The 56,844-nt window shown below is 41.4% G+C and overlaps 2 protein-coding genes across 6 annotated transcripts; one reads left to right on the top strand and one right to left on the bottom strand.

Annotated features, from left to right (window-relative positions):
• Nucleotides 1–205: 205 nt before the first annotated feature.
• Nucleotides 206–24,339, top strand: PEX6 (peroxisomal biogenesis factor 6). 5 transcript variants are annotated; one of them, XM_089529085.1, is made up of 17 exons: nt 215–1,157; nt 3,575–3,738; nt 4,637–4,720; nt 5,117–5,219; nt 6,278–6,414; nt 6,656–6,767; nt 7,221–7,429; nt 9,049–9,241; nt 10,966–11,042; nt 12,622–12,754; nt 14,496–14,701; nt 14,779–14,840; nt 16,957–17,065; nt 18,231–18,347; nt 19,939–20,016; nt 20,954–21,093; nt 22,585–24,339. In XM_089529085.1, the coding sequence occupies exons 1-17, from the start codon at nt 240–242 to the stop codon at nt 22,716–22,718; spliced, it is 2,976 nt and encodes a 991-aa protein (XP_089385211.1). In that variant the 5' UTR covers nt 215–239; the 3' UTR covers nt 22,719–24,339. The 5 variants fall into 5 exon arrangements, 4 of the variants coding, with proteins under 4 accessions (XP_089385211.1, XP_089385210.1, XP_089385212.1 ...); XM_089529084.1 differs by having other exon boundaries at nt 216–1,157; nt 9,046–9,241; XM_089529087.1 differs by lacking the exon at nt 215–1,157 and adding an exon at nt 1,329–1,563 and having other exon boundaries at nt 9,046–9,241.
• Nucleotides 24,340–24,421: 82 nt separating this feature from the next.
• GNMT (glycine N-methyltransferase) lies at nt 24,422–39,028 on the bottom strand. The gene is made up of 6 exons (XM_089529088.1): nt 38,740–39,028; nt 35,494–35,621; nt 28,144–28,257; nt 26,970–27,112; nt 25,486–25,607; nt 24,422–24,982 (listed from the first exon to the last, which is right to left on the bottom strand). The coding sequence occupies exons 1-6, from the start codon at nt 38,943–38,945 to the stop codon at nt 24,811–24,813; spliced, it is 885 nt and encodes a 294-aa protein (XP_089385214.1). The 5' UTR covers nt 38,946–39,028; the 3' UTR covers nt 24,422–24,810.
• Nucleotides 39,029–56,844: the final 17,816 nt, after the last annotated feature.

Below are 56,844 nucleotides of genomic sequence, written 5' to 3'. Positions count from 1 at the left end.
TTTCATGTCTCTAGCACTGTCCCGTTGCATTGTGGGTCTTGTAGTCCAGCGAGGCCTATCCCTCTCTGTCTCAGGATTCCCAAACGCCTCTCCCTGAACCGCAAACCCCAGCATGCAACGGGGGCAGCTAGAGCCATTAAAGTATAAGAGGTGCGCTATAACTAAGAGCTTAGTGAGGCGGTGTCTACTGTCTTTAAGGGCCGAAGGGGCCTCCATTTTGCCTCAGGCAGGCTTCCTTAATGGCGGCGGCGGCGGTGGCGGTGCTGCGTTGCCTGGGCGAGCCAGGCCCCCCTCGTGAGGAGGCGGCGGCGGCGCTGCTCCCTCCGTCGGCGGGGCTGCTGGTGGCTCCCTCGGGCGGAGAGTGGGCCTCCTCCTCCTCCTCTCCGGGGGGCGGCCTGGTCCTGGCGATCCGGGCGCCGCTTCCGGAGGCCCAGCCGGTGCTGCTGTGCGCGGCGGTGCTGGAGGACGAGTCCGCCTGGGGCCTGGAGCTGTGGCTGGGGCGGCCCTTCCTGAGGCACCTGGGCCTGGCTCCGGGGGAGGCCGTGAGGGTGTGGCCCGTGCGGAGGCCTCCGCTGCTGGGCTGGGTCTTGTTAGGGGGCGCCGCCGCCGCCAGGCCTCCGAGGCTCCTCCCGCCGGGGCCAGGCGTCTTGGTCCGGCGGGGAGAGGCCCTTCCGAGCTCGGGGCTGCGAGTGCTGGAAGCCAGGCCTACTCTGCAGGGCCTCCTGGGCGCCGGGACCCGCGTGGCCCTAACGGAGCTGAGAGGCTGGGAGGCGCCAAGCAGGCCTCCGCCTCCTCCGCCGCCGCCGTTGGTCTGCAGCTGGGTCCCTCGCGGGGAGAGGCTCCTGGTCGGGAAGCGGGGCCGCCCTCCTCCGCCTTCCTTCCGGGGCGAAGACGGCGCAGAGGCCCTTTGGGTGACCCCCGGCTCCTTGCGCCGCCTGGGGCTCTTCGACCGAGAGTGGGTTTCCCTGAAGGGCCAAGAAGGGGAGCCCCACCTGGCCCCCGTCAGGAGCCTCCTCCTCCTCCTCCAGGGCTCCTCCTCGCCATGGGGAGAGCCAGGGGAAAGCGGCGCCCTCCTGGGCCACACCGCCCTCCTCCCCGCCGCCTTGGCCTTCAACCTCTCCTGCGACCCTTTGGAAGGCAGCCTCCTCCAGCTCCAGGTGGGGCTCCTGCGGCTGCTGTAGGCGCCGCCAGAGGATAGGGAACGAGGCATGCAGGCGGGGCAGAGGAGAGAGCAAAGGGAAGCTGGCGCTGAGGAAGGAAGGAAGGAAGGAAGGAAGGAAGGAAGGAAGGAAAGCAAGTTGAGGGTGTTTTTGAGGGGGGGGGTGAATTCATCCTCGGATTCAAGAGGGGTTACAAATTAAGGCCCACAAACACACGGCAGAAATAATCTGGGTACCTTTCAGAGCCTTTGGTCTGACTTTGGTGCCTGGTTCTATTTTGGCGACTTCTGCCCACTTCAGCTCCAGGCTGAGAAGGCACAAAGCTCCCTGGAGCCCCTTCATGTCAAAATAAGCATCTTAACAGTATTAGAAGGACTGGAAGATTCTTTGGTTGCTTTTAATGGTAATTTTGAGAGTTGAAATAAGTTCCAATGATTTTTATCCAATTAGGGCTACGTTTTATTGCCATATTAACATTACAGGGACTTTTCGGGGATTTTGACTGAATATTTGGTGAGATACGGGGGGATTTGGTGAGTTTTGGGCCAAACGTTTGGGGAATGATCTTCAAGGCTTGTGGGCAACACTGCTCCTAGCATTGATCCAGGGCAGCTAAAGCAGTCTCAAGATGGATTATTTCTGCAGTGTGCTTTCCACCTCAATTACCCTTGGAACCAAACAACAATCCCTCAGCGATACCTGTATTTATTTTCCAACCAAAGTGCAGAATATGCTTGTTGCAAGCTTTGGAAGCTCCATGGGCTTCTTCATCATCAGGCAAGAGGCTACAAACCGAACAGGAGAAAGAAAAGAGCAACAATTGGAGATGTTAGCCAGATGCCTGCATATTGTTTCAGTCCTCAGTAAAGATGGTATATTGGGGGGAGGTCTTTTGCGCAGGCAGGGCCCCCCTCCTCCTCCTCCTCCTGGCCATGCAGCAAACTGGTTACAACGTTTTCTTGGCAAGTTTCTTCAGAGGAGGTTTGCCATTGCCATCCTCTGAGGCTGAGAGAGTGTGACTTGCCCTCAGTGGGTTTCCATGGCCAGGCTGGGAATCTAACCTAGTCCTTGTTCCAACTCTCAAACCATTGCACCACACTACCTTACAAAACAATACCTTAAACCACTAATATAAATATATATACTGTAAATGACTAACCCAGTTCCCTGCTCATCCATGGAAACCCACTGGTTGACCTTAGCTGAGTTACAGACTCTAAGCCTCAGAAGAAAGGTTCTCTTTAGGGTCACCATAATTTGGAAACAACTTGAAGACACACAAAAACACCAATGGCACAATGGTTTGAATGTTGGACTAGGATTCTAGGAGCCAGGGTTCACATCCCCACTTATCTGGAAAACCCACTGTAGGACCATGGGCAAGTCATGCTGTTTAGCCTCAGAGAAAGGCAATGGGAAGCCCCCTCTGAGTAAATTTTGCACTTACAGCCTGAACAGGAGAAAAATTTGTGCAAAAATGTATACATTTTGAGATGCATTTTTCCTAATGGACACATTTTTGTGTATTTTTTCCAGTTGACCAAAGCATGTTTGTTCACACTTTTCAAATATATGCATAGTTTTGTACATACTGGTATTCTTCTTTCTGAAACAGACAGCAGGCCTTGGAAATACACACATTTCTCAGACAAGCTGGACTTTCTCCTGAAGGAAGTGTAAAATGGATATCTTCATACCTTTGTGAATGCAACAAATCTCTTTCCATCCCTAGTTAAAGTTGCATGAAATGGACTGTGGAGTCTTCTCTCAGTTCAGTTAACATTCATCTTATTTTGCATAGGAAGCGGTGTGTATTCCTCGTAGTGTCATGCGTATCAATTTTTCTTTTTTCTGTGTAAGATTGGGATGTAGTTACTAACTCCCCAGTTCTGTTCTTATAGTTGGGTATTGACTGAATGAAAAGCTTACAGTGATGAATCATGGTGTGGTAGGGTTATACATGCCATGTGAATTGACACCCACTTATATACTGAGACTTCATATGCACAACGTATGCACACCTGTCTCCTCTGGGACAAATTGGGTTGGATGTGCATGCGAACTGCAGGAGGAATGGGAAATTTGTACCGTCAGTTATTCACTAAGTGTTGCTTTTAAGTTGGCTAGTACGTAAAATTAAATTGTGAGCGGAAAGAGGAAAATGATACACAAAAAAGTACAGACTGTTGCAGCTGCAGTAAAACTGAGTATCTGTGAAACAATTGTGAAGTTAATTGAAAAATGGAATTTAAATGTCTTTGGGAATACGCATACTGAGGGCGGATCCAGGCTCTCATAGGATAGGTTGGAACACAGCAGGTTGCTATATTTACATGAAATGGTTGCTTTAATCTCCTAGCTGTTCAAACTGCGTAGTGGAATTGAATCAGAATAGGGCTGTTTGTCCTTTATAGAGATATGGTGAAGCTGCTGGTGCACAAGAGGTAAAAGGAAGCCGATCCTTGCTATCTGTGCCACCCTTTGCCAAGGAGCTACACATAGAGATCGTGTCCTCGCCAGCCTACAGCACCAGAGGAGTCTATGACCAAATTCTCTACCAATACTTTCAAACTCCCAGGTTAGCCTTGCAGTTAAGATCACAACTTAACATCTTCAGCCAACTTAATGAGCTGAAGGGATAATCTTACTGTTGTGTTTTTTATTTACTATACAAGCACACTATAAGCAGAGCATGGCCCTATGCACACTGCATAGACTTTTTTTCTAAGTAAGTTAATATTGATTCTGAGGGTGTTTTGAATTATGTCTTCAGACAGTCAATTAATGCAGTTGCATTGGCTGAGAGAATTTCTACAGGCTTTTCTGTACCAGCACAGTGCTGTTAAGTTTGTTCTATGTACAACATACGTTCCTTGGCGTTTTCTAGTAATCTCTGAAGACTCCCCTCTTTTTTAGTGGCCAGTTACTGTATGCTGGTTGCAAAACATAGTTGAGAACTATTTTTGGAAGTCTGCATTTATAAATATAAATGTTATATAAACCAATGTTATGCAAAAGCCTTGGGATGGGACCCTAGGAATCCCACCCTTCCTGGGGCCAATCCCAAGAGAAAGTCAGGGAAATTAATTAATTAATTACCCTCCCCAGTATTTCCTCTTCCCTACACCTTTTATGTGTGTTTTTTAATGTTACAACCTCATCTAAACATATGATTTAAAAAACCATATTTAACTTTTTTATGCAGAACTTGTTTTTCTTCTGATGATACTGTTTCACGCCAAATCATTTGGTTTTGAGCCATACGGGTTCTTCAGCCTCTTCTATACAACATAGAAATTTCAAAGCTCTTATTGCTTTGCATCTTGTCATATCTGCCCGAGGGAAAAAAAAACATTTCAATCATTACTGATAGCTTATCTTGCTCCTTATCAGTCCACTGCATTATAAAATTGATTTTTCTTTTCCTTGGTTAAATGATGTGATTATAATTCTTCACTGTGGCTGTTTCATTACAGGCTAGTACAAGAAGAAGATATTTTGTGTGTTCCAACAGCTGGACATCCTGAATTTTTAGAAGGAAATACAGAAAAGTTTTTTAGGTATGTTGTCCATCATCTGGTAAAGGCTTCAATGAATTGTCAATTTGCAGTCATCAAACTGCTTGCTGTAATATTAAGTGAACTAGCTTGGACTGTTTTTGAAGAAACTGGGGAGAACAATCCTTGGAAATCTTCTTAATCCTGGTTTGCATCTTCTATTCTTATAGTCCTTGCTAACTGAAGCCTTTTATTTTAGTATAAGGAGGGCTATATTTCACCCTCAAAAATCAAGGCCAGTAACAATTAAAAAGAACTGTGGAACTATCTAAACTGCTGCTCCCCCAAAGTATAATCTTATCTGTTTAAATATTCCTGTTGTTTACTGCTGGTTAGTCTGAATTCAGTGTTTTTGATGCTAGAGATGTACTGTAGACTGTTTGTTTGCTCTTTCTTTAGGTGGTCAGATCTCTACTTTAAGGTTAAAAAGATAATACCAGTGGAGGAAAAGCACCAAAGTGTAGGATACTTGGTTGACACCAAGCATACATCTTTATTTCTGGTAAGTCATGAAGAATCTGTGAAGTCAATATGATATTGTACCTTTGTCATTTTGGCTCTACTATGCACTAGTAATGTCTGGGAGTTATGATATTTGATTTAATTTAAAAAAAAGTTTTATGGCTGTTGGTCTGGACATCCTTCTTCTTTGCCATCCTGAAAAACAGCAATCCACTCACTTCTTCTGCCCCCACCCAATTTATATTAACCTTTAAAACATATTAAACAAAAACACTCAGTTACACACATAACATCCAAAATAAGAGCCCTAAACCAAACTATAAAATAATAACTGTAAACTAAACTAGGTTACTTCCCCCAGCCCTGTCATATCCCCAACTCCCTCCCTCTACACAAAACGATAGCAATTGACACAGACTTCCCATGTCCCAAGCCTGAGAATATTAACACACAGTATATTAAGCTTTGCAGTAATGTTAACTTACAGTATTTTTGTTTTACTTGTGACCTAAAAAATTAATCAAAATTGCGTCAAGCCTCAAATTCTCCAGCCATAATCTTTCTTTCTTCTTCATATAAGACAAAATTAGTCTTTAAAAATTTGCCCAGTGATTTTTCTTTAATTAAACAGCAGTAATCAGGGTCTGAGCTAGAAGTGAGTGGTTGAATAGTCCACTCACTTCTACATCAGACCCTGATTACTGCTGTTTTCAATCCTGCCCACCACAGATCTGTGGGGCCTGGCAGAGTACCCTGAAGGAATTTTGTCTTTGTCAGATAAATGATTCGAACACTGATCTCCAGAGTCATAGTCCAGCACTCAAACCACCACTGGTTGTCACACAGGATGCCTAGGTAATCACAAACAAATTTAAGAGAGAATGTTAAAAAGTAGGGCCACTTTCTTTCTCTCTCAACTTCTATTTTCATTATTATTTAAACTAGCAAAAATGTCTTCTTTCCTAATGTGAAAATTTGACCGGCTTCCCAGGCAACATATAAATCACCAAGTAGCTATCTCTGTTGTAAATGGTATTGTCTGAGTGACTTTAAAGGCCTTTTTCTGTTGAACTGCTATTCAACTTCTTTGTCTTGAAGGTTGGTTCAACAAATAGTGCTGTTCCATCTTTCCCATCTCAAGATGCCCAAGGTTACTGGAGCAGTTTGTCACCTGCTGGGCTCTGTACTCCAGTGAAACAACTCTGTGATATTCTTGGCCCTTACTTACACAGCAGGTTAGTCAGACCGCTTGACTTGAGTTTTGCAGTATAACACACTACTATAGATAGGTATGGGAGTTTAGAAATATGTAACTGCTGCCTTTTGTTGATAGATTTTTGAGAATTTGGGGTTTCTGGGTTTTACTTTGACTATATGGGATGGTAGTTTTTTCAGGGTTGTTCATTCAAGTGGCTCTTGTTCTCTTTTCTTTTTGTGCAAAATGAAGTGATCAAGTTGCTGATTTCTCTGTTACAGGGGAACTCTGTTAAATGGAGCTGGAAGCATTCTTCTTTCAGGACCCAGTGGTGTAGGGAAGCTGACAGCTGTCAGAGCTGCCTGTAGCCGCCTTAATCTCCATTTGTTCAAGGTAGTTGGAGACTGGTAACTTCATCTTCATACTCTTAATGTGTGGAATGAAGAGTGTAGCATTGAATATCCCTCTTCTCTTTCTCTATCCCTCCCCTAGCTGAGGATTACTGAATTTGTCTTCTGCCTTCTTGAAATGTAAGATTGTTATATAAATGGAAGGTGTTACTTTTATTCATGTTACTGTTTACTTTTTATGAAAAGGAGGAGGAAAATGGAGAGTTCCAGATGTAGACAACCTAATTAGGATGGCTCTATTGAATAAATTGCTATGTCCTGAGTACAATCAGGACATAAGTAAATCCAGTGATTCAGTGGGTCTACTCTGGTTGAGACTAGCAATTGCATTTAGGTTTCTGTTTATAACAGTTGTGTCAAAAAGATATGGCCTGTATTTCATCCAGTGTGGCCTTTTTCTTACTCCATTTCATCTTTGTTTTCTCTCTGTGTGTAGGTGGATTGTGTTGCTTTGTGTGGTGACACCAGTGCATCTACGGAAGCAAAACTGTGTGCTGCCTTCTCACAGGCTGAGCTGTATAATCCTTGTGTTCTGCTGATGAAAGATGTAGAGCTGTTGGGAAAGGATCGTGATGGAGTCGGGGAGGACTCCAGAGTTATCCTTGCATTGAAGCAGCTTCTCCAAGACAGGGAAATGAAGACTAGGTATGAACCACTCTTCTAGAGTGCATCTCTAAAATATGCCCGTCACTCCCTCAGAGTGTGATGGAGTCTCCTTTGGAGGTTTTTAAACAAGCTAGATGGCCATCTATTGGGAATGCTTTGATTGTCTAATACTGCAAGGCAGGAGTTGAACTGGATGGCCCTTGTAGTCTCTTCCAACTCTATGATTCTGTGTTACTATAGCAAGCCCATTTTCACAGCTTAGTAGAATTTTGTAAACAGAGTTGCTTTTGACTGCTTTTATTAATTTATTTTTAGATTAATTTTTATTCATTTTTAAAATAATCTAATTTACACTCAAACTAATATACAATGAAAGATAAAGAAACTGGGGGAGGAATCAAAAAGAAGAAAAAAAGAAAGAAAGAAAAGGGAGAATTGAAAGAAAAAGACAAACAACTGAGATTGCATCCACACTGCAGAAATAATCCAGGTTAATATCACTCTAACTGCCATGGCTCAGTACTAATTGTTTGAATTGTTTAATTGTTTTTTAAACTTCATATTTTTAATGTTTTATACTATTTAACTTGGACTGTTTTAGATTTGCTATCCACTTTGAGCCCCTGTACTGGGAGGAAGGCAGGATATAAATAATAATATGGCATTATGGGAATTGTAGTTTGTTGTGGCATCAGGACTCTCTGACTGAGAATGTCTCACAGAGCTACAGAAAAATACATTTCATCTCAACATTAGGATGGGAAGAGCTGGTCAACACTCCCTCAGAGAGTGTTGTTGTTATTGCTGTTTGGGTTTATTTATATAGTGCTGTACATTTTGCATGGCACTTTACAGAGTTCTCAAAACAACATAAAACCTGGCAACGACATACAGTCTAAAATCACAAAATACAAAAATAGTAGTAGAGTGGTGGAGTTTCCTTCTTTCAAGGTTTTTAAACAGAGACTGGATGGCCCTTGAGACCTCTTCCAACTGTATGATTGTAGGACTGTAATGAAAACAAAAAAGTAGAAAAAAATTATTCTACCATTACAGATCCAAATAATCCTACTGAAATTACAAATAAACATAGCCACAGATTATTACATTGTTAGAGTTCCTGTTGCTCAAAACGTCCATGGTTTTGACTGTTTTGATTTTTTAAATGATTATATGATTTTGAATATTTATTAGCTGATGGTGGTTTATGTTTAGACATAAGTACTGCCATTTCTTTTTCTGTTCCCCACCTCCTCCCCTTAAATCATTAAACTTTTAAAAATATTACTGACCACTACTTCATGAGTGGCAAAGATTGTTTTGATTTTAACGACATAATAGATGCAGCAGCCTATTTCTCTCTCTTCCATCTGCTTTCCCACTCACTGAAAGGGAAAACATACAGGGGTGCCGCACTCCTTCAAGAACCCACAACAATTTTAGCATGCTTATTTATGATTTATAGCTCACATTTTAGTTAGAATACTGAAGCCATAAAAATACCAGAAGAAGGGATTTTTTAAAAAAGACAGATGTACTGTTGATTATGGAGCTACCTATTCACTTAAATAGTTGGTATGGACTGCAATAGGAGAACAGGGAGTTTTCCTCTATTCTCTGTAGTGAAGTGTTCCTTATGTATTTGTGTTTCTCAGCAGTTACCCTCTCTTGATCGTTGGCACAACAACCAAACTTGGGGATGTCCCTACAGACTTGCAGACAGCATTCCTTCATGAAGTAAAAATTCAAGCACCGTCTGAAGAGCAAAGGAAAGCCATTCTAAGCATGCTAACCGAAAACTTCTCACTGGGCAAAGAAGTGAGCCTGACCAAGCTAGCCCGGCAAACTGCAGTGAGTACAATGTCCTCATACAATGTCTTTGAGAAATCAGTCAGTAGGATAGCCTAGTTGTTACAAGAGAGGCAAAGCTGGATCCTGAGTTGTAAAAAGTGATGTAGAGAAGGGTTCCACAGGAAGGCAGAACTGATAGATAAGAAATTATTATTATTATTATTATCATCATCATCCTTTATTTATAAAGCACTGTAAATTTACACAGCGCTGTACATACAATCTTTTAATTAAGCGGTTCCCTGCCCTCAGGCTTACAATCTAAAAAGACACGACACAAAAGGAGAAGGGAGTGGTGGAGGGCAAGGGGATGAGGGCCAGCAGTTCTTCTCTACACAGAGGCCTGGACCAAGGCAGATGGACTGGAGGGGAGGGTTTGGCTTCTTAATGGATGGGTAAACTTCTTCCAGGGAGGCCTGTTGGAGTTAGCCTGCCTCACTAGTAGGATAATACATATAAAATACATAGCAATACAGGAAATGATTCAATAAAACAGGCAACAAAAGAACATCAAATAGCAAGTGACAGTTATGCAATGCCTGGGAACACTTCTCTGAACAGGATGGTCTTCAACTCTGTTTTGAAGCTGGTTAAAGAAGTGATGGCTCTTGCTCGCAGGGGAAGAAGGTTCTAGGAGTGAGGGGCAGCGAGTGAAAAGGGCCGAATCCGAGATGGGGCAAAGGAAATCCTGGGCTGGGACAGCAGACCTTGACTACCAGAACGGAGGGCCCGAGTGGGAAGGTGAGGAGAAAGAAGGTCTGATAAGTAAGGAGGGGCCAGCCCATGGAGGGCTTTAAACGTCGACAGCAGGAGCTTGTACTGAATGTGGAAAGGGAGTGGGAGCCAGTGAAGGGATGCCAAGACAGGAGAGATGTGGTCAGAGCGGTGGGCGGATGTGATAATGCGTGCAGCTGAATGCTGGACAGAGATTAAAGGACGGAGGTGAGAAAGACGAAGCCCAGCCAGGAGGACGTTACAGTAATCAAGTCGTGAGACCACTAGGGCATGCTCCAGGATCTAGGCAGTAGAGGCAGAGAGAAATGGTCGGATTTTGGCAATATTGTATAAAAAGAATCTACAAGCCTTGGCTGTGGTCTGGATCTGAGGGATACACGACAGAGAAGAATCAAAGATAAAACCAAGACTGCGGGCTTGCTGGACTGGTTGACTAGAAATGTTGTCCACAGAGACAGAAAAGGAGTGTTGAAGGGTGGACTTAGGAGGAAAGACAAGAAGCTCCGTCTTGGACATGTTCCCAGCTTGTGCTGAAAACTCACCTTTCAGCACCAGGAACTTTCTTCACGAACGGACTACTTGTGTACTGTATTAGAATCCCTGAGAAAAGTATTCTGTACAGTAAGCTGGGAAAGTGGTCAGGTTCACTTGGTTCTTTGCATTCTTTTGCTGTTAAGAGTTTACCTAGATTTGTTTTTGAATTTTAGACAATATAGCACAAACAAAGGCATCTTGACTACCTATTCTAGAAGTTTTGGAAGCCCTTATGAATTCATATCAGTAGTAGTTTGTCCATTACTTCGGTGGTGTAGTTTGTCCATTACTTTGGTGGTGGAAGAAATGAGGGAGGGTTTACTAGCTTTGGTAAAGATCTCTTTCTTTGTATGGAAAATTAAACCAACATTTCCTTAAGTGACCTTCTTTCAAAATGCCCTTCTCTGTCTGCTGTGCAAATTGCTGCACTAATATTTTATCCCATCTTTCCCCAGGGCTTTGTTTTAGGAGATTTCTGTGCTTTACTTTCCCACAGCAGTCATGCAGCCTACACAAGGATCCAGAATTCAAGGTATGTAATGATGAGAGAACCAACCATGTTTGGCTACAAGTAATGTTGGTGTGGGCAAACAAAGCCATGTTGTGTTCACTTTGAAAACCTTAGTCATCATAGTCATCATGCAAGCTGTAGGAAAAGAGATTCCACCTCAACATTAGGAGGAACTTCCTGACAGTAAGGGCTGTTCGACAGTGGAACAAACTCCCTCGAAGTGTAGTGGAGTCTCCTTCCTTAGAGGTCTTCAAACAGAGGCTGGATGGCCATCTGTCGGGGATGCTTTGATTGTAATTTCCTGCATGGCAGGGGGTTGGACTGGATGGCCCTTGTGGTCTCTTCCGACTCTACGATTCTATGATTCTATGATCTCCCATTGTGTGCAACATAGGACAGATAAAGAACACCCCAGTCAAATGCAGATTCCAGTACATCTGGGTTGGTGCCATCACCTGTATTTGGTGATTTCATTGCTGTATTGCAACAGAACAAAGCAATACCTAACAAATTCAGGCAAAATCATGCAAGGTACAAAAGTAACTGAAGAATGTACAGAGTGTAACTACTAATTATAATGAACTAAAATTACACAAACCAAACAATAATTATCAAGTCAATAACTAACAATTATGTAATAATTTATAGAAAGTAACTGACAATGTTTTGCAAAATAAACTTACTGACACGTAATACTTATAGTACCTGTTGTTGTTCTTGTGTGTCTTGAAGTCATTTCCAACTTACAATGACCCTAAGACAAATATATCATAGAGTTTTCTTGGCAGGGTTTCTTCAAAAGAGGTTTGCCTTTACCATTCTCTGAGGCTGAAAGAGTGTGATTTGCCCAAGGTCGCCCAGTGGGGTTCTATGACTAAGCCATTGTCTCCAGAGTCCTAGTCCAATAGTTTTTTGTGGGTTTTTCGGGCTATGTGGCCATGTTCTAGAAGAGTTTCTTCCTGACGTTTTGCCAGCCTCTGTGGCTGGCATCATCGTACAATGCTTAAACCACTACATCACACTGGACCTCCCTGCAATACTAATCCTTGATTGAATTGCTAGGGTGCTTCCAGTTTCGGTATAGAGACAGTTCTTTTAATGGACATCTATTTAGCACCTTAGCAATTCAGTCAAATACTGATATTGTAAGTACTATTTATCAGTCAAGTTTATTTTTCAGAACATGGTAAGTTACTTTCCATACATTATTATATAATTGTTAGTTACCTTCTTGATAATTACTTTTTGGTTTGTATAATTTTAGTTAATTGTATAATTAGTTATTTAGTTACTTTTGGACCTTGTTTGTTTTCCCCCCAAGTTTGTTAGAGATAGCTTTGTTTTCAAGCGTCTCCTGTAGTTCCCTTTGTGTTAGCAATAGAACAAAGCAACCTGGTTGCCAAGGTTGTTAAACACCCTTGTGGGCCATGGCATATCCCCTCCTCACACATACAACCTGCCAATACCCAATAAAGGACACTTTCCTTGGAGCATAGCATTTCTAGTTCAGATCTCAATTGTGAGAACTCTGAGCCAATCAGGTTTTTATAATTTAAAAATGTACAGTATAGAAAACACCTTTTTATTTCTTCTTTACTAGCTTTCTGGGAGCACCAAGTGATGAAGAAGAGCGTGATTTTTGTGCTGCTGGCTTCCCTCTGTTGGCAGAAGATTTCACTGTTGCACTGGATAAACTGCATGATGCTCATTCACAGGCAATAGGAGCCCCAAAAGTAAGGAGTGATCAAATAAAGGACTTGGCAGAGTTTGCTATAATGATTAAGTGCAGTGAGTTATCATCTCAACCTATTTTGCTGATGAAATTAAAGTAAATGAGGTGGAAGCCTGGATAAGGGAAAAAAGATGCTTCTTTCACTAATTTATTTTTAATTTATTTTTTAAATGTTAGGGTCTCATTTCCATTTAGTTTGTCCTGTTCAAAGCCATATACTTCAGCCTAAAATAAAAAACAATATCCAATCATGAATTTTAAAAACAAATAAGATTAAAATGGCGAAAGTGGGGTGATACTCATCAGAGTTTAGGATAAAACCATTCAGTGATAATTTGTAATCTCCAGCAAATTTTTAAAAACACCTCCTCCTAAGTCTTCATGAGCAGCCAGGCAGAATGCATTTGATAGGAAGTTCCATAGAAGTAATGTCACAACTGGAAAAGCAGTTGATCTTGTAGATATTGATGTATTAAAGAATTTCTCCCAGGTGGAATCCAAGTTAAAAAAGAAATAACAGCATTATTAAAAAGTGGCTAAAAACATTTAACACTTTCAAAACATAATTAGTTATGAAAGATACTACAGCACACTTCACATCCCTACTTATAATGCCTACAAAGGTTCATATCACTATATTTCTATATTAAGCACAGTACAGGTATGACCCAGGGCCTGTTAAGCATACAGCATATTAGGCAGGACAAAATCATGGTATTATATCAATCAGGACAGAATTATGACAGGATTAACCCAATCGTGACACAACTGCTACACAGTTTTAATCTCAGAGGCATGCCTGTATAAAAAGGTCTTCACTTGTTGGTGGAAAGAGAGTAGGGAGGGGGTCCGCAGGACCTGTGGAAGGGAATTCCACAGTCTGGGAGCAGCCATGGAGAAACCTTTGGCGGGGTACAGACCACCCAGAAGAGGCACCTCCTCGGCGCCTCTCTCTGCTGCACAGCTGCGCTGCAGCATACAAATTGTGCATCGCAGCCACGCAGCAGAAAAATAGCTCAAAAAAGCTGCTCCTTTTTGCTGCACCACAAAGCGCCAAAGACAGAGCATATACGTTGCAGCTGCGCAGCTCTGTATGGAAGCTGTGCAGCTGCGATGTAATGGTTACACGTGCCATGTGTAAGGTGCTGCGTAACAGTGGCGCATGCACGATGTGCTAGGGTTGCGGGGCGTGTGCACGTGCTGCCCCAAGGCAACCCTAGCACGTCATGGACACGCCGCAAAGGGCCCATCTGGAGAGGGCCTCTGTTTTGTATCTTCACCAATCATACTTGTGCAGGTAGTGGGACTGAGATGTGCAGTGGGGTTTCATGTTTTGATCTTAAGGTGGTGAATGGATAACAGATGGCAAAAGTACACATAAAGGTGGGAGATTAAGGTGTGATGTAAATGATTGTGTTTGAAAACCAGTAGCATCTTGAAGAGGTAGAGAATGGTGGCTCAGGAATGGTATTAAGCAATGGATGAGCCAAAGTGTAACACTTGATGTGATTCTAATCCTGATTGATATGATAATATAATTCTGCCTTGCTCAATATGCTATAAACCTAATATGCCTAATAGTCCATGAGTCATATCTGTGTTGTGCTTAATAGAAAGATACAGTGACATGAATCTGTGTTTCTCTGTATTTGATAACACCATAAGAAATTCTAATTGGATATTTTGGGTTATTGAATGAGGATGTGGAATTTGTAGATCATAAGGCTGTCTTTTTGTTTCAGATACCTACTGTTTTCTGGCAAGATATTGGTGGACTCCAGGATGTGAAGAAGGAGATCCTGGACACCATTCAGCTTCCCCTGGAACATCCAGAGCTACTGTCTTTAGGTCTTCGCCGCTCTGGCCTTCTGCTCTATGGTCCACCTGGAACAGGAAAGACTTTGTTAGCTAAAGCTGTAGCTACAGAGTGCACCATGACTTTCCTCAGGTGGGCATTATAGTATAGAGAGATAAGGCAAGCCTGAGGACTGATATCTTGGTATAACTTTGTTTTTTCGTTTTCAGTGTGAAAGGTCCTGAGCTCATTAATATGTATGTTGGGCAAAGTGAAGAGAATGTCCGTGAAGGTTAGTACGGAGTCCTAATTTTTAAAGGCCGTGCCAGTGATATGTGCGGCCGAAGGAGCTCCGAAACGGAGCTCGTTCTGACGCCGCTGAAAGGGCACCACAAGGGCCCTCTAGCGGTGCCAGGATTTATTTATTTATTTATTTAGAGTATTTATACCCCAATCTTCAGTCAAAAGACTCTCAGAGCGGCTTACAAATTGTTAATTAGACATTTCCCTGTCTTCAGGCTTACAGTCTAAAACAATAAGACACAAAAGGAGAAAGGAGTGGCAGTGGGGAAGGGGAAACAAAATTCATTGGAATTTCAAAAACTCTGTCAGGAGTACAAAATAATCTAATGCAGATCTTTCTCTCTGAGGCCTGGACCAAGGCAGTTGGACTTTTTACTTAGAAAAGCTTCACTCTTATAGCTGCTGCAGGTCACTTAACCATGAAACAATGTGTCTTGTGTTCACACATGCATACACATTTGTATATGTACACACATGCCCAAATTTACAAATATTGTGGTCTTTTCTTTCATGTGCTGTACTCCAACAAACAGAAATTAATTTGAGGACAGCAGTTGAGATTGATCAGTACACGTTTTATTTTATCATAGAAAGTAATGTTCAGTTTGCAAACCAGTTCTCTTGCACAGGTTATCCTAATAGTGATTGCAGAGATGGAAAAACTCTGCAAGAGCAGAGAACTGTGTGCCAAATAAGGCATAGGTGATACTGGATGTGATCCCATGGACAGGAATACTAAAAGAGAAGGGAGTTAATGAGGGATGGGAGTTTCTTGAAAGTGAGATATTGAAGGCACAATTTCATATAGTTCCAATGAGGAGGGAAAATGGGAGGTGTCTAAAGAAACCAGATGGCTGTCAAAAGAACTTTCAGTTGAGGTAAAATTTAAAAGGGATATATACAAGAAATGGGAAAAGTGGGGAAATGACCAAAGAGGAATTCAGATGAGTAGCCACCATGTTTAGGCAGAAAGATGTGAGAACCAAGCCCTATGAGGAGTGGCTTAGGGAGCTGAGTATGTTTAGCCTGGAGAAGAGAAGGTTAAGAGGTGATATGATAGCCAAGTTTAAATATGTGAAAACATTTCATTGAGGATGGAGCAAGCTTGTTTTCTGCTGCTTTGAAGACTAGGACATAGAGCAATGGATTCAAGCTACAGAAAAAAATTCCACCTCAACATTAGGAAGAACTTCCTGACAGTAAGAGCTGTTAGACAGTGGACTACAGAGTGTGATGGAGTCTCCTTTGGAGGTTTTTAAGCAAGCTAGATCCATCTATTGGGAATGCTTTGATTGTCTAATCCTGCAAGGCCAGAGTTGGACTGGATGGCCCTTGTGGTCTCTTCCAATTCTGATTCTGTGTTACTCCATTTCTCGCATTCTTCCTGTATAATCATATATTTCCATGTGTTTTACAGTTGTTGACAGCATGTATCTTAGGATGCTACCTTCCTAGGCAGGGGAATTTGGGCGGAATACAGACTGCCCCTTTGGGGCAGCCTGCACCTGCCCCTTTCCCCAACGGATCGGGGCCTCAGCTGCCACAGCAGCAGCCCTAGAGGCCCCAACCCACCGCTTTTCCTGGCCTCGGGGAAGCGGCAAAATGCCGCTTCCCCACAGCCTGGAAAGGGGTATCCTTGGGGCTTCATGCCCCAAGGACACCCTGACAGCAGCGGGGAAAGGGAGAAAGGGGCCACTCTGCCCCTTTCTCTTTGTATCACAGCTGGTGCAGCTGTTTAAAGGCCGTGCCAGTGATATGCGCGGCCGAAGGAGCTCCGAAACGGAGCTCGTTCTGACGCCGCTGAAAGGGCACCACAAGGGCCCTCTAGCGGTGCCAGGATGTCACGTCTGCGCTGCGCCGTTTGGCTGTGGCATGGTCGTGACATCATAATGGCAGCGCCCATGTAGAAAGGGTGCCGCCATTACAACGTACTAGGGTTGTGGGGTGTCTGGAAAGGATGCCCCGAGGCAACCCTAGTACATATCCAGGCCAGTGCTTTGCGCCAGTCTAGATACCACCATAGGATGGTTTTTCATTTGCAGTAGTTGCTATCCATGTTGCTGTCTTGAGCATGTTTGCAAGATGTATACTGTTTCTCTTCTTAGTGTTTGCCAGAGCAAGGGCAGCTGCTCCATGCATAATATTTTTTGATGAGCTTGATTCCTTGGCACCCAGTCGTGGGCGGAGTGGAGATTCAGGGGGTGTAATGGACAGGTAAGTTTTTTATATTGGCTGCTGTTAGGAAGTGCTGAAGTGTAACCTTTCTCTAGTGGCTTACTCAGTACTGAGTTTTACCTTTTCTTTATTTTTACTTATCTCCTGCTTGGCAGGCTTTCAGACTTTCCTTTACATGTGTTTAGCATAGTATTATAGGCAAGCATTCCGTAAAAATTAGAACCATCACTGCCTGCTGTAAACACCAGAAGCACAGGGGTACCTGCATCTCTCATGGAAAAAAGAATTTCTGTCCTTCAAACTTATCTTTTGCAGGTCCAGTTTTCTGTGAAAAAGTTCATTGTACTGCTCTGGGGACCACAAAGAAGCTTCCCACAATATTAAAACAATTTAGGGTGCTAAAGTAACAAAGATATAATAGCAAATGCTTGACAAATCAATTTGGTCATTTTCAAGATCCCAGTTGATAGTTGGGCTTCTGTATTTTGAACTAATTCATGTTTCTAATACCTTTGTAGGTTTGCTCATGTTCAATATTTTATACACAGTATTAATAGTGTATCTTGAAGCTTAGCTGTTGAAAAACCACTCTAACAACTGTTTTGGTATTACATTCATAAACATAACTATTGCTCCAAAGTTTCTGAGTACTAACCAGTACTAACAGAATGCTGTGTTTCATCATCATGATCATCAAGCTTTATTTATAAAGCGCTGTAAATTTACACAGAATATGACTTTTACTGCTTGAGGGATAAAATGCACATGGCCAGATGAGGAACTTCTCATGCACAGAAGATCTTTAGGATAGCTGTGTGCCTCTTATAAATAGTGTAAATTGTGTAAGAAAAACTATATGTGGTATTGCTTCTGAAAGATGTAATATTTTGTCTTCCATGCCATATGATCCTAGATGAGAGAAATTGTTCTGCCTTAGATGCATAATCTGCGCTGTGAACATGAGTCACTTTACTTCACTGTGCTTTTGCATATCCATTGCCTTACTTTGTATGAATACTTGTCTTCAAGACACTGTTTTTGTCACTGGTGTACAGCAGCTACTACAGTGATATTTTCAAGCTCATGAGATCTGGGCACTGCTCTTGCATACTTAAACCAATTATTTATGTATATGCCCTTTAAATTAACAAGACAGATCACAAATTGAACTAACATTTATGGCAGCACTATGTTTCCCCAACAGAGTAGTGTCTCAGCTGCTAGCAGAGCTTGATGGACTTCATTGTTCACAAGATGTGTTTGTTATTGGTGCTACAAACAGACCTGATCTTCTTGATTCAGCATTGCTCCGACCAGGCAGGTAAAATTCTCCCTTTTCTGGGTTTGCTTCTACCATGACACCTGCCTTCCACAGATTTGCTGCTGTTGAGAGATATTTACTCGGGATGGGCTTTTATGTATTCTTGTTTGTCTGAAATTATAATGTGTGTCTTGTATATCTGATATGACAGTGTTCTAGGATAGGATTCCTGTCTCCCTCTTTTTCCCATTTGTAGCCTTTTAGCAAAACAGATCATTGGTCCAAGGTGAATTCAGATGCTTTCATGTGAGAAATTGAGCTGATTTGTTTTTCCTTTTCTTTGTTGCTCTGTACTTCCTTTTCTTTAAAGAGTCAGAGTTAGACCCTGAGCTCCTTTACAAGTTTTTAAGATAAAAATGAGATGTGTTGAGAAAAGCTGATCATCCATAAACCCTGTTGTAAAAAAATTGCAAGTACTGTTTGTTGTGTGCCTTCAAGTTTTTCCCCCCATGTATGGCAACCCTGAACCTATTGTGGTGTTTTCTTGGCATGATTTGTTCAGAAGAGTTTTCCATTGGCTTCCCTTGAAGCTGACAGCATCTGACTTGTGCTTACTTTACTTGTGCTTATTTTACATTACATTATTTAGCGGCAGCTAAAAAAAGTGATTCTAGGTTGCATCAATAGACACATAGTGACTAGATCAAGGGAAGTAATAGTACCATTGTATTCTGCTTTGGTGAGGCCTCACCTGGAATACCGAGTCCAGTTCTGGGCACTACAATTCAAAAAGGATGTTGAGAAGTTGGAGCATGTCCAGAGGCAGGCAAATGGTGAAGGGTCTGGAAATCATGCCTTATGAGGAGAGACTTAGGGAACTGGGTATGTTTAACCTGGAGAAGAGAAAGTTAAGGGGCGACATGATAGCCCTATTCAAATATTTGAAAGGATGTCATATTGGGGCTGGAGCAAGCTTGTTTGCTGCAGCTCCGGAGAATAGGACACTGTGTAGTGGATTCAAACTACAGGAAAAGAGATTAGGAAGAGATTAGAGATTAAACATTAGGAAGAATTTCCTGACAGTAAGAGCTGTTCAGTGGTGAAACACACTCCCTCAGAAAATGGTGGAGTCTCCTTTTTTGGTGGTTTTTAAACAGAGGCTGGATAGCCATCTGTTGGAAATGCTTTGATTGTGTATTCCCGTATGGCAGGGGGTTGGACTGGATGGCCCTTGTGATCTTTTCCCATTCTGTGATTTATATAAGATCCCTATCCCACACTACCTGTGTGTATGTTTTACCACTCAAGGTTGCTTACATCAGCACCACAGATTGCCCAGATTTTTAGGAAATCTCTTAAGACCTTTCTTGCTGTGTAGAACCCAGAGGTTCGGAAAGGGGAGATCCTACTTGAAATGTGACTGTTGTTTGCCAAAGAGTAGGTATTGATTGAGGATCTGTTAACTACAGGCAAAACAATGATTTGTTCTAGTAAATTAAAAGCCATACCCCATTTTAAAAAAAAGACTAGTTGGTAGAAAAATGTCCAGGTCTTATTATGGATATAAGAATTTTTGGCTAGTAGAGTTGTTAATATGTATTCTGAATGACTGCATTTTGTATGTATACTGCTTATTTCTTTTCCTGGCCAGATTTGATAAGTTGGTCTATGTAGGTGTAAATGAAGACCGAGACTCTCAATTGCAAGTACTAAGTGCCATCACCAGAAAGTGAGTTCCTATCTTTTTTCTTTCCATAGCATAAAAACAGTCATAAGGAAGGCTCTTTTGCTTTTTAATAGAGGATTTCATACCACTAATAGTACTTCTAAATGAGCTGTTCACTGCCCTAGTGAAGTCTGGGTGGACGCTGTAATTTGCTAAATGCACTTAGATAATTTTCCAACTCATGAATTATATTACTGTGAACTAGCACTGTGCTTGAGTATTCCTTTCTCACCATTTCTTCTAGTTTTAATCAAACCACAGTTTGCTGTTACATCCAACTAGCTGAACAGTGCTTTGAATAATTCTACCTAACCAAAGTTGCAGTGTAGATTGTTGACTCCTTATCTTCTGGCCAGATGGAGATGATGCGGAGAAATAGAGACAAGGAGGGCATTCCCCTCACCATCTGGTCGCATGGCTCCCATGCTGCTGCAGATGTCTCCTGTGCTGCCGCCATGGAGAGTTGTCAGCAATGCCTGAGAACCTTTTCCTCCATCCTAGGAGCCCTTGCCATATTAAATCTTCCTTCATGCTCCCAAGGCAGGGAGAAAAGGTGGAAGTGGGGTATTAGAATTTAAAATGCAGAGCTTTGAGGAAAAAATTAATGAAAAAGGGAAATAAGGAAAAGAAAGCTTAAGTCAAGGACTGGAGCGGCTGTAGCAAGGATGATGCAGAGCAACAGCAAACACCACTGGAGCGATAGGCAGAAAAAGACTTGCTGCCTGGGGTTAGCTCCACCCACATAGGGTCTGTCTCTTTCCTGCCTATCTGGAGTGAGTGAGTGGGCCCCTTATCTACTTGAAATGGATATATCACAGGTAAGAACCAATGTCCCTTTGTGATGTTTTGATAGTTTAGCACAGTGATGCCCCTTGCTAAGAGGTGTCTAGTGATATTTTTTTCTGTGGTACTAACCCTTGAATATATCCTTTCCTTGTAGATTTAAGCTGGATCCTTCAGTGAATCTCCTTGATGTTCTTGACAAATGTCCTGTACAGCTAACTGGTGCAGACTTGTATGCGTTATGCTCAGATGCTATGATGTCTGCTATCAAGAGGAAAGTGGAGTGGATAGAGGAAGGTAAGAAACCAGTCTAATTTGGTTGTTGTCAGCCATAATATTAGAAAATTAGAATGGAAAACTGAATTAGCTCTTGAAATATCTGTTGCAAAGCCAAGATAGTGGAAATGATCTGGAAAGAGCAAGCTGATGGATTGCTTTCACAGAAATAATAGTCCATGTCCTCTTATGCCCATTCCCAGAGAAGAGAATGAAATAATAGGCTATATTTTAAATAAGAAAAACTCATGTTTCATAAGTTGCTTGGTAAAATTCTTATTACCTTACATTAACCTAGTTTAACTTCTTTGGAAATAATCATGAAAGTCAGTGCTAAAAGGTGGAGTAGAAAATCAGCATCAGGTCTCCAAACAAGTGCTTGAGAGAAACTACTGTATAGGACTTAGGGAAATGTATAATTTGGAGGCATCATTGAACAAAAGGTGGGATGGTTTGTTCAGATTTGCTTTTTTTTTTTTTTTAACTCTGGTCATGAGGATAATTCTCCCTTCCTGGCTATGGCACAGTTTCATACCTGCAGAAAGAATACACTTATTTCTCCTCTTTTTGTGCATCTGAATATTCTGTACAGCCACTGCTAGGGGTTAAGCAGGTCTCCAAATAAGTGCTTCAGAGAAACTAATGTAAAGGAGTTAGGGAAATGTATAATTTGGAGGAATCATTGAATAAAAGGCGGGATGGTTTGTTCAGATTTGCTTTTTCTTTGGCTCTGTTTGTGAGGATAATTCTTTTCCCTTCCTGGCTATGGCATAGTTTCATACCTGCAGAAAGAATACACTTATTTCTCTTTTCACTTGTGTTCCTTGGTCGGGTCTAATAAAGTAAACAGTTGAGTGGAGGATAGTGGGTCTCCACAAAAAATGGGAAGTAAAAACAAAATTGAGGGGAAACATTTGAATCTTGGAAAATTCACTTTGACATCCCTCCATGGTAGTCAAATAGCCTTTGTTTTCCTGGGGATAAGGGTGCTGTGGCACAGTAGGAACCTGGTGGTGCAGTGGTTAAATGCCTGCACTGCAGCCACAAGGTTGTGAGTTTGATCCTAGGCAGGGCTCCAAGGCCTATTTGGCCTTGTATCCTTCCGAAGGTCACTAAAATTAGTACCCAGCTAGTTATGGACAATTAGCTTACACATTGTTAATCACTTAGGGCAATAATGGTGAACCTATGGCATGCGTGCCAGAGGTGGCACTCAGAGCCCTCTCTGTGGGCACATGTGCTGTCGCACCAGCACAGCGTTTGCCAGAGTTTGTTACTAGAAAGCCAGAGGGACATGGCACTTTGCAATTAATAAGTGGGTTTTGGGTTGCAGTTTGGGCACTCAGCTTCTAAAAGGTTCACCATCACTGACTTAGGGAGTACTTCATTCACTTATAAGCGGTATAGAAATGTACTTGCTATTGGTAGAGCTTTACATTTTTCTGTTAAGTACATGTGAACTGTCTGGCAGGTAGGTTCCATCTGAAACAGTTTCACTCTTTCTTTTCCCAGGACTGGATATAGAGAACTCAGAGCTCACATTGACCATGGATGATTTTGTACAAGCTACAACAAGGCTGCAGCCTTCTGTTTCTGACTCAGAACTGCATAGATACAAACTGACCCAGCAGAAATTTGCTACTTGATAAGCATCCAGAAGAGCTGAAAAGGGAACACAAATAACTAGAACAGTATAATCCCAAAGGATGTGGAATAATTTTGGTACGAAACACCATTCCTGTTGGAGAAATGAAAAGGGCACAGTCTGTTGGATTCTGATGAGAGAGGAATGAGACATAGTCATGGAACTGAGATCAATGACTTCTAAGCTAAGGTGAAATTTAATGCAAATTTGTCATCATTCATGCTTAGTCCCACTGCAGATCTACATCAAATGGAATTCCATGGGATGATAATAATCTTGGTTCTAGGAATATGGGGCAAAGTGGCTGTAAGTATCAAAAAATGTCTAAATAAATACTGAACTCCTTTCTGAGAAAGACAACAATGTTCTTTATACATTTATATCCTGCTTTTCCTTCAGTGTCATTGACACTGAGTAAGTCAGTCTATACCTATAAATATAAAATGAGGCTTTCTGAGTCAGAAATAGAAGGATAGAGAGAAACAATTCATTTATCTTCCTGTAGCCTGTACTGATAATGAAATATGTGATTGAAGTATAATTTTTCATGGAACTAGTGATGTTCCCATACTGTTTTATTTGCCAGGCTCTATCTGCTTTGGCCACATTAATATAGCATGGTCATTTAGGCCCAAAGGTGAAAGACTGATCCATATTTCTATTCTTTATTCTGGGAGATAGGCAGTTGTGATTCTGTACCATACTAGTTTTTGTTTAATTGCCCTCTTTTTGCATTTTTCTAACACTTAAATTTTCTGGAAATGGCATATATTTCTAGCCATTGAGTAAGGCTTGTAGCGTTTGGAGCCTAGGCAACCCACCAGGCCATTTTATTTACAATCCCAATAGTGTGCACCTTAAATTTATTACATTTTATATCCTACATGCCTCATCTGATTCTTTTGATCAAGCAAAACAGAATTGGGTATTATCACCACACTGTTGGCACGGCTTCTCAAATACCCAGGCACTGTGTCCTGTTGTTTCAGGTAGATGTCACAAAGCATTGGGCAAAGGATGGGTTTTTGTAGGACTGCTGAACACGTGTTTTTTGATACATACACAAGCTAAAAGTTAACCAGGTGGGCACTATGAATAGAACAAAATTCCTAAGCTATCTAGGAACATTAACTAAATTACCCTAGTCCTTATTATCTCCCATCATAGGGCGGGGAAAGCAGATTCCATTCTAAAACCAAGACCTGTAGCTAGACAGTAGAGAGAATGTAGTTCCTGTAAACGTGCTTAATCACCTTATTATTTGGATGGAAAGGAAGGTTGGATGTAGTGTGATTAGTCACATCACTGGGCCATGCCTCCAAATATCAGCCACAGGTTACTGGTCCATTAAAAGTTAGAGCAGACCATTACACTATATAGAATTTCCCCTATAAAGAACTGTAGGTAAAATACATTATAAAACCTTCCTAGCCATGTCCTTGCTGAAATGAGCAAGAGCCATGCCAGGGACTGAGCTCTTTAAGACTTGCCAATGCGTTTCTTCACTATAAGAATCAACAAGACATAGATAAAAGAGCTATGACCCTCCAGCTATTGTTGGACACCAATATAACGAATAGGCAGAGCTTACACAAACACTAACCCAACATTATCTGTAGGGGCACAATTTTCCATTTATAACAAGGAACTAAAACATGTCCTTTCTACCTCTCCCTTGGAGAAAACACACAATCACAATCATCAGTAAATTAACTCAAACATTGATGCAGATTATCCAGGCAATGTCAGCAACAGAAGCCAAAAACAGAAAATTATTAGGAAACAGCAAGGTACATTTTAGCCAGCTATACAGCTTTGCTTATGATTCAGGTGCAAAGCAAATAATCACCACTTCCTTTCCTCGGAGGTCACTAATTCAAGCAGAAGCTCCTCCAATCTCCAAAAACAGATTAACCAGATTGGACCCATATAGGAAGAAAAAGAAAGAAGGTGGTGATGGGGAAGAATTCCTTCCAATGCTCCCCTTTTCTGGTTCAAGCAGCTCCTATGCGCATCCATGCTTCCTTGCATGGGATTTGGATTCCACCAGCTACTCTAGCAACAGAAGAGGGAGTCGTTCTGTAGCACCGTTCTCATCCAGTTTTCTTCAGCACATGGATAAAATAACATGGGTCATATTGTTGGCCTGGCTTGTAAGGCTTAAAGTCCCCTAGGACAGTGTGTTCACATGGGCCTTGTACAGCATTTTTCAGTAGTTCTGTGAAACGATCCAGGAGATGAGGGTAGTAAGAGAGACGAAACTGACTGTCAAGAAACAGAAAAAGAGGTGTTAGCTAATCATATCAGGTAACAAGGTGAGAGTTGAGAAGTGAGCAGAGTCAGCATTTCCTATCTGTTGGTGCCCAGATATGCTGGACTGCAACTCCGAGGAAGCATGGCTACTGGGCATGATACTTGCCAATATGATGGTAATAAGTATTTTATTTGTTATATTTATACTCTGCTTTTCCTCCTATGTGATTTAAGGTAATATAAATGGTAGCTGAGAATAGTTTTTCCCACTCTATCCTCAAAGTACCCTGTAGTCAGACTGACTGTCAGTGACCCAAGGTTAGCAGTGAATTTTATGTTTCAATGTGGACTAGAGTTTGGAGGTTGCAAGTCGGTATCTGTGTCTTAATCACTACACCACATTGATTGTGGGTCAGAGATTAGGATCCCCATGGTTGTTGATCTCAGTTATGAACAGAGTTGTCCACAGACACCCTGAAGCCTATGAATACTACATGAGCTCTGAGAAAACACACCTCAGTTCTGGGATGCCATCATTCCCCTCAGGTGGAACCTGCAGCGTGTAGTCCAGTGTCACCATATTTGGCTTGTTATTTACAAGAAGTACTGATGTAGTGATGTCCTTGGTTAAGTCACTCTAGGAGAAAAATGGACAATTAATTTCTAGTTATCATTTCATTCCCCCTGGCCTCCAGATCACAGTTGGTATCTGTGCACCATAGAATCCCACCCTTCTCTCTCTTCTGCTTGATACACAGCTCTCCATCCTTTAATATCTTGGATGAATGATGTGACTTGTTTACAGCTGGTCTTCCCACAGGGTGAATTAATACATCTGCATAGTGCCCCCTCCCAAGAGAAAAGAACGCTCCTGCCTTTGAGGCTACAACTGAATTGGGAGCAAACACAGGGCTGTTGCTATTGTTTTTACTGAAGAGGGGTAGTTAATCATCTCTGCAGAGTTTTGACCCAATAAAATTCCATGTTAGATCAAAAGATCTTGTTCACCCAATGATTTGGAGAGGAGTTTCCACTAGCTGTGGTTCTCTTGATCTTTTGTAGTTCAACTCCCAGAATCATTGATCATTGTTGGCTTCTGGAATTGGAAGTCCAAGACAAAGACTGAGAACCATGCTCGGTGCCATATGATCTGTGGCTTGGTTTACTAGAATTGATGAGCCATCTCTTATCACAGTTGCTGCATAAAGTTCACCATGGTCTCAGATTAGCAATGATCTCACTGAAACTGATCTGTGGAAATCTGGCAAGTGATGGACTGAGCTTTGAAAATGAGACTCGAATTCTATGAGCCAGAATAAATGTATGGAAGAACCACAGCATCAGAATAAAGAAAACTTACATTAGGTCAGACTATTTGTCAACTTAGCCTAGTGTTACCTGTGGCTCTCCAGATCTCAGTCAGAAGTTTTTCCAATAATGTGCTCTCTGATATTATTTTAACTAGAGATGCCAGAGATAAAAACTGGGATCTTGTACATGTATAGCACAGGCGCTACCAATATGCTATGTTTCTTCCCATAGCCTAAGGAATTAGCTTCTACCACAGGGGAGCAGTACAAGAATTGGCCTGGGTTTCATTCCTATTAATCTTGAATGGAGTATCATCTTCCTGTTCAAATGTTCTAACCCAGGCTACTGAAGACCATGCCAGTGTGGTATGAGACTACATCATCTGCAAATGCAGATGTAGGATCCTGTGTCTTGAGTACACCTCCACATGTAAAACTCTGTACATGCTAAGCTTGTGTGATTCACAGATGGTTGTACTAGATCCCCCCCCCCATGTGTTTCATTTGTATTTGCAGTGAGAGGTAGTTTCTTTTTGGCATGGGGGCACATTCAGGAATGTGATATTGTGCTGTGAAGCAATAACTTGTAGTTTCATTGGCACTGAGAACTCTTGAGAACATGATAAATGCTTCTGCTACATTAGAAGTGATACTACTGCTGCCTCTAGAAGCTTGTTTTCTGGAAATACCTTGTAGTAGATGTTCTTCCCAGGAGGTGCACAGCCAGTTTTCAGGATATAGTCATAGTTACGGTGGTCAATTACAAAGATGCCTCCTGGACGCACCATGCTGGCAATGTTCTTAAGAGCCTGTTTGTGAACGCCTTGGTCACCTAGATGTAATGGCAGAATTGTGCTGAATTCCTTCCCTTTCCTTCCATGCCCCCCCCCCCCCGGAACATGTGTTCTGTCCACTGTCAAACCAAGGCCACCATAATTTTGTATGGCAGTGGTTTTAAACTCCAAACGTAGCCATTTTAAAAGACCATCTTGTTCTAACGGCAGCGTATTAATATGTGATATGCTCTGTTTATTCCACCATGCCTGAAAATGCACTACTCATTCTGTATTTTGAGAGCTGTGTCTGAATCAGCCCTTGAGAACTGAGACTTTAACAGTGAGACTATGTTAAGGATCCCATTTTAAGTAGAATCTAGAAGTAGCATGTGCTTCTTTGTGACCACCTGCAGGAGATTCATAATTAGCTTTCATTGTTACCAATTCTTGATGCAAGTGCCTATGATTTTAGGTGACATGACACTGTAGAGCAGAGGTTTTCAAACTCTGGTCCCCCAGAAGTAAAGGACTTCAGTTCCTAATATTCCTGTTACTGGCCACTCTGGCTGGGACCACTGGGAGTTGAAGACCAGAACTGAGAACCACTGCTGTAAAGTGAGATAGACTACAGCGATCCTATATTAGATAATTAACTCCCCCTTCCACTTCAGATGCCATGGTGGAATAAACCATTCTTTTCATGTCTTTCCTCCATCCTCTGATTGTGAAGGAGAGCCATGTTGACTGTGGTACTGTGGTGAGTGATCTGATCAGCTATAAATCTAACTAAATAAATCTGAAGGAAACTTTAAACAGGGTCTTTAAGCAGTAAACCGAGTTTGTGGCAAGCTCAAAAATTAATTGTGTGACATTAAAAAGCCCAGCATGTACAAAACAGTTTTCCTTCTTGGCTTTTCAGGGCCTTTTTGCCTTGTAAGTTGTCCCCCCCCCCCCATTACCTTAAAGCACAGCAAGACTGTTAAGAAGCTTGGGGGGGAAAACATCTAGTTAGAAGCAGCCTAACTACTCATCTCTTTCTTGTAAATGCAGACTCTCAGGGGCAAAAACACTGTTCTGCAGCACTCACCTTTAAAATCTGGGAGATGTGCAAAAGAGTTCCCCAAGCAAATGACTGCATCGAAGCCTTCACCAGGTTTTTGCAGGTCCTGTGGCAGAGTGAGCCAGTTAGCTTCTTCAATGACTGCAGAACAGAAAAAATAAATTAAGAAAGAATCTGGTGGAAATTTCAAAGACTGACATGCTGATCATAGCATAGAGGTTTGAGGACTATTGCCTACTTCATCAGATACTCAGAGTGTTATCCAGGATTTCAGGTGCATAGGTGTACATACATATGAAATACACATTGCTGGGGTTGGAATTCTATAGTCACTCGGGTGAAAAGGAAATTTAATGCTGAAAATATTTGAGTAGAATGGAAAAGTACAGTGTACATTGGGCAGAGAGCAGCGCTGATGGCACGTAGTTTTTGTGGCTCCCTCCCATCATCATCATCATCATCATCATCATCATCATCATCATCATCATCATCATCATCATGGCACACAAAAAAAGGCACTGACTCTTAAAGGAAGCCCCCACACATTAAATATAAGAGGGAGAAAATCAGATGGTGTCTCCAACATGGCCATATAACAAAAACACTAAAGTGGTGTAATGCCAAAGAGTTGGGGAGCTGGCCTTTCCTCACTGACAGTTCTGTCATGCAGTCTGATGCAACAATCTCTCCAGCACACTCCAAGCATAGTGTTTAAAGGGAAGGATTATGTGAGATCATTGACATTGTATAGTGAATTATCTTCTCTGGCATCTCTTTGCCTTTCTTGTAAACTTGTCTGGTTATGTGTATGTATTCTAGCTAGTGCAACATGTTTCCCCAAACTTTACAGATATCTAGCCCCAAACCCACTGGAATTACTTGTTTGACATTTGACTGAGTTAACCCTGCTTTTATTAGGTATTGTCTGCAAATTTTATTTAGATGTGTGAAAAAAATAAAAACACGTTAGTTTCCTAGTACAAGTTAGTGGCCAAAGACTGGTGAGTCTCAAAGTTCAATTCATATTTAGGATCCAGATTTGAAAGGACTGAGTCTGGACTGAACTGGACTCAGATTCAAATCAGGCTCTAAACAAAGTGTGGAAGGGCCTTGTGCAGTTTTTATGTAAAGATATGTTCTGTGCCTCACAAAAATGCTTCTGCTTCCTACCGGTTCCTGCAGCAGCTAGAAAACAGTGATTTATACTCTCTAAGCAAAATAAAAGTGAAAGTCACCAATCTGTTAGATTAAATCGTTTTATTGGAACTTCCCTTGCCTGTTATAAAACAATGCTGGCAGAATGATAAAAATACCCAGGTTTCTCTTTCTCAGAAAAGACTGGGCTTTTTGGCTGCTGAAATGTTTTTATGAAGTTCTACCAATAAAGATAAACAAAATATTAGCCAAACACTTTCACAAAGTTCTTTTGACAGTTTTTATCCAAGAAAGGAAAGTTCTAGCTTTTCCTGTCATTCTGTGCTTGTCAATTTCCCAGGGAAATTTAGTGGTCCATCTTGACCACTAAAACAGGCAACTTTGCATCTTCTTTCAGGGATATGGATGGAGATGTGCATTCTCATCTGTGTTTCAATACACAGGTAAACACATACCACTTAGAACTACTATTTCCATTTAAGACTGCAGTTATGCACAGTAATCTCTGGGTCAGGATCTGTGACTTTTACCTCAATAGGGGTACATGGCTTGCTTACACTAGCATTGTGCATAGTAACCGCTAGTGCCTGGGGAATTTACTTTTATTGTATTATAACTCCCAGATAAGACCCAGTGTGATGCAGTGGTTTGAGTGTTGGACTACAACTCTGGAAAGGATCTGAATCCCTTCTGAGCCATGGAAACCCATTGAATGATCTTGGGCAAGTCACACTCTCTCAGCCTCAGGAGGCAGAGGCAAGTTCCCTCTGAATAAATCTTGCGAAGAAAACCCATGATGGGTTTGCCTTAGGGTTGTCATAAATTGGAAATTACTTGAAAGTACATAATAACAACAAACAACTCCCAGAATCCCCCTGACAACATGGCCACTAATATGCTTTTAGTAATAGTGTCATCCTGCTGGCGAGGCCTTATGCAAGGAGAGGAAGAGAATGTGTCCCTCGTGTTATGACAAAAACATAACTTGCCTTGGCATGGAGCCTGTGTGCTAAGCAAATGGATAAAGTTGGGTTCCTTTGCTGGTTGCACTCTGGCCCAACGCTTATCAAAGAACCTTTGATTCTTTGATAAGAAACTGCCCCAGAGCCTGAACCAGCTGGAATATCAGCTTTGCTAATTTTTATAGAGTTGATCTTTATTAGCTCCTGCACACCATTTTCTGGATTATCTAACTTTTCCTGTTTGACAACATCTACCCAATGCTTGATGCTTCAGCAATTTCAGTAATTAGCTCATATCTTCATTTCTGTTTGGTCAAAAATGCAGACACTAAATAAAATTAAAACTAAAGTGGTTCCTCAAGGCACTTCCCCGTTCCCACAGCACTCATGCCCCAGACTGAGAATGCCACTTGAGATTCACCCAGAAATGATGTGACTTGAGATACAGGAAGGAGACAGTTTCACTTTCAGTTCTGCACCTCCTTTTAGCAGAGAGAAATGTCCAAATACCACCAGGCTGCAGCTTTTATTAGCCCTAGCCAACATGGTAAGGGATGACTAAGAATCCATTTGGAGGATGGCAAAAGCAATGGCAAACCTCCTCTGATCAGATGGCTGATCTTGAAAAAAAAAACAAAACCCATGCTAGGTTCCCTCTAGGTTTGCCGTAAATTGGAAACGACTTGAAGGCACACAACAATAATCATGTTGCTGCAAAAGAAAGCTTCCCGTTAGCGGGAATCCAAAGCAATTGTTTCTAGGCTAAAAAGACAGATAGTACAAGAATCTAGTAGGACATTTTAGACTGTTTTTTTTTTGGGGGGGGGGGAGATTCAAGAATATGCTTTCCTTTCTTCCGTCCATCAATCTCTTTATTTATATTCTGCCTTTCTCCAAAACTGGAATTCAAGGCAGCTTAAAAAAAGGCAGAAATTTTAAATAATACACATCTAGTTAAAAACATACAAAATTAAAACAGTACTGAACAACAATAGAATCACTCCAAGCTTTCTCGATGTCAGCAACCTGCATTTTTATTTTTAAGTCTTCTTTTGTCTCTGATGTTCAACCATGGGGAGCTGGAAGTTCTTAGTGATCTACTGCAAGTCAACCAGAGACTGGCCAAGAGATCCCAGTGTACCTTCTGTCCACCCCTGGCCTAGATTGCTGAACCTGTAAAGGGGATGGAAGATGTCGCCAAACACTCATTTCCAGTCAGAGGCCCCATTCTCACTAGCCCATTTGCTCTGGATAGAACTGGGCAGATCTGGTTGCCTCCATACTGAATCTGCCCGGAAAGAAGTTTGTACTACCCTTTACCTTGATCGATGCAATTTGTCCCTCTGAAGTTCACATTTGCAGTACCGCTTTAAAATGGAGCCGCCTTTGTTGTCAATCAAATTCACTTCCACTTTCATCAAAGGTGACATATCCTACAATCATTGGCCAACAGAATGGGTGCTTTCCTCCCTCCTTTTTAAAAAAAAACTGGCGACAGTGTGCACATATTCTGTCAACTTGTCAAATTTAAAAACCTCCAGATGTGTGTGTGTGTTGTGTGTATTTGGGTCATTACAGATTATAGCAACCCTAAAACGACCCCATCCTAGGGTTTTCTCGGCAAGATTGGTTCTGAGGAATTTGCTGTTGCCTTTCCCCTGAGGCTGAGAGTGTGACTCCCCCAAAGTCATGAGTTTCCACAGCCTTCCCTCTGAATGCCAGCCTCTAGCTTCCCCTTCGCTTCCAGCCCAGCATTTCCTCCTCTTTGGAACCTCTTCTCTTCCCTTCCCTTCCAGCCCAATGCCACCTCCGAAGCCCTTGCCTCCCCCCCAATGCCATCCTCTTCCCTTCCCTTCCAGCCCAAAGCATGTGCATAATCTGTCACAATAATAATACCTCACCTCAGAATGCCATCTCTGCATCCTCTTTCTTTGCTTTCCCTCCGATTGCCTGCAAGAGGGGAGGCATGTTGCGCCCTCTGCCCTCCCTCTGACCTAAATCCCTCCCCTGAACTTGACCCAATCATGACCGGGGGCAAGTTCACATTTGCCGGCAGCAGGGAAGAAACAGGTTTTCCTAAAAGACACTGGAAATAAAGTGCGCCCTTGGCTTACGTGGGAGATCCGTTCCAGACCTCCCTGCGTAAGCCGAATTCCGCGCATGCTCAAGCCCCATTTGCATGAATGGTGCTCGTGTATGTGGTGGCGCGGCAGTGCGTGCGCACCACAAGCACATACCCCATTCATGCAAATGGGACGCGCTGCTCCTTGTGCCCCACGCACTCCCGCACAGCTTTCTGCATATGGACAAAGCTGCGTATAGCATGCCCCCATATGACACAGGCGCACTGTAATCCACTTTCAGAAAAAACGCTCTAAGAGGGATTTGCCCTGGATAGGGTGTGCAAGACCCTAATTCTGATGTGTTTAAACTGGTGCCAATGGAAACTTTTGACTTTTAATCCGGGTTACATTTCGGTACAAAAGGTAGTCTGAATGGCCCCTAAATTTAGTCCAAAGAAAAGATTTAGTATCATTACTGAGTCCATGGTGTCTGTTTCTCATTATATTGTTGTGTTCAAGTCATTTCTGACTTATGGTCACCCTAAGGTTATCATGGGGGTTTCTTGGCTGAATTTGTTCAGAGGGGGTTTGCCCTTGCCTTCCTCTGAGAATTAGAGAGTATGGCTTGCCTAAGGTCATCCAGTGAGTTTTTATGGCCAAACAGAGATTTGAACCCTGGTCTCCTAGTGTACTAGCCCAACATGGAAACCATTGCACCACGCTGCCTCTTATTTCTCATTATACATAAACTATAAAGAAAAATGAGGCAGTACAATTTAGTCATTTGAGTGTTGGATTAAGACTCTGGGAGACTAGAATTTTAATCTTGGACAGATCACATTCCCTCAGCCCAACAGGATGGTTAGGCCTCCTCTGAATAACCCTATAATAGGGTCACCACAATTTGGAATCAATTTGAAGGCACATAACAAATATAAGACTTTTGAAACCTGATCTATGAAGTACAAAAGACTGTTACAACTACTGTTGATGCCTTTTGTGTCCTCTGGGAAAGGGGATAAAATTGATAGGCAAAATTAATGTCAGTCTAGAAGTCTTAGGAAAAATTAACCAAATAAAATTAGTTCACTTCATCTATTTCAGCGTTTGTGCAGGTGAGGTCCAATGCCCTAAGGTTTGGCAACCTTAACTTTTTGGACTACGCTTTTAGAATCTGTCCTCCATGATGGCCATGCTGGATGAGGGACACTGGGATTTGTAGTCCAGAAAGTAATTTTACTAAGCTATAATCAAGATGTCTCTGCTGTTTGAGAGATTTGTATGTGTGTATACACCAATTATCATCCAAAGTTCTGCACCACAACAAACATTATGCAAAGTGTACCCCTTACAAAATGGAATGTATTTCAACAATTTGCATTGTTTTACTTGTGTAATCATTGGATGAAAAGCTCTACCTCACTCAGTGAGCACAAGTCCAGCTTTTGAGATTTCTGCAAATATGGGCAAAGGTTTACAAATTTGCCTTTTCAGTCATACAGGTTAGAAATTTACTTTTTACTTTTTCTGCAACTTTAGTGTCTTGGAAAAAAGAAATTCTGTAGACAGTATATGGGGGGGGGTTCCATTTACACGGAAAGTACAGAATAGAGATTGCCGACAAGTGTTTTAAAAAGCTGTGCGTTAATCTATTTTAACATACAAATCCATACCATAAATATTTTATTGGCTACAGTTTATTTTAGCAGATGCATGCCCAGTGAGGCTTCATACCATGCATCTGATGAAGTGCTGTAATCTTTGTTTTAAAGTAAGATTTTAAATAGTTTTACTTTGTGTTCAAATTCCAGTTTTGAAAATAAATTCCCACATATTTGTGGGACATATTTGGAGGCAACTTGTTCTTCTTTTCTGCGTCTCCTTCCTGGGCTGTTATTTTGCATTAGGCTCCAGCCAATGGACCTCAAGAGCTATGGTGAAAAACCTAGTAACTCTCACAAGCCTAAAATTTGTACACCCTTGTTCCAGGCAAGGATCTTCGTCAACAAGTACATACAGAGTTCACTACTGAGAAAGGCTGTGTGTAAACAGGGAGTTCATTACACCCCTGGCGTTCCAGAGTCTGCTTCAACAGCACTGATCATATTTCATCACGCTCTTACAGTCTATGTACCAATCTACCTACTGTACACTTGCTACTAACAAATTTAAACACACTTTAGAAAAGATGTTCAGCTCCTGTTTGTTGGACTCATTCAGAACTTGGTATCTCAAGTGGTCAGGGCAAGAACCATTTGAACCTGTTATTTTCTTGGGCTACAATTAACAGCTTTTCTCATGAGACAGAAGAAAACTACACACCAAGAGACCTATTCTAAATGTCTAGCACAGAATTAGCAGTTTATATAGACAAATAGAAAAAAAAGGTACAGGATTGGTTACATACCCAAATCAACTGCAGGCTTTAAACAGTGTAAAAATCAACCCAGGTTTTAGCTCATTAAATTGGGCAATTTTAAATAAGGATTTAAAGGAACACATAGATGCTTTTTAGCTAATTTTAATATGAGTAGTTTACATGTTGTGACAATTAGATTAGTGTATTTTTTATTTGCTTAGTCATTATACGAATATCCCTCTTTTTTCACAACTAAGGTCGTAAAAAGTTAAGTACCCTGGTGGTGTCCCATCCAGTTTAGAGCCAAAACACACTGCAGAAATAATCCAGTTTGAGACCGCTTTAAGTGTCCTGGCTTAATGCTAGGCAATCCTGAGAATTGTAGTTCTGTGAGACATTTAGCCTTCTCTGTCAGATAGCTCTGGTACCGCAATAAAGGACGGAGTCAGGGCAGTTAAAGTAGTCTCAACCTGAATTATTTCTGCTGTGTGTTTTGGGCCTTAGTTTCAGGACAGTTGGTGTTTCAGCTTTTTTCCTCATTCTATTAACCATTTTTTTTCTGGCACTAAATCAAATCTATACTGTATTACAATGGCTAGACAAAATGTGTTCCCTCTCCCCTGTTATCAAACCCTGGAAATATTAAATACGATCTTCTTTACTATCAATTTCTTTATGGCTATTAAGTCATAATTTGTCTTAAGCGTCCTTCAGAAAAACATCTAAAGCAAGTTTGAATAATAAGCAAATATATTTATGTGCAATCATTGAAGAATCAAATTAACAGTTAGTAATTGTTAGTAGTTAGATATCTTAATCCAAAGAAAGGGTAATTTACCCCAGTGGTCGAAAGCCCCCTCTTTTCTACGATTCCATCGCTCCTTCAGGGCATATTTGAGCATCTTGTCGCTGGCATCTACACTGGTGACTCGGAATCCTTCCTCAACCAGCATGATGGAATCCACACTAGATCACAGAAAGATAAGGAGAGAAAGAGATACCCATGAATCCCAAGGAATGAAACTGGGAGCCAGAAGCCTCACTTTTCTTCACTGGTGGATAGGAGTGGGGGGAAAACCCCTCAAGAATTACAGCAAAAGGTCATACTTCACTCAGAACCCGTACACAATAGCACACTTCTGGGCATCTGTTTATTCCAGAGCAACCACCACATGAGATAATTGTATAGTACAATCTGGGACAATGGAGAAGCAATCTACCTGCTACTTACCTCCTTAGCTCCTGTCAAATAAACAGGCTGGATTAAAGTATTTTAAAAGACATCCCTGTTTAACTAAGCAAGCAGGTTTTTTAGGAAGTAAATTTTCACTCTTCCAGCCTCAGCAGAAGGCAATGGCAAACCTCCTCTGAACAAATCTTGCCGAGAAAACCGAGTGATGGAGTCGTCTTTGGATCACCATAAATCAGAAACGTTGAAGGCACACAATAACAAATTTACAGCACAAAGAGATGGCATTATTTTAGAAAAAGCTTGCTCTTCTCTGTGCCAGAAAAGGGGGCAAAGTTTCTTCTAAAACTGCATCAACTGCAGATTGTATAAAATAAATCAAAGGGCTTGGAGACAATTTTTCTTTACATTGTTTATTGATATGAACAATTACGTGAATGGCCAATGAAGATGTCTTTAATCTGAGGACAGCTATAGACTTACACAAAGGTTTGCTGGATTCATTGGAATTTAACCACGCCTAATTCTCAAGTCTCATTGATTTCCATAAGTCTGCTTTAACTAGGACTAAATTCAGATCCAGGCCTAATGCTCCTTCCTGATTCCATTGGGAATAACTGGAGGAAGTAAACTGAAAGCAAAAGTATCATAATAGCCACCCATCCAAATGTTTATTTCTTTTATGGGGATGGAAGACACAGGCATGCCTTTGAAACTATACAGAAAAGAAAAACCACAAAGCCAAAAGAGAAAGAGCTGAGCCAAGCAGAAGAATGAGAAGCTTTATTGTTGTACAGAAAACAGAGATATAGTTGTGTTTGTCTGCTATATCAGTTCTTGAAGCACAGTTTTTTGTGGGTTTTTCAGGCTATGTGGCCAAGTCCTAGAAGAGTTTATTCCTGACATTTTGCCAGCATCTGTGACTGGCATTTCTCTGAAGATGCCAACCACAGAGGCTGGCGAAACATCAGGAATAAACTCTTCTAGAACATGGCCACATAGCCTGAAAAACCCACAAAAAATGATGGATGCCGGCCATGAAAGCCATTGACTTCATGATCTTGTAGCACCATTGAGACTAGTACTGAGTGACTAGACTAGAGACATTATAGAATAAACTTTTGTGGACTTGGGTCCAAAACACACTGCAGAAACAATCCAGTTTGGGACCACTCTAACTGCCCTGGGTCAATGCTAGGGAATTCTAGGAACTGTAGTTTTGTGAGTCATTTAGCGTTCTCTTAATGGTGAGTCAGTTGGTGCCACAACTACAGGATTTCCTAGTACTGAGCCATGGCAGTTAAAGCAGTCACAAACTGGATTATTTCTGCAGTGTGTTTTGGACCATGGTTTACTTCCTCAGATGCATGTGAACCTGAGGAAGTAGAGCAACTCTACGAAAGCTGATGCTGCAACGTCTTTCGTTCAGTTAGTCTCAAAGGTGCTACAAGATCCCTTTGCACACTGTCCAACAAAAGTACCACTCCAAATTGGAGGAGACAAAAAACCCTCCCCGTCCCATGTGTAAACAAGCAATGTGGATGATGCAAGGAGCTGGTTCCTTTGCTCTCTCAATGCCTGCAAATGCAGTCAAACAAGGTATCTACCTGTATGTAAAGGGATCTGGTAGCACCTTTGAGTGCTCCTAGACTTGAGCTTTCTTCCTCAGAGGCATGTTTATTTTAGTACTCAGCATCCACCTGAAGAAGTCGGCTCAAGTCTCCAAAAACTCATGCTACCAGATCCTTTCTTTCAGTTAGGCTGCATCCGCACTGCAGAAGTTATCCAGGTTGACCCCGCTTTACTTGCCATGGCTCAATGCTATGGAATCCTGTGAAATGCAGTTTGTTGTGGCTGAAAGAAAGGATCTGGTAGCATGAGCTTTCGGAGACTTGAGCCGACTTCTTCAGGTGGATGCTGAGTACTAAAATAAACATGCCTCTGAGGAAGAAAGCTCAAGTCTAGGAAAGCTCATGTCTCCCAAATCTACAAATGCCATAATTCCATGGCATTGAGCCACAACAGTTAACGCAGTATCGAGCTGGATTATTTCTGCAGTGTGGCTGCAGCCCCCAAAGTGCGACATGATACCTTTGCACACTGATATTCCAGATTTAACACAGCTAGGTCTAGGTCTTTGGGGGTGGAGAGGCCTGCGATCCAAGAGAATCGTGGCTCTTATTCCGGATTAGTTTCCCACTCGGCCATGAAACCCACTGGGAGACCCTGGGCAAGTCACACTCTCTCAGCCTCAGGGGAGGGCAACGGCAAACCCCCTCTGAACAAATCTTGCCAAGAAAACCCCATGACAGGTTTGTTTTAGGGTCGTCATAAGTTGGCTATGACTTGAAAGAACTAAACAACATACACACATAATACAATAATGAGGGCTAGCATTGCCCAGTGGCTTAAGTGCTGGGAGACCTGGGTCTGTGGAGACCTGGGTTTGGTTCCCACCTTGCCATGGAAACCCACTGGGTGACCAAGTCACACTCTCTCAGCCTCAGAGGAGGGCAATGAGACTGACAAGAAAACCTTGCCGAGAAAACCCTGTGAAAGGGCCGCCCTGAGTCAGAAACGCCTTGAAGGCACACATGTTTTTGTGTAAGGGCTGTGGGCAAGTCACACTCTCTCAGCCTCAAGAGTAGGGCAACACAATTGACATCAAGAAAAACTTAGGATAGGTTTGCCCTGAGTCAGAAACGCCTTGGAGGCGTTTTTTGTATTGTTTTTGTCTAGTACCATTTTTGTATTGTTTTTGTATTGCATTTTGTGTGTGTGTTGTACTAATCTTTTCGTGCCAGGGCTGTGTGCCAGTCACTCTCCCTCAGCCTCAGAGGAGGCCATGCAACTGACAGTAAGGGAAGGAGGAGGAGGAGGAGGAGGAGGGCTCACCCGGTTCCGCAGGCCACATCCAGGACGGTCCTGCAGCGCTGGCTCCGGAGCAGCGACACCAGCCAGCTCTTGTACTCGGCGGTGCGGCTCCGCGTGTCTCCGATGTAGAGCTGCCAGACGCGGGCCGCCCTTCCGTCGGCGTACTGGTCCGGAAGCCCCTCGGCCGCCACCCCCAGAGAGCGGGTCCGGTAGATGCTGTCCACCATGGCAATGGCCCCTCGCTCGCTCGCTCGCTCTTCCTCTGACCGACCGATCCGACCCCTCCGGCTGCCTCCCGGCGAATGACCAGCAACCTGCCAAGCAGCCGGTAGTGGGGCTCCTGCTAACCGAGGCCACGCCCCTTCTCCGCGCAAACGGCCAATCAAGGCGCGGAGGCAAAGGACACGCCCGTCGAGTGACGTCAAAGAGTTCGTTCCTCGCTCTGATTTTTCTATCCTCCCACCTGCCGCGCCCCCTGCGCATGCGCAGACCGCAGGCCTTGTCCTCAGGGGAAGAAGGAGGCCACTTGTTGTTGTGTTTTGTACTGACCAATAAAGCTATTATTATTGTTACTATTATTTCATAATATTATATCTTTCAATTCCATATTACATAAAATTATATATATATATATAGTTATAATTTATAATTATATGTAATTGTAATTATTCTATATAATAGTATAGTATTGTGTGTGTGTGTGTATATGTATATGTGTATATATATATATATATATATATATATATATATATCACATTATAATACATACTATATAAATACATTATAACCAGAGAGTTTTATGACCATCAACCTTTATTTTGGTTAACAGACCATGGAGCAAAAACAAAAGCATTAAAATACATCTCAGATACAAAACTACATGGCTTCATGGGCTCACAGGGTTTTATGGCTGAGCTGGAAATGGAACCCAGGTTTCTAGGCCCAGGGTGACCAGATGTCCTCCTTTTCCAGGACATGTCCTACATTCCACCTTCTGCCCTGGAGGAATTCCAAAATTTCCTCCATTCTGAGCATAACCAAGAAGTATGAACTGACATATATTTTTATGAGTGCTTTTAGCACTTATTTTGTAATGTCCTCTTTTTTTTCTTGAATATTGTTCATTTTACTGTGCCTTTTCCTGCTTTAGAGTCATGACATCTGGGTATCCTCTGCAGAGTAGCAGTCCAACACTCAAACCTCTACTATCCTGGGCCCAGTGCTATTCAACATCTGTATCAATGACTTGGATGACAGAATTGGGAGCATACTTATCAAATTTGCAGATTACACCAAATTAGGAGGAGTAGCTAACACCCCAGAGAACAAGATCAAAATTCAAAATGGCCTGAATAAACTAGCAAGTTGGGCCACAGCTAACAAAATGAACTTCAACAGGGAGAAATGTAAGGTACTGCACTTAGGGCGGAAAAATAAAATGCACAGATATAGAATGGGGGACATCTAGCTGAACGAGATTACGTGTGAAAAGGATCTGGGAGTCCAAGTAGACCACAAGTTGAACATGAGTCAACAGTGCAATGTGGCAGCTAAGAAGGCCAATGCGATTTTAGGCTGCATCAGTAAAAGTATAGTATCTAGATCAAGGGAAGTAATAGTGCCACTCTATTCTGTTTTGGTCAGGCCCCACCTGGAATATTGCGTCCAGTTCTGGACACCACAATTCCAAAAGGACATTGAGAAATTGGAGCATGTCCAAAGGAGGGTGACTAAAATGGTGAAAGGTCTGGAAACCATGTCCTATGAGGAACAGCTTAAGGAGCTGGGGATGTTTAGCCTGGAGAAGAGAAGGTTAAGAGGTGATATGATAGCCCTGTTTAAATACTTCAAGGGATGTCATATTGAGGAGGGAGCAAGCTTGTTTTCTGCTGCTCCAGAAACTAGAACACAGAACAATGGATGCAAGCTGCAGGAAAGGAGATTCCACCTCAACATTAGGAAGAACTTCCTGACAGTAAGGGCTGTTCGACAGAGGAACACATTCCCTTGGACTGGAGTGTAGTGGAATCTCCTTCCTTGAAGGTATTCAAGCAGAGGCTGGATGGCCATCTGTCAGGGTGCTTTGATTGAGATTTCCTGCATGGCAGAATGGGGTTGGACTGGATGGCCCTTGTGGTCTCTTCCAACTCTATGATTCTGTGATTCTACATCATGCTATCTCACATCATACTGATTATATAGTAAATAGTAGATTAAATAGTGTGTGTCCATTTGTCTCCACTGGATGTTCAGAACCCAGAATAGGGTGTCTGGCCACACAGCTCCTTTAAAATGTTTTGATTTTATTATATTGTTACTAGCCGCAGTACCCAACATTAATTGGGCAAATGATTAATGATTGTTAATAATTATTCAATCTGAACTGCTCTGGAGGATGAATGCTCATCTCTTTAGGTGCTGGAGTGTTCCTCTGTTATGCATCAGTTGCCCTTGAGAGTGTATGGTTCGTTGGATCGGCCACAAAACACAACACTCTTGCATTAATTATAAAATAATTGGATTGCACCTAAAGTGAATTCTGTCGTGGTGTCAGACCATCCTAAGCATTTCTTCCAAAATGAGTGAAGCATCCATCCAGTTCTTAAGTGATATAGTAACAAACAGAAAAACAGATAGAAATTTAGTTTTATTTATACAGGTATTGTTATACAACATATAGAAAATATATGACCATAGTTATCTTTACATAAGTATATAGTAATTATATGAAATTCAGTTTTAAAACATTTTAATAATAATAAAAATTAGCCAAGAGGCTGCATGGGAAATATAGCTATGACAATGTAGCTATGATCCTTTTTCTGATCCAAATCCCTTCCCTACGCACCTTAAAATCCAGGCACCTTTTAATTCCAATCTAAGGAGTTCTCTAGCACTGGTGAGTGGGATATTGAAAGATGACATGTCAGCGTCTTTCTGCCAGTGAGCTTTGTTGTTATTGAATGTCTTCAAGTTTGTTCTCACTTATGGCAATCCTATGGTGACCTTATCATTGTTCAAAGGAGGTTTGCCATTGCCTGTCCCCTGATGATGAGAGCGTGTCACTTATCCAATGTCACCTGGTGGGTTTGGTGACCAAGCTGGGAATTAGACCGTGGTCTCCAGAGTCACAGTCCAACACTTAAACAACTACGGCACACAAACTACTATGGTGAAAACCATCTTTAAGGAAAGGCAATCTAAAAAATTTGGCCAAAAGCATATACTGTATCATAATCTACAGTTTCTAACTTTATGAATCTATAGCTATGCTGCAGAAATGCAGTGAATTGTGAAGATGTGAATCTGGGTACTGGCAAGAGTGCTTCCTTATGCGTTGGACACTCCTGTTGTGCTCCAGTACTTCCTTGCCGGTATCCGGATGCACACTGGGGACCACCTGGACACACATGAGTGCCCATTGTGCATCTAGCCATGGCGCATCAGTCACACCACCATTAAGCAACAGATGAAGGCATGTTGTGACATCACAGCAGACCCTAGGTGTATATATAGATGTTACAAAATGACTCCGTTCCATTTTACATACGTGTAAAGCCATTTACGAAGGCATAAATCCCAAGCTGCCATTTTAAATTATTTTTTCCTTCCTTTTTAATGTGTTATACACTTGTCCCTCCATATTCACTAGGGTTAGGGGCACAAGACCCTTGTGAATATGGAAAAACCGCAAATAACAAAAACACAGTAAAGACAAATGGAATTGAACCATTTTCAGTAAAGTTAGCAGAAACTTGAATTATAAAGAAAATAACTTTTTAAAGAATCGGGGGGGGGGGGGGTCAAACAAAATTTGAAGTAACGCCAGAATTTTTCTACAGAGGGAAGAGGTAAAAGAGGAAGGAAACACTTGCACCAAAGAGCCTGAAGTAAGGGAAGGATAACTCAATTGGACGTAATACATATAGAGAGATCATGATACTTTAAATTACTTGTTATCAGTGAAATAACAGAGATAACAAAGGTATAAGCATGATTAAGATGTTATGTAAAGTTATGTATACAGATTACCATTCAGAATATGAAGAAACGTGATAAGAAAACTGATTTTATTTATATGTGTGTAATTATATCATAAAAATGAAGTAACTTGATAAAAAATGTTAGTATCTGACTATTATATTTAATAGTATCTGATAATTATGGGAACATTTGGAAGGACCAACAAGATCAGTGCTGGAGACTGAGGCTGTATCAGCACTGCAGAAATAATCTAGTTTGACACCACTTCAACTGCCATGGCTATGGAATTCTGGGAATGGTAGTTTGTTGTGGCACCAGAGTTTTGCAAAGCATCGAGCCATAGCACCGAACCATAGCAGTTAAATTGGTATCAAACTGGATTATTTCTGCAGTGCGGATGCAGTCTGAGGGAAATCGGCCGTGAAGAAGCTAACCAGGGTGGAAGGAGGGAGTGGGAAGGTGTAGGAGTGTCTCGGTTGCTGTGGCAAACAGAGGATTGTTTACGCCAAGGTGCAGCAAGGAATGCTGACTATTTCAAGTAGTCAGAGTCTCAGTTTTTGCACAGGAGACCCCAGTGGCTCGTGGGGCCCCCCCTGAATTTTGGGGTCTAGCAGGCCATATGTGGCCCACGGGCTAAACTTTGACCAGCTTTGCTGGAGCCAAATGCATGGGAAATATCACTGTCTTGTGGATTCTGGGTAATACTGTACTTTGGTATATGTGGCCAACATGGCTACCCCGCATGTTAAATTGTACAAGATAGAGAAGATGTTAGGAGAGGTAGTCAGGGGTTGGAGACAGAATTAGATTCAGGTCAGTTAGAATTATGAGTGAGAGATGGGAGTTAGGAATATGAGTGAGAGATGCGACTTTGTTAGAATCAGTCAGGATTATATGTGCTATGTAAACAGTCTTAAACATTAGGTGTAACTTGTTTAATACATTTTTGTTGTATTATTTTATTTATTTATTTATTTATTTATTTATTTACTTATTTATATCCCGCTCTTTTCCCAGGACTGGGACTCATATACACTTATACACTTATGCCTCTGAAAATGTTGCATTTTAAGAATCATCAGGATGTTTGCATACAGACACAGAGTGTCTGTGGGGGCAGCAGTTATTCAAGGGTGGTGGTGTCCATTGGTGGGATTAGATAACTAAATACAGGAACCATGAGGGTATCTAGAAGGTCCCCACAGGACAATAGGAAGTCATAGAATCATAGAGCTGGAAGAGACCTCAAGGGCTATCCAGTCCCGCCTCCCTGCAGTGCAGGAAATCACAATCAAAGCATCCGCGACAGATGGCCATCCACCCAGGGACATAGCCAGGATTTTAGGAAGGGGGGGTCCAGACTAAGTGCCACCATTATAATGGGGCTTGGGCACGGCGGCGCAGCAGCACACACCATTCATTTTTCTAATGGAAGGGGGGGTCCGGATCCCAAGAACCCCCCCCCCCCTTGGCTACGTGCCTGATCCACCTTCTATTTAAAAACCTCCAAAGAAGGAGACGTCATCACTCTCCAAGGGAGTGTGTTCCACTGTTGATCAACTCTCACTGTCAGGAGGTTCCTCCTAATGTTGAGGTGCAATCTTTTCCTGTAGCTTGCATCCATTGCTCCAGGTCCTATTCTCTGGAGCAGCAGAAAACAAGCTTGCTCCCTCCTCAATATGACATCCCTTCAAATATTTAAATAAGGCTTTCAGATCACCTCTTAACCTTCACTTCTCTGGGTCAAACATCCACAGCTTCCCATCTCTCCTCCTAAGGCATGGTTTCCAGACCCTTCATCATTTTAGTCACCCTCCTTTGGACACGCTGCAATTTTTCCACATCCTTTTTAAATTGTGGTGCCCAGAGCTGGACACGAATTTTTTCATACATGAAACATAAATTGACGCCAAATTGTCCTCACATTCGGTGGCAGTGGAGGGGACAGGTGGATGACCCTCGCAAGTCTTACTTGTCTACCTGTTATCTAGATGTTTTGGATTGGATAACTGTTGTGCCTTACCACTGGTCAAGCTGAATGGGGTTAATGGGATTTGTATGCCAAAAGGCTTGAAAAGCCAAAATATATTTTTCAAAGATTTTACAATGAAAGAAATAAAAGAAATAAAAAAAAACCCTTTTTAAAGAATATATTAGAGATTTGGGGGGAAAAAACATAAATTAATGCCTGCTATCTCACCATTAACACCAGTTATAATGTTTAAAAAATTCCCAATAAATTTAAAGGAAGAATCAGTTAAAAAGCTAAGAGATCAAAAATATAGAGGATAAAAGAATGGATGAAGATAACAAAGGAGAATGGAAAGATAAAGGAGAAATTACAAAGATTAAAATTAACTTGGTTTAATTGTATTCAATTGGAACAATACAAAAAACTGGGAGAGAAAAATTGAGTTTAGAGAATATACGAAATTTGAATAATTGATTAGGCAAAGAGACAGTACAGAGGCAAATGAAACTTTGAAAGGTGTTACAAGTGAAATATATAAATTATTATTACAATATAACGAGAAAGAAGAATATCTTTGGACAATATGGGAGGAGAGTTTAGCACAAACAATAAATGTTCATGATTGTGGGAAAATTTAGAATCAACGTCATTTAAAACATTTATCCATACGAATAAAGGAGAATCATTATAAAATAATTTGGAGATGGTATTTAACGCCAGTAAGGTTAAGCTATATAAATAAGAATTATTCAAGGCTATGATGGAGGGGGTGCCAAGAAATAGGTACTTTATTCATATGTGGTGGGGTTGTAGAATTGCAAAGAAATTTTGCCAAATAGTATTTAAAGAACTAAAAGAAATAATAGAAATTGATCTAGAATTTACTCCAAAGATAGCATTATTATCTATATATGACAAGATTAATTGCACCCAGGCTATAACGGATTTAATTACAAATTTATTAACAGCAACGAGACTAATGATAGCAAAAAAGTGGAAAGATCAGGGAGATCTACAAATACAAGATTGGTATACAGAGATATGGCAAATAGCAATTAATGATAAGTTAACTTGTGGAATTAAGGTTTAAAAAAAGAATAATGAAGAGAAATGATTTTGAAGTGATCTGGAAAATATTTGTACAAAAGGCTTTAGCAAAAGAAGCAAGTGTTTTACCCCCAGAGGAAGAGTTACAATTTTTGAGGGTAGAGTAATAAAAAGATACTAGGCTCTGGTGATGGGGAGCACTTGGGGGAAGGGGGGGGGGAATGAAAAAAGAGAAAAGAATTGAAAAATGAATTAGTGATATAATTAATGGTATTATACCTTTGTGTCATTATGAAAAGTATATGGTGAAAAGAAATATGAATTAGATTTAGATAAAGTACTAAAGAATGGGATATAATGTGATATATCATATATATGTGGAATATTATGTAAAAGTTTTCATATATGATTGTAAGTAGTTATAATACTAATAAAGATTAATTAATTTTAAAAAAAGGCCTGAAAGACCAAAGGTTCCCAGAGAGAAGAGGATGGTATGACACCAAATATGGCAACTCTCTCTGTTCCTGGTCCACATGATAGTTCTGGACTCCTTTGTTTTTAATACAGAAGTGCCCATGGAGATCAAACACAGCAAAGGGCAAATATGCAGAAACTAGTCATCAAACACTTGTTTATCAGTTTGATTTAAATTGCATTGTGTGCATGACCTGCTAGAATAGTACTTGCTGAGTGCTGACTGTCTTATTTTCGGTTTCCTTTTCCTGTCCCTGAATGCTGGCTTGCATCTTTCTGTTTCTTTTCAGCAGCTGCAATTCTCAGAAAAGAAGACCAGCAATATCTACATGAATACAAACCAAAAAAGTTCAAACATAGAAATACAAGATCTTCTTTATCTTCTTTTGCCTTCACTTCCTGCTCTATTGACATTGATGAAATATTTAATAAAGGTATTTAACAGAAAAGAAGATCAGCCATGAAGCTGGAATTCAAAACGTTAATACTGTAACAAGACAGGGGATGAAACTTGGTTTTGTGTTACAAGAGTTCAGATTTAGATTAAACAGAAAGAAGTACCGTATGGTCATTAGTACTTCTAATAGGATTGTTTAGTTGTATCTGTAGTGATTGAATATATTTATTATTTAATTACCTTTTCATTATAGCTAGGATGGGTGGGTCAGAGCCCTATTGTGTTTTACTGTATATGCTTCTTTTCCTCATTGATTTTTAAAAAGTTTGCCTTCTTCCCCTTTTAGAAATTTATTATTTGAATGTATATTATATTGGTTTTGCCTCTCCATTGACGTCCCCTTGTCGTGGGGGAGAGGCTTGCGTACCCTAATGAAATTGTGAGCTATGCTGGCGGTGGTATAATAGTCACCAGTAGGGCCTCCCATACCAGACAGGTCACAACCGAAGGGTCTGACCAAGAGCACCAAAGGGCATGTAGTGCATTCGGAAGGCTTCACAAAAGAGTCTGGAGTAACAAACACCTGAGGCGAAGCACAAAAATTAATGTGTATAGAGCCATTGTACTGTCTATTCCCCTTTATGGGTCTGAAACATGGGTCACCTATCGCCAACACCTTTGACTCCTCAAACGCTTTTATCAGCGCTGTTTAAGCACAATTCTAAATATACACTGGACTGACTATGTGACAAATGTTGCTATCCTTGAGCAAGCAGGAATCACCAGCATTGAGGCCATGCTACTGAGGATGCAGCTGCGCTGGGCAGGACACGTTTCTATGATGAAGGACCAATGCCTCCCAAAAATAGTATTCTACGGTGAAGTCGCCACGGGTCAGCGTAAGAGGGGTGCCCAAAGAAGAGATACAAGGACTCCCTGAAACAACATCTCAGGCTCGGCCAAATTGATCACCAACAATGGTCCGCCCTGGCCTCACATCGGGAGGCATGGAGACGCACTATCCACGATGCTGCAGCCTTTTTTGAAAGTTCACACCGAACGAGTCTCAAAGAGAAATGACAACACGGAAAGAACCACAACCCGGAAACATCACCCAAGGAGACTTTTTGCTGTGTTTTCTGCAACCGACTTGTTTATCTTAGATTGGCCTTTTAAGTCATCAACGCGCTTGTAGAAAGCGCGGGATGAGTCCTCCCTGAATCTTCGTTCGCAAAGTAAAGCCAGAGAGAGATATTGGTTTTGATTGAAAATTAGATTTTTGTGGTTAAATTAATTAATTAAAACTAGAAAGTAGTAGTATTTCATTTTAGAACCCCAAGTTTAGACATTAAATTAGCTGATTTGAAATGTTGTGCCAACTCTCTCCCCTCTGACGATGTTTAAGAACAAGAATTAGGGAAATATTTGCCAAACTGGAAAAGAGGGCAGATTGGATGATGGCTTGAAATACAAGCAGATCCAGACTGCAGTACTTTCCAGATATTTTAAACTCCAGCTCCCAGCATTGCTAACTGTTGGATCAAATAGGGCTGAGGGGAACTGAAGTCCAAAACATTTGGAGGAGGTCAAGCTAGGGAAGGCTGCTGTAAGGGAAATAAACATCTCAGACTGAGGCAACTGATGTAAAGATCCAGCACCACCAGTTGTCAATATGAACTTTACCACTCCTTTGATAGCCTCTTTTATTTGGATTGGCACTCTTTCACTTCATGAATAATAAATCAATCAAGGCATAGTTTGCAGAAATCCTCTCCCAGCATGCCTCTATTAATATGTCAAGTATTCCTTAGCACAACTTGAACATACAGTACAGAATTAGTAAGAAAGGTGAATTCCTGTTTGCCTTGACAATGCTTTGGAAAGTGTTCCTGCTGTGTGGTCCTCTTCTAGGTTTGTGGCAACCTTTATTCCTTTGGCACCCATGATTTTATTTAGTTTAATATTTGAATGCAGTGCTTGGGGTTGTCGAGGTGAAACCACAGAGCAGAAAAGAGGAGTGGCAACATTCAGGGACATTAACATTAAGAGATGACCAAATCCACCCCAGTGAGAATAGGCATGACACAGAGACTGAAAAACCGGACAAAAATCAATTGTGAAGCATAGCAACTGCTGATGAAAAACCACTGCACTTTGCAATCCATACATGTTCAGTTCATAGTGGCAAAAAGAGAAGAACCAATGTCCTAGTGGTTATTCAGACTATGTAAATTACCCCGGTAGAACCAGGTTGAATCTGCGTTGTTCATGTGAATTTTGAATGGATCTAATTATGTTGGGGGGGAGGGCTCCCAATAAATCCACAAAACCCTAGATAAACAATTCCGGTTCTTGTTGTTATTGCTTTTAAGTTTTTCTGAAATAGTCACATTGTCGGCTGTGTGAATAACTGATGTGGATAGACCCGGGATAAACTAGGATAAAACTCTTTTCGTTCAGCTACCTGTAAACTGTGGAATGACCTGCCAGAAGAGATTAGACAACTGAATAGGCTGCCTGGATTAAAAATACAATTTAAGACTAATCTCTTTCAGTAGGCCTATCCAAATGATTTTTTAAAGCTGTAAATTTTAAATGATGAATTTTAAACGTAGATTGTTTTAATACATATGTCTTGTTCGTTCTTTTAAATTGATGTATGTTTTAAATGAAGTTATGTTTTAACTGATGCATATTTGTTGGTCTCCTGTTGTTCCTTGCCTCAATCCATGGGGAGAGGCGGGTAAGAAATAGTTGTTGCTGTTGTTGTTGTCTTGGACATGTTTCAAATACATCCACATAATCGACTCCAACTTTATTTGCAATGCTAACATATGTGGGCAACAAAACCTGCAGAGAAATGCAGAGATGCGGTTCCAATTAAAAAAATAGCATGAACAACAAATTGGGAATGGATGAGTGAGATTATTCACATAGTTGCACTGCAAAACAAAATGTGTAGATAACTCCCAGATGATGGAGCTGGGCAGCAATTGGAGAAGGGTTGTGAGAAAGCAGGAGGTCTTCCTAGTTTCTGTTCCTCACATCTCCATTTAAAATGGAATTGGCAAAAGTAATGGGAAAGGCCCTGTGCCTGGCGCTATAGGGAATCACTGCTAGTCACAGCAGTTTGGTGAAATGGACAAACACATTTTCTTGCTATAAGGAAGCTTTCTGTGGGGTTTTGCCTAGTCCCCTTATAGCAGAGATGAGGAAAGCACACTCTGTGGGCTTTGTATGGTGGTCCACAATGGTATTTCTGTGTCCTCTGAGAGCCCTAGAAGTTCCATCCCAATTTATTATATCTTTTCCACCAGATTATTTTTGGGCCCCAAATTGTCCCAAACAGCACAAAAGTATCTCCCAAGGTGATGGTGTGTCTTCCCACACTCCAAACCAACCAAAATTAGCTTAAAGGGGAAGTGACATTACTTTCTGTTTCATAAGAACACATCTGCATGGCCCAAAAAATAGGGCAATAATGGTCCCTCCTCTAGCACAGTTTTCCATCCTGGCTCTGTAGATATAACACCCAGATTTTGGATGTCCATGATTAAGAATCCTCTGAACATGTTTCCCTATTCTGTTTTTCTTTATACACCTAAACGTAAAACTAGCTCAAGGGAGTACATACACAGTCCCCAATACCAACACTCACTCTCCTGCTAGGCAGAGTGAGGCAGCTGCTTCATGTGGATTGGCACTGTTGCAAGAAAGTAGTATCAGCCTCTCAGCCATTTGGCTATATTAGAGAAACGCTGTATGTGCCACACAGCCTGATTCAGGTGCAGCAAGAAATGTCCCACTGCTGTGATTAAAATTCAATTGAGAGTCCAGTTCACTTCCATACGTGGAATAAGAGTGGGATAGAATGGCTTAAATTCTGTTAGTCCTAGCTAGAATAGACCCAGCAAATCAATGGGATTTACCTCTGCATTGACTCCCCATTCAACCATTGATTGAATGAATCTATTGTAGTGTGGTGTAGTGATTTGAGTGTTGGACTGTGACTCTGGAGACCAGGGTTCGAATCCTGGCTCACCCATGACAACCCACTGGGTGACCTTGGGAAAGTCACTCTCTCTCAGCCTCAGAGGATGGCAATGCCAAGCTCCCTCTGAAAAAGTTTGCTTAAAAAAACCTCATGATAGGGTCACCACAAGTCAGAAAATAACTTCACAAGAAGAAGAAGGTGGGACTAGGCAAGAAAATTCCAGCCCTTATTTGTTGCTACTCTTTTGAGTTGATTTTACCAGATGTGTGAAAGATTCCTGATTCAGCTCTCTATACCAGGAAGGGTGAGTTACTAGACTTCTGCTGCGTACCCACCAACATTTCACAAAAGCAAATTGGAACATGTGTGACCAAGCAGCATCAGCGGTGGTCAACGTGACAAAAGTAATTAATGAGGAAGAACAAATAAGCTAAGAGAGTCTAGAACAGTTTGTACTCTTATTAAAGTCTACTAACTCAGCACAATGGGCTGAAATCGTCACCTTCCAGGCCCAAGAAAGAGCAAACTGCTTTTCCACTCTGAACTCAATTTGCAGTAAGTGAAGTAAAGGCTTGTTGGATGTTGCTGTTGTGCACCTTCAAGCTGTTTCTGACTTATGTCAACAACCTTAAGGCGAACCTATCACAGGGTTTTCTTGGCAAGATTTGCACAGAGGAGGTTTGCTTTTGCCATCCCCTGAGGCTGAGAGACTGTGACTTGCCCAAGGACACCCAGTGGGTTTTCATGGCAGAGTGGGGAAGCGAACCTAGGTCTTCAGAGTATTAGTCCAACATTCAAACCACTAAATAGTTCTCCATGTCCTACAATCCACATTTTACATTTTATTAGCATGTGATCTGGCCACATGTGATTCACAGGAGTTCTAGGCCTTTTGTGTCTCCCCAAAAAACCTCTTAAACTATGCAAAATAAGGCTTTGCGATTTTTACTGGTGTAGCCATGAGTATTTGAAATATCAAACATGTAACCATGTTTGCTTCTCATGTAGCATGGCTGTGCATTTTCAGCAGAGGGAGAGAGAATAGATGTGAACAGATACACATTTGTGCAGGAAAGTGAAGACTAGCCCTAAGATGAGGGAAAAGGGGGAAAGTGGGAAGAGAAGGAAAGAAACTGGGACATTTTAAAAGCAGCTGAAAAAATAGGAAGACAGAGGATTAATCACAAGTGTACCTGCCAAACTGGCACATTTGGAGGGTATGCTGTCACTGTGCCAAAGGATCAAAAAGTGTGGTTTTTCGTCTTCCTCCATGACAAGCTATACTTGCTGGAAAAAAACTTGCTTTATCACAATCATGAGCAGTATGGGGAAATTCTGCTCTCTTTTACATCTTGCTCTAATTCCAAACAACAACAACAATTCTTCTTCTTCGTCTTCATCTGTCCTTACCTGCATCTCTCCAAAGCTCAAGGTAGGATGCAACATAGATTAAAATACAGACCATTGAAGACATAGTTAAAACACATAAACATAGGTTTAAAGCAATAATTACATATTAAAATAATGCAAATTAAATTATATCAATTTAAAATTCATAGTTTAAAACTGACTGGGCAAGCCTATTGGCAGAGCTAGGTTTTTAATACTGTTTTAAATTGATACTGCATGTTTAGCTGTCAGATTTCTCCCAGCAGGTCATTCCACAATCTAGGGATGACCAACAAAAATATCCTCTGAGTGACTGCTGCTAGTATAGTCCTGGCCAGTTGAAGAAAATGTCCACCAGAGAACCTGAACGTACAGGGTGGATTATACAAAAGAAGGCAATCCTTTTGGTAAACTGGACCCAAACCATGTAGGGCTTTAAAGGCAATAACCAACACTTTGTACCTTACCCAGAAACTAACTGTTAGCCGGTGGAATGGTTTTAATATTGGTGCAATATACTCACTCCTAGCTGCACCAGCATCCAAACTAGCAGCTGTATTTGAACTAACTGATGTTTCCAAACTTGGTACAAAGATAGTCCAATATAGTGTGTGTTGCAAAAGTTCAACTTTGAAGTTACCAGCATATGCCCTACCATCTTTAGGCCCTCCAGCTCTAGGAAAGGGCACAGCCAAAGCTGATAATACACAACTTTAACTATCTCCTCATAATCCTAACTGAATCTAACAGCTGTTCTGAGTCTAACTCAGGGGTAGGCAACCTGCGGCCCGCAGGCCGGATGCAGCCCGGCGAGGCCTTGGGACTGGCCCTAGCCTGGTCCTGCCACCGATTGCCGCTGGGGCCTTTGGCCTATCAGGAGGCGGCAGGCAAGGGGTACAAGCGGGGGCAAGGGGGGCAATTGTCTATAGAAGCCTCAGAAACATGCATTTATATTAACATTTTTTTAAAAATTAGCAAATTTATTTGTGTGTACTCCATTTTTTAAAAAAAGTGTCCTCCATTTGAAAATTTTGTCCTACATTTGTCCCGGCTTATTTATTTATTTAATTTTTTTAAAAAAAATTATTTAATTATTTATGTTTTGGCTTCGGCCCCCCAGTTGTCTGAGGGACAGCAACCCGGCCCCTGGCTCAAAAAGGTTGCCTACCCCTGGTCTAACTAGTCCCATTCTCTCTTCTTTAATAAATACTAGCCTTTTTCACATCCATTCAAATGTACCTGTGTTACAACATAGATGTGCTCCTGGGCATTACTTCTTTAACAGAAAATGTGGTAGCAGAAGTAACATAGAAAAAACAGGGATAGTGTTCAATATCACCAAAAAAAGAAAGAAAGAAAGAAAGAAAGAGCACTTCAAGTTGTTTTAGCAAATTTTTAATCCAAAATTTACAATATGCACATGTGAAATTAAACAACCAGGTCAGGTATGCCTTGTCTAAACAAACAAAAAGATTCTGAACCTTCTGGAGAACACTCGAAAGCTTATTCCAAAATGCATCCAGTCTTTAATATTTCTTTGCCAAACATACAAATCTATTGTTTTTTAACATGCTTGGAGCAGCTGGTGAGGCCAGTTTATCTGCTCTGCACTGTTCTGTTTTGCTGTTTGTTTATGCTCAGTAAGCGATTCTGGAGGCAGTTGCTGTATACCTTGCCTGTTTTGAGCTCACACAGCTATAGTAGAATCTGCTGTTCTTTCCCAGCTCAAGTTTTATTGCACTGTTTACTGCAGACACACTTCTACAATCTAACAATGAAACCTGTGTTTCTCGAACCCTTCTTCACCATCCTCCAATTTGCCAATGCTGCTTTAAAAAGTTCAACTAGACAGAGGACAAGATGGAAAAGTTCACTTGACGATTTTACCTAGTTCCTTCATAGCTACACTTTCAAGTGTTAGTTTTCTGATTTTTTTGACTACGGTCTCCATTTGGACTGATGACTGAGCAAGTATAAAAATTAATCAGGACAAGCTAATAAAATGAACTGGAGAATGAATAAAACAGATTCTCTGTCCAGGGCCACACCATGCATAAATGGGTAGATACTTAGTAGACAGGTCACATTCTAGGTGGCAGCAGGGGGATGAGACAGAATGGGTTAATCTAATAAAAAAATAAGTGTGCAACTTCAAGTCACCTGTCAATTTATTGTCCTTAAGGATAGACCCATTAAAATGAATAGGATGGAAATCAAATTAATTATGACTAACATCCAACTCATTAATTCTAATGGATCTGCTCCAACACTGGATTTAACCCAAGATGCAGACACCGGCATGTGCAATCTCATCATCATGGTGTTTCTAGATACCATAATCTGGTAATTCATTATGATTCCCACTCTTGGGGCAATACTACAATACTACTGTATATGAAATTCAGACCTAATTCACTTTCATTTCCAAATCTCCCATCATCTAGGAGGATTTCAAACAAACCCAGAAACCAGGGCAGGTAAAATGGGCAGAATAGCTTACAACTACTGTAAACAAGGGAAATATAAAATTTCTCATCAGGTCTTTTGTAGCTGTGGGTTATTCCTTTCTTCCTCATACCAGGAAATACCATCAAGAAAAATATGGAAGGTGAAACCAAAATGTGACATTGTGACATTACTGATGTACATTTCAGTATGCAGATGAAGCTTATCATGGTGACACACGTTTCCTTTTGGCCTGAACATGTGATTTTGGCGTTTCTGCAATAAATGTCATTCACTTCACACAAATCAGATTTTTGTTTTGTTGTGATAATGAAACAGAAAGAAGGAAAAGAAGTGACTTTGACCAAACAGAAAGAAATGTGGCATGCAGGAACAAGATGTTCTATTTTTTGCCCATACACAGAGGTGACTAACCTCTATATAAATTTAGGAGGTAAATATTACATTTAGGGCACCAGTATGAAATGTTGATATTTTCAGTCATGAATGTGGACCCTGCCATACTCTTTTGGTGTCTGATCCTTTGAAGAAGGAGACTTATCCACCAGGCCATATCTGGGCTTTGCTCGTTTAAATACTAACAGATAGACACCCATGAACCTTCATAGTTGGGTATCGTAACATTTTGTCATAAGGGTTTCAGTGTGAGATTTCACAGGTTACTCTGCAGAAACAACCTCAAAAACACTTTTTAAAAAAGTTATACTCTTCCACCTCCCTGCTTCACCAGAACTGTTAAAAATCCAAAATCAGGAGCAAGCCAAAATATGAGATTTCCTTGCAACTGAAAAATCCTCAAATGAGAGTCAGGACACACATTTTTCACACAAAAAGTTGGAAGAGATCTCAAGGGCCATCCAGTCCAACCTCCTGCTCTGCAGAAAGTCACAACCGAAGCACCCCCAAGAGTTGGCTATCTAACCTCTGTTTGAAAAGCTCCAGCGGAGACGACTCCACCATTCTCTCAAGCAGCGCACTCCACTGCCAAACAACTCTTACGGTTAGGAAGTTCTTCCTAATACTTAAGATGGAATCTTTTCCTGTACCTTGAATCCGTTGCTGTGTCCTAATCTCTGGAGCAGTAGAAAAGCTCATTCCATCCTCAACGTGACATCCCTTCAAATATTTAAACATGGCTATCATATCACCTCTTACTCTTCTCTTCTCCAGACTAAACATACCCAGCTTTCTAAGCTGCTCCTCATATGGCATGGTTGTCAGACCTTTCACCATTTTATAGAATTGTGGTTCCTTTGATTGACAATTGAAGGGAATTAACCTAAGGGTCCAGACAATGAGTGAAAGAAGTGCATGATTACAGGAAGATGTCCATCAGACAACAAAAGCTGGAATCCTGATGATGCATTGCACTACAGTTGCACTTTCTCCAATCGGTCAGCTCCAAGCAGTTTATTCTCCACCAAATGACTTCCTTCACAGCCTCGGTGCCTGCAGGCTTTTCCTTCTTGTTTCCACAAGGCATGCCAGCATAATTTTTCAGTGTAGCTCACCAACAGGATTCCAATGACAATGGGATTTTTTAATAAAGGAAGAGTTCATATGATCATCCTGTCTGGCTGCAATTCTAAGCAATGTTAGACACCCATAAGGCCATCTGCTCCAGAGGGGTAGAGGTATTTTATAATACTGCATAGAACCTGTTTGAAGATAGTGTTTGGGGAGTGTGCTTGTCCATCACAACATTTCACAAAGACTTGCATTTGCACAAAAAGAAGGTAGATCACGGGAAGGGGAAAAGTCAGTGTCTCAGTAAAGTACCCCATCAAGAGCAGAAACAATTTAAAAAGCAAAACTGGTGTGTGTGTGTGTGTGTGAAATCCTCATGTAACATCAGAAACATCATTGTCCATACATTGCTATTTTGGAACTGTACATGAGATATGTGTGTGTTGTGGGCCTTCAAGTCATTTTCGACTTAAGAGTAAACCTATCATGGGGTTTTCTAGGCAAGATTTGTTCAGAGGTGGTTTGCTATTGCCCTCCCTTAAGGCTGAGAGGATGTGACTTGTCCAAGGTCATCCAGTGGGTTTAGTGGTAGAGCTGGGAATCAAAACCTGGTCTCCAGAGTCTTAGTTCAACACTCAAACCACTATGCCACACAGCCTAAGAAATTCAGGCCATTCTTGCTCAGTAAGATCCATGATTAACAAAACTGGAGAAGTGGGAAAGAACACTGAGGAGGAAGAAAGCCTGTCCCTTTTACATCCCAAATTATAATCATACATTTCAGCAATATATAGGAAACCAAAAAGTAATCACATAATTCATGTTGCTGTTCATTTGGCCCTGGAAGAAAAGAGCAAGTCCAGTGACCAGTATCTATAATTAAAAAAAGTAAAAAACAAATGGAAAAACAATTTACTTTTGGCATGGTTAAGA

The sequence above is a fragment of the Sceloporus occidentalis genome, unplaced genomic scaffold (assembly GCF_023333645.1).
Source record: "Sceloporus occidentalis isolate IW3139 unplaced genomic scaffold, rSceOcc1.0.p SCAF_6, whole genome shotgun sequence".
Lineage (NCBI taxonomy): Eukaryota > Metazoa > Chordata > Lepidosauria > Squamata > Phrynosomatidae > Sceloporus > Sceloporus occidentalis.
The sequence above is the reverse complement of the archived record's forward strand: the minus strand, read 5'-3'. Positions and strand labels throughout refer to the sequence as shown.

Coding starts and splice junctions, on each gene's coding strand:
- PEX6 (XM_089529084.1), top strand. CDS start 240: ATGGCGGCGGCGGCGGTGGCGGTGCTGCGTTGCCTGGGCGAGCCAGGC. Junction 9,242..10,965: donor AGCTAGCCCGGCAAACTGCA/GTGAGTACAATG, acceptor ATCTTTCCCCAG/GGCTTTGTTTTAGGAGATTT. Junction 17,066..18,230: donor TCAGGGGGTGTAATGGACAG/GTAAGTTTTTTA, acceptor TTTCCCCAACAG/AGTAGTGTCTCAGCTGCTAG.
- GNMT (XM_089529088.1), bottom strand. CDS start 38,945: ATGGTGGACAGCATCTACCGGACCCGCTCTCTGGGGGTGGCGGCCGAG. Junction 35,622..38,739: donor GATGTGGCCTGCGGAACCGG/GTGAGCCCTCCT, acceptor TCTGTGATCTAG/TGTGGATTCCATCATGCTGG. Junction 27,113..28,143: donor ACATCTCCCAGATTTTAAAG/GTGAGTGCTGCA, acceptor CATTACATCTAG/GTGACCAAGGCGTTCACAAA.